The following is a 60,948-nucleotide window of genomic DNA, read 5'->3' as shown; positions in this document are numbered from 1 at the left end:
TTTATAACTATAATTTTTTAAAATAACACTACTTGTGATTTCCTGATTAGGCCTATATAACTATCAGATTTCTGGTAGGAAATTCATAGTAAATCCTGTAACTATAACATGATATATACACTTTCCACATTTGAAGAGCTATCCAGGAGAAACACAGACTCAAACCCTAAGAGCACCACTGTGTAAAATACAAGTGTTAATGATAATACAAATCAGGTTATATTTTCTTGAAGGGATGCATAAAACGTTACATATTTCATTAATTCATTCAGCATATATTATTAATGACTTACATACAAAGCACTCTGAGGCGCAGAAGAGAATGCAAAAACGAAAAGTACAGGCTTTGCACATGTCTCATATGCAAAAGAACTCACATGAGTTTTACAAATGGGTTCCATTTTTACTATCATATTTGCTATCAATTTAATAATTAACATACTTCCATCTTTAAACCAGTACTACAGGGAGAAAAAAAACAAACCCAGTGCTGTCTTGTCGATTCCGACTCATAGCAACCCTACAGGGCAAAACATGTAAATAAAGTATGTTCTCCAGTAGCCAAATTTTAAGATGAGCAAATTCTCATCTCTTACTAGTTCTTTTAATAAGAAGCAGGTTTGGGACAAGTACATTTCCTCAAACCTGTTATCATAAGAGCCATCATGTAGTAAGGTAGTTCTCAAGGTTCAGAGGACATGATACATATTCTTTGGCTAAAAGTGTACACAATTATTTCCCTCCCATTATTATGATTCAGTAGACCTGGAGTGAGTTCCAGGAATTGGCACTTTTAATGAGCTCCTCAGGTGCATTAGAAGCAGATGGTCCGTGGGCCACACTTTGAGAAAAATTGCTAGAGAGATCTAAGAGAAAGAAATTTAAGAACCCAATGGAAAATAACTAATAGGTTCTGACTGTTCCCCCAATTTATTAGCAGTTTTAAGTCTGTTTAGAAGTCCATTTGCCTTATAGACCTATCTAATCTTTGTCTGAAAAGTGGGTTTCGGGAACGGTTTCAGTTTTTGCTTAGTCCAATCAAATTTATGAGACAAAATGGGCAGCTCCTGTCCAAAAGTAAGAGGAGAAGACAAGACGGGATAGCAACTGGGCAAACGGGCACAGGGAACCCAGGGTGGAAAGGAGGAGTGTACTGTCTCATTGTGCGGATTGTGACCAATGTTACAAAACAATATGTGTATAAATTTTTCAGGGAGAAATTAACTGCAGCTGTAAACTTTCACCTAAAGCACACACACACATACAGATTAAAAAAAAAAAAAGTCCATTTGTATTCTGTTCTCTCTGCCAGACTCCCTATTTCTTTCCATTACTTCTGGTAAATTCATACTTATACATTAAAATACAGCTTAAACAGCACCATCTTTCCCTCCCTCCTCTCCAAATTTCAGCATCTCCTACTTTGAGTTACCCCAGTGTACATTCTTCAACTGTTACAGTTAATTAATTTGTTTAGTTTCACAGAGGTGGTCATATTCATCTTTGTATCCTTGACTTCCAGCCCAGTGAGAAGCACAAAGTATGCGCTACATATTTTTCCTTAATTAACGAATTAAACAATTAACCAAAGGATTACAGTCTTCACTACCTCTGTTTTTAATCATAAAACACGTCTTGATGGAAATCACATTTAAGAAAATCGGGAGAGAATCTCATAACTACATGTTGGTCTGTCTTTCACCTTGAAAAAACATGGCATTTGGGCTGGTGCAGAAAAAACAAAATGAGTTGCTTTATCATATTTAATAAATGCAAGGCAAACTGAGTACCCTGAATCACAAAGCAATTCGTATTCCCATCAAAAAGCACATAAAATAATTTTTCAAAGCAGAGTAAATTGCTCAGAATAATTTCAGCTTTAATAGGAGGCATAAAAACACATTAAAAAAAATACTGTACTAAATTTCCTTCAAGCTGCAATAACAAGGCAATCTAATGAAAAAGTTTATCATTACCGAAAGTTAGAAGGTTAGGACCAATGTTTAAGTTTAGCAACAGCGCGAGATTGGGACACCACCTGACGGTACTGGCCATCCTTCCTTAGCAGAAAGTGGTTTGCGATTCCCACCAGTCCGCCGAACCCGAGACTGGAAGACCATTGATCAAAAAAGGGCCGACCCTCCCCGGGGTATGGGTTATTTCTTAAACCAACTGGCTCCCCTCTAAAATACACGGCGGGTTCTTATCCCATCATTTAATCCCGGTGAAGCAGAATCAACGCTCTTCCCTCCACCTGGCTCCCCCACTTCTCTTGCTCACCATGATGCGGCAATCAACGACCTCGGCACCCGGCAGAATTTGAGCTCTGAGCTGTGTGGACAAACGCTCCCTGGTTGCCATGACGACAGGCACCGCCCACTTGCACCCGCACGTAAGAGAGCGGATCCTCCCCAACCGGTCCGCGCAGTCGCGCTGGGTTTTTTCCTGTCGGTGCCCCGCCCCCTCCTTTGACACGCCTCACCCACTCCCCGCCCTGCTTAGAGGTTGACCGACCGAGGAGTCGGAGCGGTCGGAGGCTTTTACGGCTGTGGCGGTGACTGCCGGAAAGTGCGTGAGTGCTGCAGCCTCAGTGTTTTGTCTTGTTTTCCGGATTCTGGGGTGTGGAGACGGTGAACTGTGTTTTGGACGAGGACTGACTGGTGTGGGCGGGTGTGGAAAGAGGTGTCAGAGCGTCTTTTGACGTTGACAGCCTATGTCCCTTTTTATTTTCCTAGCGTGTGTTGGGGCGGTTCTTTCTGTGGGATTTCGGGAAGGAAGGGAGCAGGTTTCGTGATTGGGTCAGATGACTGACCCCCGGGTGGGCAGTTTGGATCGTCAGAGTTTAGGCCAGAACGGGAGGGGACTTGTCTCCCTTTACTCTTAACTGGCCATTTAGATAAAGAGGTAAATAAATTGACTCAAGAAGCTTGGGTATTTCGAAATTAATGACCTTGGCATTATTCTCTATACATTGAATTGTTAATTTTCTGTGCAAGGTATAGGTCCTTTTCCCCAGGGGCCTCGCTAGATAAGGACTAGGAAATGGTTTGAAGCAATTCTTAGGTAAAACATTGCTTATAGATGAAGCAAGACTCATTATTTTGCCCAAGGTCACAGACTAAATGTATTAACCAACAGCACAACCTTCAGTTTAGGCTCTTCCCCACACGAAGAAACACTGGCACCTTAAACCAACAAGAAAACTAGAAGAAATTAAGTGAGGTCGTTCTTTATTCAAAGCTCAGCTGAATTCTCTATGATTCTAGGACCTACGCACTGTTTTACCATGACAAGCTTCATCAGGTAGAGTCAAGTCTACCGGAACTCAACTAATAATTACATTGCAATGCATTTCTTTGCAGGTTTACCTTCAGCTTTTACTGCTATCTGAACAATAACTTGATGCACCATTCCCGTTGCCATACAGTTGGTTCCGACGCATAGCGACCCTATAGGACAGAGTATAACTGCCTCATAGGGTCTCCGAAGCTGTAATCTTTACAGAATCAGACTGCTACATCTTTCCCCTGCTGAGTGGCTGGTGAGCAGCTGGTGGATTTGAACCCACCACCCTTTCAGTTAACAGCCAACCACTTTAACTGCTGTATCACCTTGCACACCATAACCATAGTAAAATTAAAATTCTCTATAATTAGCCTTGAACTGTAATTGGTTAAATCCCAACTCCTTAGCCCATAGTCTCTGGAAAAAAAGTTATCAGTGTGGATTGTGCTCCTTCCTCCCACCACATACGCATCCAAGTTCTCAGAATGAGGGGGAATGTCTCTTAAGTTCCTAATTGGGTTGTATGTTTACAAACAGCAGTAGCCTTCCTGACTTCATGCAGGGTTAAGAAGCAGTCCCAGGTCCCTGCCGCACATAAAATCATTCCCTAAATTGTGAACCCAAGGGGACCTGACTCTGTTCCTCCCAGTGGCATTAAAAAAAAACCCTAAATGCCTGAAGATCAGTTGTACAATAATAAAGATAAACTGCCTTAATTAATATAAATTAGTATTTTAAAAATACAACAAATTTACCTTAGGCATACTTGCTACTTTTTTGCTAGTTGTCGCTGGTTGTGGTAGAGTGATTGCAACTCATGGGGAGCCCATGTGTGCAGAATAGAACTGCTCTATAGGGTTTTCAAGGCTGTAACCTTTCAGAAGTAAATCACTAGGCCTGTCTTCTGAGGCGCTTCTGGGTAGGTTCGAACAAACAACCTTTCAGCTAAGCAAATCTGTTAATATTGCATAGTTTGTAAAGGAGACAATTGAAGCTGGTCCTTATACAGCTTTCACAAATTCCTAGATATGAATTAAATGAAGCTGCTCTGTTTTCCAGGAATTAAAGAATATAATTTGTAATCTGAAATTACACCTGCAGATTTAATTTAGAATTATTTTAAAAGCACATGATTCCTAAGAGTCATTCTTCAATAAAATTACATCACACTGGAAATGGCTGTCAGCAAAAAAAAAAAATTTTTTTAAAGAAATAAGATGCTAACATAGATTAAGTGCACCTATCTAATTTCATTCCCTTCTAAAACTCTACTAAATCTTCAGTAAAGGAAAAAAGTAAAATGGGGAAGATAAGAGAGGAGATGGCAGCAATAACACTTTGGAAGCTGGAAGACAGATGAAAGAATGTGAATTAGCACCCTGGGAAAGCCTGACTTACACTGCAGAATTGTCAGAAAGGTACCAGAATAGGGCCTCTGAAATTAGAATGAAGAATGAAATAAATAGAGGTGACCACCTGTCACTTCCACAAAGACTGGAGGTTTTTCTTTTCCTGATGTTTCAATTGTAATTTTATTTTTATTTATTTTTATTATTGTACTTCAGACGAAGGTTTACAGAGCTAGCTTCACATTAAACAGTTAGTACACATATTGTTTTGTGACATTGGTTACCAACCCCACGACATGTCAACACTCTCCCTTCTTGACCTTGGGTTCCCTATTACCAGCTTTCCTGTCCCCACCTGCTTTCTCGTCCTTGCCTCTGGGCTCGTGTGCCCTTTTAGCTTCGTTTTGTTTTATGGGCTTGAAAAGACTGGTGATTTGTTTCTGTACAAACTAAAACTAGTCTCTGGACTGGAGGTTCCTCAGGCATATTAAGTACCTGAGAACCACACTGAAAACGGGAATTAAGCAAATTTAGGTATACATAATGCTGAGTGCAAGGCTGCCATTCCTTTTCCACTTTTTAATGTTTAACGGGCAAACCCTTAGAAGACTGGAAGACTCTTCTCAGGACATCTTTCTGAGGAAAGATCCAAGATACTGACACCAGAGTTTCCCCAATAAATGGCCCATCCAGATGTAAGCCAAAGTGAAGCATAAAGTCTACAAGCTTCAACCATGTATGCAGACCTTCTAAAAAGTTTTTTTTTTCTTTCTGTCCCTTTACTATTAAAAGAACAATGTCATAGAAGGGTGAGGAGCAGGTTTGAAATGATGGAAGACAGAATCAGTGAAATTGAAGACAAACACTTGGCTACAACTCTATTTGAGGAAAAACCAGAAAAAAAGAAGGAAGAAACCCTGAGAATTATGTGGGATACAATCAAAAGCAAAAAATTGTGAGTGATCGGAGTTCCAGAAAAACAGAAAACACAGAAAGGATCACTGAAGAATTGCTGATACAAAACTTCCCTAATATCATGAATGATGAAAAGCTGACCATCCAAGAAGCGCAACAAACTCGATATAGGATAGACCCCAAAAGAAAAATACCAAGGCATATCATAATCACACTTGCTGAAACCAAAGACAAAAAATCCTGAGAGCAGCTTGAGAAAAACAAAAAGTCGCATACATAGAAGAAACAATAAGCTCTGATTATTCGGCAGAAACCATGCAGGCAAGAAGGCAATGGGATGACATATATAAAAACTTGAAAGAAAAAAATTGCCAACCAAGAATAATATACCCTGAAAAACTTTCACTGAAATGTGATGGTAAAATTAGGACATTTCCAGATAAACAGAAATAAAGGGAATATGTAAAAACCAAACCAAACTTGCAAGAATTATTAAAGGGAATCCTTCAGTCTGAGAACAAACAACATCAGACCACAGCCTGAATCTAGGACATAAGATTGTACCAGCCAGATACCAACCTAGGAAATGAACTCTCAAGGACTATCCAAAACCAAAACAATTATAACTGGGAACCAAAGAGGTTAATCTGTAAATGACAACAATGTCAGAACAATAAAAGAGGGAATAAATGGTATAGGTACAAAACTTTCTAATGGAGAAGAAGGTAAGGCAATACCAAGTAATAATAGATTTGTTCAAACCTAGGAAGATAAGGGTAAATTTCAAGGTAACCGCAAAGAAAGTTAACCTTTACTATTAAGAGAAAACAGGAAAGGATTACCAGATTTTTGAGGAAATCTCAAAGTAGAGACGAAAACAAGCAGAAAAAAAGCTATTTGGATAAAGACAGTAGAAAATTTCAAGAAAGCTATTATTAATAAACCCAGAAAAAAAAATCTGCTACATTGTATGTTTTGTTATGTGAATTAGCTCACAAGCTACAATTAGATAGGGGAAATATACAAGTATTAACATGGAGGTAATGTTGGATTTTATGTGGTTTTTTATTTTCCTAAGAAAGAAGAGTCAGAAAAGTGGACTTACAAACTTCAGCAAGAAAGGAAAATCTCTTGCTCAGCTGCTGTGCTAGCAGCCAGACAGTGCTTTTCCTTACTAGAATCTTGCTTGCTGCTCAGTATGTTAAAACTACATATATTGTTCAGGGCAATAGTCTTAGTTATCTAGTGCTACTATAACAGAAATACCACAAATGGATGGTTTTAACAAAGGGAAATTTATTCTCTTACAGTCTAGGAGGCTAGAAGTCCAAATTCAGGGTGCCAGCTTTCTGTCTCTGTCTCTCAGAAAGTCCTTGACATCAATCTCCCCCAGTCTGAGGAGCTTTTCAGCACAGGGACCCCAGGTTCAAAGGATGGGCTGTTCTCCTGGCCCTGCTTTCTTGGTGGTGAGGTCCCCATGTCTCTCTGCTTGTTTCTTTTCTTTTATATCTCAAAAGAGATTGGATTAAAAAAAAAATTTTTTTTTTTTTGGATTAAGACACAACCTAATCTTGTAGATTGAGCCCTGCCTCATTAACATAACAGCAGTTAATGCCACCTCATTAACGCCATAGAGGTAGGATTTTCAACACATAGGAAAATCACATCAGGTGACAAAATGGACAATCACACAATACTGGGAATCATGGATTAGCCACGTTGATACATTTTGGGCAGACACAATTCAATTCATAACAGCAATGTTCATGGGTGGTAAAACTATAAAGGAAAGCAGGAAAAAGGAAATCATTACTGGTTATCTTGGTAAAGATGGGGAAGGAGATGCAATTGGAGAGGGGCACATGCTGGCTTCTAAGACTTCTAATTTTCTGTTTGTAACTTTAGATGTTCATTTTACTTAACTTGTACATACAGAGTTTATGCACCATTTTTCGTGTATAATATCACAAAAATTTTTTTAAGATGAAATTAAATATGTGACAACATTGGCACTGCTTATTTTAAAGGTGTAAATTTTCTAAGGAGTGTAGAGGTGGCCAGGCAGGTACAGTCACCATGTGAATTTACACTATCACACTTTAGTGCTTAACCAAAATAACAGGCATAAAAAAAAGGAGGACTTAAATTATTTCCCACAATCATTTTTAACTGAATATGGTGCTGTAATTTTTTTAAGTTTAATTTTATTGTGATAAAATGTACTTTTAAAAAGTTTGTCATTTTAACCATTTTTAAGTGTACAATTCAGTAGCATTACTTTCACAATGTTTTGCTACCATCAACACTGTCCAAGTTTTCCATCACGCTAGACAAAAATTCAGTGCTTCTTCAACAATAACTCCTGTTCTTTCCTCCTTCCAATGCCTAGTAACCACTAATAAACTTGTGTCTGTATGCATTGCCTATTCTAGAGATTTCATGTAAGTGGGATCATACAATATATGTCCCTTTGTGTTTGGCTTATTTCACTCAGCATGTTTTCAAGGTTCACTCATGTTGTAGCATGTATCAGGTTTTCATCTCTCTTTATGGCTGTCTAATATTTCATTCTATGTGTATCCCACATTTTGTATACCCGTTCATATATTGGTGGACATTTAGGTTGTGTCTGCCGTTTGGCTATTGTGAATAATACTGCAGTGAGCATTGCTGCACAAGTATCTTTTTGTGTTCCTGCTCTCAGTTCTTTTGGTTATATCCCTAGGAGTGGAATTGCTGGGTCATACGGTAATTTTATGTTTAACTTTTTGAGGAACTGCCAGACTGTTTCCACAATGGCTGTACCACTTCACAATCCCACCAGCAATGGATGAAGGTTCCCCTTTCTCCGCATCCTCGCCAACTTTGTTTTCCATTTTGTTAATCATAGCCATCCTAGTGGGGGTAAAGAGGTATCTCATTGTGGTTTTGATTTACATTCCTCTAATGACTAATGAAGGATTCCTGGTGGTGCAATGGTTAAGCGCTCAGCTGCTAACGGAAAGGTCAGTGGTTCAAACCCACCAGCAGCTCCATGGGAGAAAGATGTGGCAGTCTGCTTCGGTAAAGATTACCCATTGCCATCAAGTTGATTGCAACTCATAGCAGGCTTGGAAACCCTCTGGGGCAGTCCTACTGTGTCCTATTGGGTCGCTATGAGTTGGAATCGACCTGAGAGCAATAACAACAACTATGACTTATGACAAAGAGCATTCTTTCATGTGCTTGTTGACTATTTGTATACCTTCTTTGATGAAATGTTTATTGAAGTCCTTTGTCCATTTTTTGATTGGGGTGTTTGCCTTTTTGTTAAGCTGCAGGAGTTCCTTATATGTTTTGGATATTAAACCCTTATCTGATATATGGCTCCTGAATATCTTCTCCCATTCTGTAGGTTCCAGTCTCTTCATTTTCTTGATAAAATGCTTTGATACACAGAAACTTTTTATTTTGATACAGTCCAATTTATTTTTTATTTTGTCGTTTGTGCTTTTAATGTATCTAAGAGTCCATTCTCAAAAAAAAAAAAAAACACTTGAAGTTTTATCCCTATGTTTTCTTAGTTTTATGGTCTTAGTTTTTATATGTAGGTCATTGATCCATTTTGAGTTAATTTTCATATATGGTGTGAGGTATTGGTCCAAATTTATTCTTTTGCATGTGGAAATCCAGATGGTCCAGCCCCATTTATTGAAGAGCATATTCTTTCCCCATTGAATGGACTTGGCACCCTTGCTGGAAGTCAGTTGTCCATAAATGTATGGGTTTATTTCTGAAGTCTCAACTGTATTTCATTGTCTTAGACCAGTACCACACTGTTGATTACTGTAGCTTTATAGTAGTTTTTAAAATCAGAAAGTAGGAGTCCTCCTACTCCATTCTTTTTCAAGACTGTTTTGGCTATTCAGGGCCCCTTGCAATTTCATATGAATTTGAAGATCAGCTTCTCCGTTTTTGTAAAAAAAAAAAAAAAAGCGCTTAGAATTTTGATAGAGATTGCATTGAATCTGTATAATGCTTTGGGTAGTATTGACATCTTACAATATTAAGTCTTCCAAGCCATGAACATGGAATAGCTTTCCATTTACTTAAAAAAAAAAAAAAATTTTTTTTTTTTAAGGGCCTTCTTTATTTCAGCATCGTTTTATAGTTTTCAGTGTACAAGTCTTTCACCTCCTGGTTAAATTTATTCTTAGGTATTTTATCACTTTAGATGCAATTGTAAATAGGGTTGCTTTCTTGATTTAGTTTTCAGATTGCTCATTGCTGGTGTATAGAAACACTGATTTTTGTGTGTTGATCTTGTACCTGCCACGTCACTGAAATCATTTATTAGCTCTAGTAGCTTTCTTGTGGATTCTTTGGGATATCCTATACATAGGATCACGTCGTCTGCAAAGAGAGATAATTTTACTTCCTCCTGTCTGATTTGGATGCCTTTTATTTATTCTTCTTGTCTAATTGCTCTGGTTAGAACTTGCAGTATCATGTTGAACAGTAGTGGTGAAAGAGGGCATCCTTGTCTTATTCCTGATCTTAGGGGGAAAGATTTCAGTCTTTCACTATTGAGTATGATGTTAGCTGTGGGTTTTACATAAATGCCCTTTATCACGTTGAGGAATTTTCCTTCTAATCTTAGTGGTGCTATAATTTTTAAAAACAGCTTTATTGAGATATAATTCACATATCATACATTTCATCCATTTAAAGTATACAATCCAATGTTTTTTGGTATATTCATAGATACGTGCAACCATTATTACCACAGTCAATTTAGAACATTTTCATCACCTCACAAAGAAACCCTGTATCTTTTAGCTATCACTCCCCTCTTTCTTAACCTGTACCCCACTGAACTACCAATCAACTTTCTGTTTCTATAGATTTCCCTATTCTAGACTTTCATATGGATAGTCATATAATATATGGGCTTTTGTGACTGGCTTCTTTCACTTAGCACGCTGGTTTCAGGTTCATCCAAGGTATATCAGTACTTCATTTTTTCTTATGGCTGAATAATATTCCGTGGAATGGATTTTACCACAGTTTATCCATTCATCTATTGATGGACATTTGGGTTGTTTCCATCTTTTGGCTATTATAAAATATGCTGCTTTAAACATTCATGTACAAGTTCTTGTGTAAACATATATTTTCTCTTGCATACATTCTGAGGCATGGAATTGCTGAGTCATATGGCAATTCTGTGTTTAATCATTTGGGGAACTGCCAGACTGTCTTCCAAAGCAGCTACACCATTTTACATTCCCACCAGCAGTGTATGAAGGTTCAGATTTCTCCACATCCTTGCCAACACTTGTTATTATCTGACTTTTTGATTATAGTCATCCTAGGGGATATAAAGCGGTATCCATTGTGGTTTTGATTTGTACTTCCCTGATAACTAATGATGTCGAACATCTGTGCATCTGCTTATTGGCCATTTGTGTATCTTGTATAAATGTCTCTTCTGATCCTCTACCCATTTTTAAATTGGGTTATTTGTCTTGTTATTATTGAGTTATAAGAGTTCTTTATATATTCTAGATACAAGTCCCTTATCAGATACATGATTTACAAATATTTTCTCCCATTCTGCGGATTGTCTTTTCACTTTCTTGATGGTGTCGTTTGAAGCATAAAAGGTTTTAATTTTGATAAAGTCCAATTTATCTTTTTTTCTGTGCTTTTGGTGTCATTGCTAAGAATCCACTGCCAAATCCAAGATCATAAAGATTTACCCATATGTTTTCTTCTAAGAGTTTTATAATTTTAGGTCTTACATTTAAGTCCTTGATCCATTTTGAGTTGATTTTTGTATCTGGTTTGAGGTAACGGTAACGTCCAGATTCATTCTTTTGCATGTTGTGATCCAGTTGCCCCAGCACCAGTTATTGAAAAGACTATTTTCCCCCCATTAAATGGTCTTGGAATTCTTGTTGAAAATCAGTTGACCATAGATGTATTGGCTTATTTCTGAAGTCCCAGTTCTATCCATGTTTGTCTATCCTTGTACAGTACCACACTGCCTTGAATAATGTCTCTTCGCAGTATGTTTTGAAATGGACTTTGTTCCTTTTTCAGGGTTGTTTTGGCTATTCTGGGTCCCTCGCAATTCCATATGAATTTTTAGAATCATCTTGTCAATTTCTACAAAGAAGTCAGCTGGGATTCCGACGGGTGCTATAATTTTAACCTACATTTTCTGCTAGTTGGCTACAAAATAATCTTGCATATTGACCTAAAAGGATATTTTAAAAATCCTTATTTTAAAAACAGAAATTGCTTCTTGTTTGACCTTCTGAATAATTCAGTCCAAAAGCCATTATGTGGGGCTGAACAAGGTAGGCATCTGGGGTGGTGTTGGTAGGGGATGAAGGATTGGCAAGGCAGTAGCCCAGCAAGGAGTCTGAGAGCCCATGTGGGGCAAGGAGGGTGTCTGTGGCAGCAGCCCAGCACAGGATGAGGGGAGTATCCTTAGGGTAGACAGGCTAGTAGCCTAGCACAGGGTGTTATGGTCTAAATAGAGAAAGCCTTCTCAAGGAGAGGGATGGTGGCCCAGCATTTGTCAGAGTTCAAGACGAGCTGGGTGAAGAGGGAGTGGGAAGAAGTGTATGTGCATGTTATAGCTGAAGTGGCAGTCTGGCACTAGGTGTCAGAGATCAACTAGAAGGAACAGAACATATGCTGAGTTTCAGTAGCAACAGGAATTTGGTTATATATTGGGAGGAGGGGTAATGATCCAAAAAGTAAATTTATTGAGGATAATGGGAACCAGATTTCTCATTGTTGGAGGAGAAAGTTAAAACTATGGAAAAAGAGAAAACTAAAATCTTGCAGTGTTGGAATGGGATGGTAGTCAGGTTATATCAAGATAAATAAATATATTTTTATGTCTATATGCATATATAGACATGCAGCTGTATTCACTAAGAGGGCTTGGGCCCCGTGCCAACCCAACTGTAATACTAACTTCTAGCACCCGAATCTTGGTTTCTAAATAGAATTCTCTAATAATAGGACTAGGTTTCTTGGAGAAATGGTTGGTTTCAGGGCTGGGGCAGGGCAAGTACAAGATGAACATCTTATGCAGGAAAGTAAAAGGAAGTGTTCAAAGAATGATGGGATAAAGTAAAAAAAGATATAAGAAGCAAGCTTGGACAAATCTTGAGCATCAATAAATGATAGTAATGGATTATGATCCACTTAAGTATCTATGATTCCATACAGATATAAAAAAATAATAAACTGGGAGAGAAAGCTTTTCCTTACAGTAGCTTGCGAACAAATAAGCGTAGAAGGATTGATGCAAATAGAAAATTACTAGTAATAACACAGTCAAGAAACCACAATGAATGTAAAAACCAGTCAGTCAGACTGATGAAGAATGGGAACACTTAGTCTCAAAGAACTTCCCCACAAATACTTATTAATGTCAAAGGGGAAAAAGTAGTTTTACCATTGTCATGGATTGAATTTTGTCCCCCCAAAAATGTGTGTATCAACTTGGTTAGGCCATGATTCCTAGTATTCTGTGGTTGTCCTCCATTTTGTGATTGTATTTTATGTTAAAGAGATTTTGGGTGGGCTTGTAATACCCTTACCAGGTCACATCCCTGGTCCAATGTAAAAGGAGTTTCCCTGGGGTGTGGCCTGCACCACCTTTTATCTTACAAGAGATAAAAAGAAAGAGAAGCAATCAGACAGCTGGGGACCTCATACCACCAAGTAGTGCTGGGAGCACAGCATGTCCTTTGGACCCAGGGTACCTGCACCTGAGAAACTCCTTGACCAAGGGAAGATTGAGGACAAGGACCTTCCTCCGGAGCCGATGCCCTGAATTTGGACTTTTAGCCTACTTTACTGTGAGGAAATAAATTTCTCTTTGTTAATACCCACTTGTATCTCTGTTATAGCAGCACTAGATAACTAAGACAATCATGGAGAATCCTGGCAAATAATTTAATCAGGCGATCAAAATTAACATCACCACTAATGGAATAAGCCGGAACTGTGTCCACCTGAAAGGATGTAATGAAGACAGCAACATGTCTGTAATATTTTTGTCCAAACTGCATAATCCGAATCCAGTCATGAGGAAACATCAAAATAAGGGATATTCTGCAAAATAAACGAACTGTGATCTTCAAAAGTATCAAGTTCCTGAAAACCAAGCGAAGCCTGAGGGAAGTGTTTCAGACTGAAGAAGGATAGAGACAGGAAAACTAGATGCAATGTGTGAATCTGGAATGAATCCTCTTGGCATAGAGGGCATCATTGGAACAACTGACAAATCTTGAATGGGGCTATGGATTGATGGTAGTAACGTAACACTATTCATTTCCTAATTTTGATGTCTGTATTGTTACACAGAATGTCCTTATTTGTGGGATATACTCTAAAAGCTGTGCTATTCAGTATGGTAACGACGACTAAACCATGTGCACCTATTCAGCACTTGAAATGTAGCTAGTGTGACACATTGAAATAGTATTTTGGATTAATGAAATAAAACATTAAAATTAATTTCACCTGTTTTTAGAAACTGTAAGATTATGCATGTGGCTTGCATTATATTTCTATTGGACAGTGTTACAGAGTATTCAGGGTGACAGACATCATCTTGGCAGCTGATTGCCAATTTGTTCAGAAAAAAGTGTTATTAGTACTAGTGTTGCAACTTTTCTGCAAAATTGAAATTATTTCAAAAGAAAGCTTGTTATTGAAGGCATGAAAATGTATTACATGGTTTTAAGCCAGGTCATAGGAAAAATGGGAATTAAAGGTTTAAGGGGGGAGGTTATGACATAAACATTTACTTGGGGCCAAGCATGAACTAGTTACTGCTTATGGTATCAGGAATTTTATGATTTAATCCCCACAACCATAGTAAGTAGTGAGCATTATTTTGTTTAGGCTGTCATGGTGCCTTTAAGGAGTCTCTTCTCCCTAGTAGCATGTAACAATTACACATAAAGAAGCGTGGACTGTATGCCACTGGGCGTTGCCTGCTCCACATGTACCCCCTCATGGGTTGTTCACTTGGCCTGATCAGCACCAATCTTACCGTCCATCTCCTATTACTGCCAACCTACTTTGTTTCTCTTATCTTCAGCCTCTCTTAAGATAGCCCCCTTCCAAATGTAATCAGGCCTCTTCTCACACAATGTCCTTCAAAAAGATCTGACTTTGCCTTGAGGGGCAGGGTAAGATACTCTTACTTTTGATGAGGAAACTGAGACTCAGCATAGTTAAGTCACCTGTGTATTATGCAGCTGGGATTCAAATCTAGTTCTCACTCCTTTGTGGCATAAAATGAAGTACACCTATATACCTACCTGTCTCTGACAATCCATTTTCTCTCACTACCTCATTCAAAGAACTGGTCACAGTAATTATAATTGTTTGCTTATATGACTCTACAGATGTTCTGTGAGAGCAAGTTATCTTATCTGGCATGTTCATAGCTATATCCCAGCGCCTGGAACATAAAAGTACTCAATAATTATTGAATGTAAAAAAATTTTTTAAAAGTTATCATTTCCCCAATGTATAAAATCATTAATCCTTTTTTAAGACTACAATTCAGTTATTTGCAAATATTTTTTCCTTCAGGTACGTTATGTGCAAACGTGGGTACTTTCCGTGACAAATGAAAATGGCCAATTCTTTAAGAGGAGAAGTAATGAATCTTTATAAAAATGTAAGTAATTCTGTTACCAGTTTTACAAATGTTACTATATGACATGGATTGTTTAGAATATATAATCTTTCTTTTTAAGCTGCTGTATCTTGGGAAAGACTATCCAAAAGGAGAAGACTATTTTAAAAGGCGTCTGAAGAGTGTTTTCCTTAAAAACAAAGATGTGAAGGACCCAGAGAAGATCAAAGAACTTATTGGACGAGGCGAATTTGTCATGAAAGAGCTAGAAGCCTTATACTTTCTTAGGAAATACAGAGCTATGAAACAACGCTATTATTCAGATGTCAACAAAACTAACTAATCATTATTACTATAATTGTGGCTGAAAATCAGTGTCAGCTATTTATGCACACCAAATATTGTAAAATAATTCTAACTGAAAATGATGAAGTTAAACACATCATGTAAAAAATACCTGAGCTGCCTTACTTAACTAAAATTAATAGATTTCAACTTCTATTGATAGCGACAGCTTCATCAGTCATCCTTTATCCACAGTTTTATACTAAAGTGGTAATTTAGCTATATAATGTTGTCAGCTACCAATTATAAAATCATTAATGGACACTCAGTTTTGGAATTAAAATACTTAATTTTTTTTCACACCTATGAAGTTCTAGCCAATTTATCTTAGCCCATTTCTCCAATTTATTGATAGACAATGCCATTCAATATACACTTAACTACGCAAAATCATTTCTTGCACATTTACTCCCTTTAACTTTTGAAGGAGTAACTTATTTTTGACCCAATTTGATATAATAATAGTACACATTTAAGTTTCTTTAGTAAATAGCACCTGTTAATGATTTAAATATAGTTACAGAAGTAACTATATGCACAGAGTAAGTAAGTAATATGTATGCTATCTGCAGTAAGATTGACTTCCGACCTAGAAATAGCCTGCCATTGATTGGCATTAGGTACAAAATTCAGTTATTTCTATTATTAATTTTGCTGCTGGCTCCCTTGGGGCCTTAAAACAAATCACCTGTTGTGCATTAATTTCTTTGATAAAACAATAAATAATTTTGTTCCTTTGTCATGAAGAGAGATTTGTTTTCCATCTACTTCTAAATTAGTTAATATGACAGTGGACCTAAAACACAGCATGGTTTTAAGTTTAAGCAAACAAAACCTCTACGTAATGTTCACAGCACCTTTCATAAATACATAATTTTTCTAACTTAACAATCTGCAACAAAAACAATTCACTAATATGCTGTAGTATCTGTGGCTTATGAAGTAATTTGTGTCAACTGCAAGGCAAATGTTTCAAATTTCCATCAAGAAATACACACTCTCAGAGTCACCATAACTAGTTTTATTACATTACAATAATTAGGAGCAGTACAGTTCATGACAAAAATATTACAAATTTCAGATCACTCCACAGCACATACTCCTATAAACATTTCAAAGTTAATTAAAAGAGTGGTCATTTTTAAATTTAATGTTTGATATGACCAACATTCCTAGGTCAGCGCAACCAAATGATGGAGAACAACTGGATCACACTGCATATGTCCCACAAAAAAAAAAAAAAAAGCACAATGTACAAAATGTGCATGTTTCAGTTTACACTATACAAAAATAGTTAAAATACATTCCAGGTAAACATGTTACATTAAGAAATAGTACTAGTAAGAAATTGGCACTCAAAGGAAAAAAGCAAAAGTATTTTCAACATGAAAACACCAAGACAGTGGATCTGGAAACTTCTAGGTAAAACATGTCTCCCACTTAGCTCAATGGGAGGAAACCCTCTGTAATGGACATTTCTGCAGGTAATAACTTTCTTTTTATTAAACTCATCTAAGTTGCCTATTATCCCAAACAGGCACTTAAAACTATTAGGCTAAAACACAAATCTTAAACTAGTTATGACTATTCTGTAAGAACTGATGTGAACTTATCTTTAGAAAGAAGCAATTTTCATATTCTGACTAAATTTACAGCTACCAGTTGTATGCTACTCAGTTTCTCAAGGCAGAATTCATGCTACCCAATATTAACACAGAAATTATTAAATATAAATTCGGCTTTAAAGTAACTGCTGGGTTTTTTAAATCATTAATACATAATTATCAATATTATTACTTTTTGACAAATGGAAATGACTCCAGATAATTTTTATTGTCCCCCCATAATTAAACGTGTATATGTTGAGAAAAAACGGTTAGAAGAAAAAAAAAATCACTGGTACACAAATGAGATGAACTTGTGCAAACTGCAACTTAACATGCCTCACAAAGTTTCTCTGTATATTAGGACAAAATTGTGCAATGGTGGCAAAGGTTTCTGATAACTTATAAAAGTTAGGTCCTAAATTCCTATGCAGTGTGACTCAGTTAAATAGAACCTAGCATTCCTAATTGGGAATATTCACTCAAATTATACTACATACTTCTGCTACATTCTTCCACAAACATGTTAATGTCTAAGACTATGTATTTGAGCAATTTTTTTAACTTCAAAAAGGATTTTTATCTTTAAGGCTGTAACAATTAGATAACATCTTATTTCTAGGATCGTCTCCCCTTTTAAAATCTCTACAAAAACAATTTATTGTCAAACTATTCAAAATCCACATAATAATGGATAATTACCACTGCCTTAAAAAAAAAAAAAAATTGCCCAGCTACATAAAAAATTCAAGAGTCCTAGAAATCCCCAGTTATGCACTGTAACTCTTGAAGTATGGCCATTTTTCTCTTGTCTAGAACAAGAGGAGGTACTGCATAAGTCTTAACACCCTACCTAAACAATGCTCCATAAATCTGTACTTTAGCATAGCATTTCAGAAATCATATTGATTTTTACACGCAGAATATAAGTTTCCTTTTCTATGAATTAGTTCAGGCACCTGTTTATTTCCAGATAAACAAAATTATTTTAGAACTCAATATTTAATTTTTTTTAAGTCTATTTTAATTATTTATACAAAGAGACCAACTGGAATATTACACACTTGGGAATTTTAATATCTGATATACAACTTAAAATGTACTATAATTGTCATAATACTCACAGCTATGTCAAATAAAAAAAGTCAAATTTACTCCTTTAAAACAGTGATTTAAAGTGATTTGTATAAAGTGGCCTGATTAAACAGCTGCACCTGAATCATAGCAAAACAATTATTGTCGAACTAGCAGAAACCTTAGAGACCAAACATCTTCTTTGCAAAACTTAAAGTATGCATTGTGTTATCTCTGGGCCATGTGCCAAATGCCTCACTAAGATATCAAAGAACACTCTAGAATATAAACACTACTTACGGACAAGGATTATTGTCTGAGGATACCATAATATCCCCAGTGCTCGGCATAGTGCCTATCATCTAGCAGGCATTTGATGAGTGTGTAAATGAACTCTGCTAAAAAATAAGTTTTATAAATTAAATTTCAAAGTATTTTTCCTTGTAACATTTTAATTACTAAAACAATGGAATATATCTCTGTTATCAGGGCTAGTCTTATTTAACAAATTCTTTCAGCACTTCCTTTATAAAATCCTCCTCCCACTGTATAGGGTTCTGTCTACTTATAACAAGTTTGAAAATTCCTACTTTGCCACTAATGGACCAGGCAGCAAAGAGACAATGTTCAAAGGATCAAGATTAAACTGCTGCAGCCACCACCTGAAAATTAGCTATTAGGTCAAGTCCCATTATGTTATCTGTCAGATTATCTTGAGCACCAAGGAAATAAGATGGAGGACAACTTGATGTGATTTCATGGGAATTTCCATAGCAGCAATACATTTTGAAGTCAGGGGAAGTTAGGGAAGGCTAGGCTAATTCGATTTAAAAAACAAAAAAACAGCATCAACTCATTGGGGCATCTGGAGGGGTGGGCAGGTAAGATGACACTAATATGACTCCTGAAAATGGAGAATGGATATTCAAAAATAAACTTCACCTCTTGCACAATTTTGCCTAAAGGATAGCACTGAAGATAACACAGATAAAAAGTTACAAGTTGTGCCGAGCGTGACATGTAAGGAGTGCCTTAAGTTAAGTGAATGTAAATCACAAAACTGTAAAGCTGGACAGAGCCTTTGAGATGACTTCTTTGAAGAAGAAATGGAAAGTGATTTACCAAAGGCAGAGTTCTAAAAGACACATAACTACAATCTTAGTCTCTTTTCTCCTAGTTCAGTGATATTTTCACCTTACCACACCATCTCACTTCCAATAATTTAAATTAACACTTTAAATGTACTGAAAGAATCATTTGTTAATATTTATCCATTTTTTAAGCATTACATATTCTTAAATATGGACAAGACTTAAGAAGTGTTTATGAAATGTTACTTTAGCCAGTGTTAAGAAAAGCTAGCTAAAACTATGGATTTTGAAACTATCATTTTTTTAAAGTAGAGTCTTGGCCCTCCCCCAATCTCAACTCTTTGTAACATTTAAAATAATTTAAAACAAAAAAGTTCTGTTGTTAAACAGAAGTGACACTCCAGTGTGTCTGCAGGACCACCACATAGTGAGAATTCATCTTGCTGAGCTATCCAAATACTCTCCCAGTCCTCATTTCCAACCAAACCATGCATAACAACACTGAATGACCATAGGGATTCAGTCCATGGCTGGGAAACACCCAACGAAGCACAAAGGTCAACATGGGGTCTGAACTTGCAATCTTGGCCTCTTAAACACCTACTAAGCTAACTGGCCCAAATGATCTTTAACATTGCTACCAGAATGAAAACTATGTTCAAAGACTGAAGGTCAAGAAAAGATTTAACATTACCTAAGAAAGAGCAACCTGACACAGGAAGACTAATTCCTGTGAGTATTTTTTTTTTAAGAAAGAGCAACCTGACACAGGAAGACTAATTCCTGTGAGTATTTTTTTATATATGTTAAAATTTTTTTCAATTGTTACAAAAATTTAGTAGCATGTATCATATTTTTATGCAAATAATGTGCACCTTCTACGTCTGTTTGCCAACCACTCCCTCCCCGTGTGAGGTATTTTTGTAAGCACACTATGCTAATTTTTTTACAGCAACATATAAAAAAAAATGGGCATAGCAGCACTTCTGAAAATACCTTGCAGGGGGAGGGAATGGTTGGCAAACGAATATAGAAGGCACATGTTATATGCATAAAAAATAAGGTAAATAGAGCCCCAAAGACGGTTGCTACAATCCCCATGACATACTGGGTTTGCCTTAATAGGAAAAGCTATAAGGAGTCTTATAGGAATTTATCTAAGGTGGAAAGTAAACAGCCTTTTAATATTTTCCATTTCCTTGTATTTTTTTTCCATTTTTTTCCCTTTTTATAGAAAAAATATAATATTTTGGGAAGTGACAATGACAAATAGCAGTGGGGCGGGGGGGAATCTTTGTGAACAGTGTAACTTTACATTCATTAAGGTTAATCTGAAACTATAGGACATGATGCCTGGATGAAATCTACAGGAAGCCCATAAGTTTGTTTCCTCAGTGTTTCAGTAAAACCAATCACAAAGTCTCAATTGAAGTTATAATTAGTAATTAATCCATTTATGTAACTAGATAAAACGCAGAATAGAGATGATTTGAAAGCTTCATTAATTCATTTCACGCTGAAGTTCACAATTGGTAAGAAAAATAGGAAGTAATCGGCTGCATGCACCAAAAACCCCAAGACAGAAATCTCAGGTATTCAGTTTCTTTTTCACAGGTGTTGCTAGTTCAAAAACCAAAACTCAGGGAATACTGGCACTTAGAGGAAAAAAAGTTTCCACTGTCATTTTAAAATAAGCATTCAAGATGAAAGCTAACAGTTTGCATGGAGCAGAAAGAAAATTAGGTAATGCTAAAACAAATGCTAATAATTTAGTGTAATGTACAAAAATTACCACTTTTACTTAAGTATGCCTTAAGAAAAAAGTACAAATTGTATTTACATAATTATACACTTTGTCTTTGACTTCTTTTTCTTCTTTTTACCATCTTTGCTCATCTTTTCTTTATGTTTTCGAATTTCTCGAACTAACGTATAGAAGGCATCATCAACACCCTGAAATATATAAAAAATATTAGAATGTAAGTATTTATATATGATGGTTTGAGGCAAATACATGACAGAAAATATTTTACTAATGGAAACATTAATAATGAGAAAGATTAAGGCAACTTCACATTTCTCTTTGGGAAACTGTATATATATATCAGACTTTTGGGATTCTTCAATGTCCTCTTCATGTATATTTTGTCAAGATTATAACTAGGAACGTTAACTCTCACAATAGGCAATGATAATCAATGGCACAGAATTTTAGATAATGTTAACAAATAACATTTTTCCTAACAGAACTTAATTTGCTACTAATTTTTCCACAATGGAAAACCCCAGGCATCAAAATCCAAATGCATTTGGATTTGTGCATGTGTGTGTTTTTACACTAATTATCCCTGAGTTTCTACTGGACTTTAGGAATTGCCATGCAAGCATATACAATTTTTATACATATTCAGCAGTATTTGAGCTCTGGTTCAATATTTATGTAAAACCCATTAAATACCTTACTAAGTAGAAAACAATACTTGAATATACTTTGTTTTCAAATAAGACATATTAAAGATGCTAGTTTCAATTCATAATACTTATCATGTAAGGAAGAGGTTTAACTCTTTAGTTATTATTGGTTTGACCACTTTTTATGCCTCTGGACCTCATAGGTAAGGCATTATTCTGGTTCTAATGCATTTAATTAGCATCAGGGTGGGTCCCTTTTGAAATATGTGAAGCTCAGCAGAGTTGGAGCCTCATTTTGTCTAAGTTTAGCATCCTAAACTTGGATGCTTCCTAGATGTGCTAGTTTTGTAAGCTTTTGCCTTTTTTCCCTTTATTTGTGTGAGATAAGGCTTGCAAGCATAATTATGTCTTCCCTTTTGATAGTTAGGGAGCCCTAATGGGTTGGTTTTGTTTTTTGTGTGTCATACTTGGAAAACCAGAGATTCCTCATGTAACCTAACGGGGGGGGGGGGACAAAACACCAAACCCACTGCCGTTGAGTCGATTACAACTCATTGTGACCCTATAGGACTGAGAAGAACTGCCCCATAAGATTTTCAAGGAGCGCCTGGTGGATTTGAACTGCTGACCTTTTTGGTTAGCAGCCATAGCTCTTAATTACTATCCCACCAGGGTTTCCAACCCAACCCACTGGAAAGGCACCCGCAATAAATTGTCTATTTAGTTTTTATTGGTATATTGTCATACCACAGATCAGTGGTGCCACAGTGCCACTCACCTTATTGGTGTTTTGTATTACCAGATTATATTTCTCAAAATCTGTATTAACAACCAAAAATTTAAACACACTCAATTAATAAGCATGCATCCCAATACTGAAAACATATGCCATCACAAAAATGTTTTAAAAAATAAAAATTTGGTCATGAAAAGGTTATTAAAGTTAATGCCTAGACAAGACATTCTATTTTGATTTGTGGAGAAATGAGTCAAATAATTTGAATGGTATCGTAGTTTACTAGTTTGGGGAGAATCTTTTTAATTTATTAGTTACTGTTTCATAAATTAGGTTATTCAAAAGCTAGCCATATAAAGCCAAATGCTATATCTTCAAAGAGATTTCCGTTTGGTTATTGTGGCCTACATGTATTTGTCATCAAAGCAAGGGTTACACGTAAAAGTGATTTGAAGTCAGAATAATTTTCAACCTAGTAATAACCTATAACATGAAAAATGGCACTCTGAAAGTAGTAAACAGCTTTCTAACCCTGAAATACTTAAATTATAAAAGATCGATACATACATCATTTTTGTCATGCCTCTGTTAAAAAGTAAATGAAAGGCAAATAAAAGCATAATAAAAATTTAAACAAAAAATTACAATCCTCTATGTATTCTTAAATCTCTTCAACTGAGCACTAACTATAAAAAGAAAACCTGTTAAACTAATAATGTTTCCAAATCTAGACACTAGAGGGAGTCTTAAGAACAAATACCCAAGTATATAAATCAAGCCTCTTTAAGAACAATGAAAAACTGGGTTTTACTGATTGTAATCACCTCTGTAGAAAAGTTGTAATAAATACACTTTTTAAGTTGTATTATCTTGAAAATAATGTAGCATTTATAATTTAACAGGGATCTGACTACTCCTTTACTAAGATCTTTCAGAATTAATATTTTGAGATAGTAACAAAATTAATTCAAAGCATTTTCTTTCAAGTTATATTTAACTAATTTTTATTATATCTATAATTCAAAAAAAGCATGACCCAATATTTTAAAAGAAGTAAACACGGTTCAAAGGAGAGGCCTTGCCACATTTAAACAAATACTTGTAAGATAAAAATCAGCATTGCTGATTTGAATACTAGTGAATAAAGTCCCCAAACTGCACTTACTGGTGTCCCCTACTATCTGATATCATTACTGATAACATATAAACTTACATGCTTTTTTTCTCCCAAAAGTGAAAAGTGATAAGCAATTTATCAGCAATACAATCAAGGTTTGACCACTGACAGTCTTAATATACCTGCATATACCTTAATATACCTTCATGCTGACCTTCTTATTAACACACAGGCGAAGAAAAACTTCCAATGATATAATAAAGAATATTATTCTTTAGTTCACCAACACTTGACTAGTTTAGAATCAGAAACCGGTGGGATGGGATGGAATCTTTAAAAAGCATCTAGTCAACTTCCCTACCCTTTGTGAATTTCCTTTCATCACAAACTCTTAAGTAGTCTACCCACACCACTGCCATCTATGTCAAAAAAAAAAAAAACCAAACCCACTGCCGTCAAGTCAATTCCGACTCATAGCAACCCTACAGAACAGAGTAGAACTGCCCCACAGAGTTTCCAAAGGAGCGCCTGATGGATTTGAACTGTTGACCTCTTGGTTAGCAGCCATAGCATTTAACCACTATACCACCAGGGTTTCCAGTGGTACCTAAATAAGCTGATAAAATGAAAACCCATGAGATGGCTATAGAGAAGGCACAATCTAAGGTGAGAACGATATACAGGTATTTAAAAGACAATGACACTAAGACGAATTTGATAACATCACTGTCTTCTAGGATTATGACAGATATGTTAGGCTCCTGTTGCACTGAACTCTACTTTCAACATAATCTTTTTAAAATTAAATAATTCTAATGATTAGGGAAATATCACAATGAACCTAAATAGGGCAGCTAATTCCTTTTTCTCATATGGGAACTAATTCTCATACATACATGTAAAAGACAGAAGTACCATCCTAATAGTTATTTTATTTAAACCCATCCTTCTGAGGACTAAGAAAAACTAATTTGCATTTATTTATCATTATCAAATTAATTTTATAAAAAATATTTTCATTAAAAATTTTAAATATTACCAAGTACATTTTTGCTTTATATAAATGCTATATCCACTGAAAACAAATTTTCAATTTATCATGTCCAACAATTATTCACATTCACGGTACACAAGTCACTTTGAAAATAGTCTCCACAAATTGGAAATTTTGGAATAGTACATTGGCATACAACTTAATTTTAAATAATTAAAAGATAAAATTTGTTTTTCTCTAAACAGTTCTACTTTTAAAATCACATAACAGGAAAACAATAGAAGGAAAAAAAATTAAAACCACTAGTGAAATCTGGTCGTCACTGTTATTTAAAAAGTTTAGCTTTTCAAATTGCATTGTAACGTGAAATTTTACCATAAATTCCGAATCTTAAATATATGGCTTTACACAATGACCCTTGAAAAACACTGTTCATAAATCTCAATAAAAATTAATGGCAGTCATGCTTTGTTTCTTCTTCTGAGTTTAGCAGATCGTATACCAGCTAGTATCTTTTGAGACTGAGTCTACTATTCAGATCGGGAGATACATTCACTATGTCAGACTTAAAATTCATATAATAAAGAAAACCAACTTTTAGCTTAGTAAGTATAATAAATAATATCAGAGCAGCCTGAAAATTGTAATTGGCATGAAGGTCATGATATCTATTGGATGAAATATTTTCTGAGCAAAACAAAATTTAGTATGGGTTGGTTTAGAAAAGTAATTGAGATTCTACTGAATAAACTTTTATGGGGCAGCTATTATGTGCCAGGAGCTTTGACAGGCGATTGGGATGTAAAGATTAAAAACATGATCTCTGTTCACTAAGATCCTATTGCCTAGTAGAGGAATCAAACATAAAAGAGCTCATTTCAATATAATGCGGTAAGTTAAAACGGAGTATTATGGGAATATATGGCAGGAGCATTATCCCAGCCCAAAGGCTTAAAGAAAAAATTCGTAGAGAATAGGAGACTGGAGAATCATGAAAGGCTAGGTTTTAGCTAGTTAACAGGACTAAAAAAAAAATTCCAAACAAGGGCAACAGTATGAGTATGAGCTAAGACTCAAGGGAAGGGAAGGGCAAAAAAATTTCAGGCAAGAAGAAATAGTTTTTAGATATAAGGCCAAAAAAGACTAGAGAGGTACGAAGGTGGTAGGGCCATACATGATATGCCATGGAACTCAAGATTTTATTCCATAGGTAATGTGAAGTCACTGACTAGATTTAAAGATAGGAAAACAATTATTTCTTTTACGTATATACCTTTTCTGGTTGATGAATGATGGCAGTAACAGATAAATCAAATAGAAGGTTACAATAGTCCCAGCAAGAAATGTAGGGGTCTGAACTAGTGATGTGATAAAAGACACAGAGTATACCAGAATTTGTGGTTGTTTCCAAATGGGGGTGAGAAAGAGGGAGGTAGGAGTCATTTTAAGACTCCCAGGTTTCTCAATTGGATACAAATATGGATATTCATGCCACTGAGTTAGAAAACACAGGAAAAAGAACAACTATTTACTTATGAAACATCCAAAAGAAAAAACACCTAGAGTGGCCCTTTCCCACCTTCTTGAGACACTGACATTATAACTCTATACCGTTGCTTATATTTCACTCTTTAAAAAAAAAACCTATAGATTATCTCAAAACTTGAGCTTCACTTCCTTTAAAAATAAAGATATCAGTTCCCAAATATTTAGCTTGTTTAAGGCTAATTAAATCATTAAACCCTATGAGGAACGTAGATTAGAGTCTACTATAGTCATCAAAGCTATCTCAATTATAATTAACACCCAATAGATTCAAAATAAATGTACTAATTATGGAAACAAACTACAGGTTTCTTATCTTTTAATAATACCTCAAATTAGAATACCACGCCTAAGTAATTCCAAAATGGTTGGTACTTTGTTACCTTTGAGAAACATCTGCTTTCTGCCAAAATGCTGAACTTACCAGATTACATTACAATGCATTTTTTAATTCTCACACAGCCAGGAGTCTCTTCTTCTTTGCTGATTTTTTTCAATCTGTATTGTCGGATCTCTCTCACCAATGTATAAAAAGCATCCTCCACTCTCTGCATTGTAAAACACAACTTCTTTAAAGTTTGTTTCATTGGTAAGAGTAATTTATTGGGACAGCCGTGTTCAAGAAGTCTGAAATTATGAGCTTTACCTTAGATTTTTTAAAAAATAGACATGAGATCATTTGAATAAAATTAAGCTGAGGATGCAGTTTTTAAATATGGGCTAGAATCCTGGTTTGTTCTAAAAAGTCAGTTTTGTTTTTTAACGGAATTAGAATATTTAAAAACGTATTTTTAATTAGGAATTAGTGGAGATTATTAAAAACCTGAATATAGGTATTAGTATCTATATTGTCGCCAACTAATATAAACATTTTAGTTTGCTAGGCGTGGAATTATTCAAAGCTTAAAGTGATATTAGTATTTCTCTGACTAAGGGAAACAGATGATGTACGAACCAGTGATTCTCTGCCCTTATCCTGCACGGAGAGGGGGAGGGTGATACAATAAGGTTGTACAATCTTTGCTCAAAAAAAATTAAGCAACTCAAAATAAAGGAGGGTCAAGAGTCTGGAATCCTGATTTCTATCTTCAGTTACAACACTGTCCAGTCAATATCTAGGCTCCACAAGTGAAACTGAGACACTGGGACCTTTGTGGACGGATAACTACATTATTCAAATGAAAATGTTAAATGAGGGCTATGGGTTTGGTTTTTATTGGCTATATTATAAACACATCATGAATTGTTAAAAATATACATTTAAAATGGGAGCAATACATTTTTTTTTATCCTTACTACCTTACTATAGGTCTTTAAAACCATTTTTAGAGCCAAATCCAATCATACCGGCACAATCTTATACGGCCATATGAAGACCAAAGAGTTTGTAAAGTCTCTTCCAGGCCAGACAATGAGGCAGTAGCCAGAGGACAAGGTGCTTATTAGATAAATGTACCACTAGCCTACCCAGAAAAACATACCACCCAAAGTAGAAGCTTACATCAAAAAGGGAAATGCTGAGAAATATTCACCTGCATGTAGTAAAAATCAACTTAATGGATGTAATATTTCTGTTTATACTTCTAAAAGAGATGGACAGCTGGTATAGTAAAACCTGAGAAAGCTGGAACCTGTGTAAGATGGAAACCTGTAAGGGAACGAAAACTCAGTATTTTCCACTAAGTAGAGAGCAACAGAAAAGTATTAAGACTGCACCCTCACAAAGGTGGAAAACTTGTGAAACCTGGAAAAACAAGGCAGTCCCGTTGAGTTCCAGCCCTCTCAGGTTTCACTGTATATTTTACTGGGTGCTTAATTTTAAGTTTATTCTGTTCTTTTAACTTTAAAAATGAATCATCTACTTTGGGGACTGGCATATTTTAACTCTCACTCTTTCTACTGAACCAAATATGCCAAATGGACCCAACACCTAAAGGGCTAATATATATCAAAAGTATGATTTGTAGTTTTCAATTCAATCAGGCACAAAAAAATAGCCCCTTAAATATTAACTAAAATTAAGCTTAATTTTTGCATGTAGAAGTCATTCCTCTATCTATTGCTTGGACCAATTAAAAAAAAAAATCTACCTCAATTTTTTAGGGTATGTTAATTTTTAAAAATCTCAAGAGTATATCAAAAACTGCTTCAGCAGAGTTCAGTAATTTATTTTTAAAATACACTCTTAATTAACTATTGATAAAATTAAGTTTCAATTACGAAGCAGGCATTTAAATAAAGTGTTTAGGGTTGCCTGAAGTTACTAACATACATCACCCAGTGATATGTTTCTACTCAATGATCTAATGACAAAAATCATTATAACTCTAGAAAATTTGTATCTTATTTTGCATGGGATCAATTTAATCAACTAGCTAGTAAGCCAACTAGAAGTAAACTTTCTAACCATTTTCTGAAATTATGTTAGTACTTTAAATTAGATCCCCACTTGTACCTACACAGTTTGATAGTTTATATTTATCATTTATTCTCAAAAGGGAAGGGTTCATTTTTATTCATATGTCCTTGAAAAAATTATATATTAGAACTTTTTATTATTAAGAAAGATAATTTAAGGCATTAAAATTACCCTTTTGCAAAGCACGAGCTGGCATTTAAAATACTTTCACAAACCAATTGTCTGTCAATTTGAAAATCAATCCAAGAAATTAAAAAATATATATAAACAAACCAGGTAAAAGCCCATATTTTCTTGAAATTCTTAAGAATGTAAACTTTTATTCTTTTTTTTGTAAGTTACAAGGTCAATGTAGAAGTACCAAAACATAAGCTAGGCGGGAAAAATAAGGTATTGGTCCTCTACCAATTTAGCAGAAACAAATTTTGATTACAACTTATTTCTAAATCACTTTGAATTTTTTTACTTTTTAAGTGTCAGCATTCCCATCACCAATACCAGAATATATGATTTTTGTTTCCAGCAATGCAGAGAGAGAATTGGAAGTCAATAATTAAAAGAGATTACTACCCACCACCAAGAATTCAGTGTTAGGGCCTCAGTGGCTAAGACAATTAGCACTGAGAAACAGTTATCCAGAATGACTTTTTCTGTTTTTACTACCATGAAATTTAAATTAGATTTTAAAGAGCCATATTTTGTCAGAGTTAACTTAGTTATTATTTTTTGATAATATGCTTTAAAGTCTGACATCAGGACATCAAGAAAACTGACATCAAGAACATGAGAGCACCGTTATTTATCCTTGTGTGTACTTTAAGCCACTGGTACTGAATTATTTTAAGAAACTGCATACAGGCAATCCCTGGGGTTACGAACAATACCAGTTCCTAAGTGTGTCTTTAAGCTGAATTTGTAGGTAAGTTGGAACAAGTGAATAGGGTTCTTATTTAGCCTTACTTTAGTACAAGAAAGGTTCAAAGACTTTTCAATGATTTAAAAGCTACAATACGCAGCAAGTGAACAAGTAAATTTGTCGCAAGAAGTTCCAAAGTGAGGGCAAATTTATATATTAAAGGGCAAGTATGAGTTGTTTGTAACCCGGGGACTTACTGTACAGTATACACGTATGAAATAGAACACTGATTTCATATTCCAAAACGTGTAGGCTATATTCTCAACAAAAAAATTAATTACTTACAAAAAAATGTGTAGGTGATTTTTAAAGGTAAAATATAGATAACACATATCGAATACCCACTGTGGCCAGTTGCTAAGTGCTTAAAAATGGCATTAAACAATTTGTTCTTGAGACTGACTTCTTGCTACTTAGATTCATTTTCAAATGTCACTCATTAAACCTTAAGAACAATTGAAAATACTTACTCAGGAACAAAAATACGTCAGTTTAAATATCTAAGTATATTAAAATGAAGAGCTCTGATAACATTTTCAGTTCAACTATTATCTTTCAGATAATAACGTACTTGTGAGACTATGGAAATAGAGCACTCTACACAGGAGAAGGCACAGTTAACAAATAGCATCATTCTATATCCTGGTGCCTAAGGAGCCCTGGTGGTGCAGTGGTTAGGTGCTCAGCTGCTAACAGAAAGGTCAGTGGTTTGAACCCAGCAAGATGTGGCAACCTGCTTCCATAAAGATTTACAGCCTTAGAAACCCTAATAGGCAGCTCTACTCTGTTCTACAGTGTCTGTGCTAGTAGAAATCCACTCAACGGCAACGGGTATAATGCCTTTACTAAAAGATTTTGTTTTAAACAAGTATTTGTTCCTGTGGAATGGCTTACCATATGCAAAAATTCTTGCAAACCCTTTCAAGGAAATAACACGTCAAATGCTCCAACTTATACAGATGCAAAGAATACCAGGATTCTTTGGGGAGGGAAGTGGGAAGAACAAGATGTATCCTAGAATCCAACTTTGCATCCCTCCCTGAATTTCTCAAGAAATCTTGCCAAACTTTAGCCCATTTGGGGTACTGTGGAAATCCATCACTACCAGCACTTGGGAAACTATGTGTGATGCACAGCAGGTGCTCAGTAATTGTTGTATTTTTTAACTCATAAAAAGCTAAAGTTCAAAATACTGTTCTCTGTACACAAATTCTACTATTAAACAAAAATACAGCAAGTAAATTTTTTGTTTTTCTTATTAAAAATAATTTACTCAGAAAATTTTCTTAATATAGATCTTTTAACTAATTTTAAGTAGCTAGAAAGGAATAACAAACCAGGAAATTAATCACTCAACATTTTTAAGTTCGTGAAATTTTCTTCTTATGCTAAAATTGAGACCTCCAGAAATCCAAAAAGCTGAACCAAGATTATCAGACACTCTAAGAATTCTACTGTTGCCATCCTCTTTACTGACCCCTTCCCACTTTGATTTTAGCAGAATGGAAAATCAGACAGCTGATTCCCACGGTGCCCACATTTCAGTTTTAACAGCCTTTGCCAATATTGCCAACATTGCCATGCACTGCCCAAAGGGACCAAAACAATGTCAATTACTAGCTGCCCATATAAATGTGAACTAGATTAACAGGTCCTTATATACTAGAAAATAGGAGCCATATACAGAGTACTTAAAAAAAAAAAAACCATTGCCATCGAGTTGATTCCAACTTACAGCAACCATTAAAAACTTTTTTGGCCTTTCAGATGTGGACTAAAATGCTTGTAAAGTATAATTCATTATATTTGGGCCATATAATGGGCTTTCTAAAATTACAAAGTAATCAAGCTGGTAAAATATGTAATCTGCAATCCTTATCTTAAAAAGTACTGGAGTAAAATTTCTAAAGTTGGCTTGTAAAATTTAAGTCAAAATTTTCACCTAACTTCTACTACTAAATCAAACACTGTAAAGTTCCCTTGGGAATGAGGGATTAGCAAAACTACACCTCATGGGCCAAATGCAACCACATCCTATTTCTGCACTGCCCATAAGCTAATGATGATTTCTGCATTTTTTAAAGAGTTGTATAAAAAATAAAAAAAAAGATGCAACAGATACCACATGTGTCCACAAAGCTATTTACTACCTGGCCCTTTACAGAAAAAGTCTGCCACCCTTGACTTAATCTATGAGAACTTTTAAATGAATTATATTCAGTTAACCTGAATATAATTCTTTTTGGTGTTTGTGTTTTAGGTTAATGATGAAGACCAAAATTAGGGCATGAAACAAGTAGCTGCTTGATAAAATACAACAAGGATATTCATATTTATTTTGTTCAAATAACAAGTTTAAAAAAGCGTAATAACATGAGAAACAAATAAAATACTTTTCAGAAAGCAGGGCTTCAAAATTTATTCATAAAAACTGGAGACATAAAATTTATAATCTCTACAATTTCACTTTATAATCTTTACAGTTACTTGGAATAGCTCTTTAAAGTCTTCTAAAAAGCATGCAAATATCAAATTAATTTCAACAAAGGAAAATGAATAAACTTTTTGAAAGCAAATTCATTTCTAAGTAAATCAACAAGTCTAATAATAAAAAGAGATAGAAGATCAGAAATTTAATATCTAAGCAACAAATTACATAAAGACATCAATAAAATAAGAGATAACTGTAAGAAACATTGAATACTAGAAGGTTGGGGACTACAAGTATTCCTTTAAATCATATTCCTCTGCACTTTAATTAGATGATCCACATAAATGTCTACAACAAAGCAAATTTAAGTCAATCCACTTCTATATCATACATCCTACATATACCTTCAAAACAAACAAACAAGGCCACAAAGCATTATGAAACCTAAAAATCTACTTTACAAAAGGAAGCCAAGTAGTTTACTGTTTAATTATGCATGCTGTGGTATATTTTAAGCCAAAACCCATTGCCAGTCGAGTCGATTCCAACTTATAGCGACTCTATAAAAAACAGAGTAAAACCTCCCCAGATGGTTTCCAAAGAGTGGCTGGTGGATTCAAACTGCCAACGTTTTGGTTAGTAGCCAAACTCTTAACCTCTGTGCCACCAGGGCTCCATATTAAAGCATTAGTGTCAAATATCAAGAATCAATGAGTACATATAGTAATCAACAAGGAAAGAAGATGCAGCAATTTTAGGCTCTTATCAAATGAGAAGTGGAGAGCAACATTTGTGGGAGTAACAAGAGGACTCTTCTACTGACCTCTATTGAGCGCTAGTGGCGCACCAGTTAAGTGTTCTAACCCAACCAGCAGCTCCACAGGAGAAGGATCTGGCGATCAAGTTCCATAAAGACCACAGCCTAGGAAACGCTTTGAGGCAGTTCTACTCTGTCACGTAGGGTCGCTATGAGTCAAAAAATCAAATCCACGGCACCTAACAATTGCCTTTCTACTCAAAGTGTGGTCTATGTCCCACAATCAACATCACCTGAGAGTTTGTAAGACATGCAGAATCTCAGGTCCCAACACTGACACATTTGTTTTGGGCTTTTTCTGTTTACCTTCTAAATATTCTCTTGTTTTAATGAAAACATCCTCCAAAAATAAATACACCATTAAAAAAAATTCTGCCAAAGTAAATTTCTTCAAAAACAACAACAAACTTTAACCTAGAAACATATGACATAATACTCTTAAAAGCACTTCTGAAGTAGGAAACTCAAAATTTGTCGCCCAGTTCTTTGTCTTTACACATGTAGCAGTGAGAAAATCCCCACATTTCTTAATTCTGAATGTAAGGTATGTTGAGAGTTGAAGAGAAATTTTCAATATGGGAAGAAACTAAATCCAAAAGTGATATCATGGACACTGGGTTAAGAAGTACTACCTGCTCATATCCTTAAGAGAATATCTACCAAAGAAACCTTATTTCTTTTTTTGACATAATGGAGAGAAAAACTGATAAATCACATTAATATAATTATGCTATTAGGTATATGTATTTATTAGTATCCTTGCCCTCCTGACCCCATAATGATGTTATTAAAATGTATATTAGTAAATTACGGTAAATCAATTGATATTTAAAAAAAAAAAAAGATTTGTATTTGTTAGTTTTACTTACCTGTCTTGTCTTTGCTGATGTTTCAATAAAAGGAATTCCATAACTCCTTGCTAAGTCCTGAGCCTGTTTTGTGTCTACTGTTCTAGAAGGCAAATCACACTTATTTCCTACTAGGACCATAGGTACATCTTCAGAGTCTTTAACTCTTTTTATTTGTTCTCTGAGGAGGAAAAAAAGTTATAAGCAGAGATATTAATTAGGAACTCAAAAATCTACCCAAAAGTGTTCCATGACTTTTGTTTTATAAAATTTGGCTGAAAGAAGACTTTTGATTCCTAGTTTCCATCATACCAAACTTTATTTACTTTTCTCTTCTAGATCTGATTATATTTTTTCTCCCCCTTAAAGAGAGATCTTATATATCCCTTAAAAGATCAAGTACTTAGAAATATAATAGAACTACAATATAATAGGTTCATATGCAGGTAGGTCACAATGATAAAACACCGAAAAATTCTAGACTGTAAAAGTTCTATGCCTAATTAAAAAATCTTGGAAATATATCCAATTTTTTGTTAAACGTATATGTATAATTTAAAAAATTTTTACAAAAACATATAATATTAACAAAATTTTCACATTCCTTTGTCAAAAGAGAAAGGGTACCAAGTGGAAAGATTTTTATTTCTATGCAGACAACACTGCTCACTATTACTGTTTATTCTGTTAAGAGTCAAGTCTTTCCAGATGCAGCAAAGAACCAGCAGGAGTCAGAGTTGGTTCAGATGCCTGGTTCCTCTATTAACCGTTATAACAAACTCAAACCTGTTGCCATCAAGTCAATTCCGATTCATAGCAACCCTACGGGACAGCAGAACTGTCCCGTAGGGTTTCCAAGAAGCAGTTGGTAGATTCAAATTGCTGACCTTTCGGTTAGCAGCTGAGCTCCTAACCACTGCGTCACCAGGACTAACCATTATACGTATAGTACATACCTACACTAATCTATAAAAATACTACCACCCACCCAAATTTCTATTACCACAGAGTAAATATGCTGTGGTAAATATTACTTAGGTACAACTTAATCTCTTGAGGCAAACGCACTGCTATATGACATAGCCAGTGAGTGGGATATTTCCTTAGTATGTAGTCTTATGAAAACTGCATGCCCTCAAAGAAACAGAGTATAAAATACATTTAATAAAGTATAAGTAATTCAAAAAGCAGTTTTATGCAGATTTCATATTCTTAAGATAGGGTAACTGTTCTAATTCTTCAATCTTTTACAACTTCAGAGTTTCTTGTTTTTTAAATATCCAACGCTTTTATTTACCCAATTCTAAGATATTTTACTCAAAATATACTTGATTATTTTTAAGGCTATTTGAGTGGCACTATCTCAAAATCACATTATCACATTCTTGTTTATGGTATTCATTTTTAGAACGAATATTAAAAAGCTTAACATCTCTTTTCTCTAGCATAGAAGATTAAAAACAGAGGATTTTGGAGTCAAACAGTCCTCGTTTTTTTATCTATGCGATCCGGCACAAATTATTCAACTGCTCTAATCCTCCAGAACTTCATTTGGGGATATTACCTACCTCACAAAAATTACTTTAAAATTTAAATTAGGTAATATATGTGCAGTGCTTAGCAAAAGACTCAATAAATGGAAGCTGTAAGTACTCCCTGATGTCAACTTATGATATTTAATCCATGACCTGATGCAGCATTAATACACCTCATAATACCTGACTTCTACAGAGTGATGTTTCTCCTCATGTATTCTAATATTACCTTTTTGGAGGCTGAAAAACTCACATACGTTGTAATAATTGAACAAACAAGTTACATAATGGAAGTTTTTGCTTCTATTTTTCTCTTCGATTTATTCTTAATTTAATTAATAATCAAAAGTCAATTAACACGACATTTTAATGCTGCATTCCACATCAGATATGGAACGCTGTTCTTTAATGCACGTCATGATAAAATACTGACCAGTATAGTAAAGAGCTAAATACTTGTATAAACCTCTGAAACTGAAAAAGGTCTCCAATTCTTTTCTACTTGGGGTCAAGTCCTAACTTTACACTGCATTCTATTACTATTACTGGCTTGAATGATTAAATCATATGAAATTGCCATTTTTGTAAGCCAAAAACTTTTTACTACTGACAGTTTCATAAGGTTCATCCTAAAATTAGTAAATCTTTAATAACACTTTATAATAGAGATCTTGTTACTTGCTTCACTCCAAGCTTCATTTCAGGTCACTACCTTTTCTTTGCCTCATCTTTCGCACTACTTTCGGTTACACTTTTTAATTATATGTACTTTTAAATACAGCCTTAAATCCTTTTCTCAACAAAACAGAACAGAACATTGTACAACAGTTCCTAATCTTCAGCTTTACAAAGATCTGATGGCACTATGGCTAAGTGATTAAGAACAAACTCTGGAGCCAGACAGTCTGGATGTGAATCCAGGCTCTGTCTCTTACTGTGTGACCTTAGGCAAATTACTTAACTACCTCTGCCCTCATGTCCTCATCTGGAAAGGTGTAACAACAGCTCCAACCTTGAGAGGTCATTTGGAGGATTAAATAAATTAATATATATAAAGAACTTAGAATTTTTCCTGAACTCAAGTGCTCAGTAAATAAATATAATTACTGTAATTCATAACAAATCCTTATAATTCTACATTATAGTGTAGGAAATAGTCAAGTATGAAAAACTTTTTAAATCTGTAATTTTAACAATAAAGAAAACTAACTGCCTAAATCTCAAAATATCCTCTAATTAGTCACATTCTTTACAATATTTCATGTTGTATTTTACTTTACCACCATCACCCCCCCTCCCCCACCAACCTCAAATAAGTTAACTGTTGTATTACAGCGAATACTGTTGGAACATTAGTTCTTAACCAGGAGTTCATATCAAAATTATCTAGGACATTTCTCAAAGTATCCATTACTGGATCCTAATCTCAGAGAAACTAAATTAGAATCTCCAAAAAGAGAGTCTCAACATGATGTCTGAAAAAGACTCTTGGTAAAGAACCACTCTGTTAAACAGTGAAATTAGATTTTTTTTGTTGTAAAGCAATTCTGGCATAAGCTAAATATCCTTTTTACTGTGCTTACATATTTGTATAAATATATCTGTATACATATTTAAAATCCGGTTGCATATGTAACAAAATGTTAACAACTAGCTGTGTCCTTGGTAGAGGGAATAAAGAGATCATTTATCTCTTATTTCTGTACTTCCCAAATTGTACAACATATTAAAACATTTACTTCTAATGACCTACACTAATAAACACAACTACTGGGGATTTGCAATATTCTGAAAGTACCATCATCTTTTAATTCTTGAATCTGTTACTTTCTCAAAAGTAACAAAGAAACTTCCAACTTCAACATTTTTCATTTTTGGATCGTGTTATGATTGGCTCACTTGATTTAAACCCACCTATAATGGTGAATATCTTCAAATGATTTAGTATTATTTATGGCAAATACACAAAGAAAGCCCTCCCCAGTCCTCATGTACTGGTCCCTCATTGCACTGTATTCCTCTTGACCTGCTGTGTCGAGAATATCCAAGAGACAGGTTTCTCCATCAATTACTACTTGTTTCCTGTAGGAATCCTGAGAAGGGAGAAACACAGTCGGGATTATTATAGTGCACCTTTTACTTTTTAAAAAGGTGTTATGCAGAGATTCAACAATGCAAGTGCACACATTAATAACAAAAAGAAAATACTCAAATTAGCTATAAAAGAAAACAATTATCTCAAAAATGTCATAGCTCTACCAACTCTACTATTCAGATCGATTTAGAGGACAAGAAGAATCAATCAACTTACAAATAATTGCCATGATCTATTTTACTTATGGCCAAAGGAGTACATAAGAGAATGATCGATACTAAGGAGTCTGTTTTCATCCACTCTGAAAAACCTGAGACCAGTATCTAACAGTCAGATGGATAGCATAACTCTAAATTCCGTAAGTGTTTCATTTGCAAATTCTGTGGGGCCTCTATTATAAAAAGAGCAAGAGAGAGAAAAGAGACTATGCAACTATTAGACTAAGTAAAGGAAGGGGATGGGTAACTTTAATAGAATCCTGAAACAAAAACCTGATTTTCCCCTTAACTTTTAAGCAGGGCTTCAAACCAGTCTGAGCCAGTTCAGTCATGGCTGATGAAGTGAAACCAGAACAGACCCAAATTTTTCCAATTTGGTGATCTGGAATGATAACCAGAAATGGGAAAAATTATGGGTTGAAGCCCTGGAATGGGAGACTCCGAAGAGGTGTAGCGAGCCCTTTCGGGAGAGCCTGATGTGCAAGAGTGGATTACTGATAAGTCTGTGGACAGCAACACACATCCAAAGCTGTGCAATCGGCCGCCATCTTTGAGCAGGGCACTGCTGTTTACCACTGCTCAAAATCCAAGGGGCAAGAGATCTGGTTGCTATGCAACAATGCATACGTTGTCCTTGTTTTCTAACAGGGAGATTAGATTTCTAGCAGGGCTTCGAACCTGTAATTTTTCCCACTGTTATCATTCCGGTTCACCCAAATTTTAAAATTTCAGGTATGTTCTGGTTTTGCTTCCTTAGCCATGACTGAAACAGGAAGAACCAATTCAAAGTCCTGCTTCTGGGTAACACTTATGTCTAAAAGATTTCGCAACCCTCCATCAAAACAGGCCTCAAAAAGTTAGGAAACGGGATAGTGTAATGTGAAGTCATGGAATAAGTGCCAGAGCTGCTAACTGGTATTAAGTACAAACACAAGAACTCAGTATCTTATTGTTCTTCACATGAGCTGCAGGACTAAAGTGTCTTTAGTTCATGAATCACTTCATAGATTATCCAATCATAAAAAAAGAGAATAGTCATTAAAAATCATCTTTTTTGATAAAATTTCTGAAAAATGCTCACAGTATATGAATATAAACACACATATATAGCACGATCACAATAAAATGTGATCATTTATACATATTTGTATAAATATATCTGTACACATATTTAAAATCCAGTTGCATATATAACAAAGTGTTAACAACTAGCTGTGTCCTTGGTAGAGGGAATAAAGAGATCATTTATCTCTTATTTCTGTATTTTCCGAATTGTCTATAATAAAAATTAGTTATCTCACCAGTCATAAAAAAATGATAAATATATATTTTGGTTTATTTAAACCATCCAAAGACTTTTCCTTATTGCTATCACCTCACATTCTTTACTTCACAATACTAATTAAGTTAACCTTACAGTTCATAGCTTCCTTATTCTTTAAATCTAAAATTTTCCACTAAGAATAAAATTAGAGACTATATAATTTCTGGAGCCACAGAAGTCTACATAGTTCCAAAGGCATGGCTATGGGATTACACACCATCTGCCCACATACAATGCTTCCAAGATGTGCCTCGATGAAGTCCTATTTACAAAATTTTCAAATGCTTTGCATTTCCAAAGTGTGTAACATAGAGTATTAGTAGTTTCTGCGTGTATTTTGCAAGATGTTTCCATGATGAATACTTTACCAAAGGGACTGAAAACTGGAAAAGCAGTCTCTGTTCACCAATACATCTCACAAAAACATTGAAAACAAAGTTCTGAGTCACATTCAATTAGAGAAAAATATAATCTATAACCTACTAATAAAAATACTTTTGATCAGAAATAAGGTTAGATTAAAAATTCAGCATTTCTAAAGCCAGCCCCAACGTCAGCTGCAGCCCCAGTCCAAGTCTCAATCTCAACCCCAGCTCCTGCTCTAGCCCCAGCCCCAATCAAACTGACAGAAATTTAAAGAAAAAATAAAAATATAAACTTCACACACATGAGAAATGTGCTTCAATCAAGTGTACAAGACCAAATAGGCAACACCTGCCCAAAAATAAAGATGGGAAGGCAGGAAGGGACAGGAAACCTGGAGGAATGAACACTGGGAACCCAGGGTATAAAGGAAAAGGGGGACAGTATAGACACATTGCGAGGATTGCAACCAATGTCACAAAACAATTTGTGTATTAATTTTTGAATGAGATACTAAATTTGCACTATAAATTTTTCACCTAAAACACAGTAAAATTTATATATACATATATATATACACACACACATACACACACACTTCATTGTTAGTGGTGGTAAAATGAGTACTGTTCTAATATCCATCTCTTTGAGGTCTAATAAAGTTATATAGTTTTTTTTACAAATTTTCATATTTATTGCCATCACCTGTGTCCTTTGCCCATTTGGAATTTTCATCATTTTTTGCACTAACTCATATAATTTTTGAAAGAAGTGTTTCCCAGTTTATATTACATGCCTTTAAATGTTGTTTTGATACACAGAAAGTTTTCTGCAGACCTACCATAAGGAATTTGAAAGCTAAGGATAAATCACTCAAGGTCAGATAAACTCCCTATATCATTTTGTCATTGTTCTATTACAATGTAACCGAGTTACTCAGCATGTTCATCTTTGAACATACTCAACCTAGGTTTCCAACTCAGGGAGTAACCCAGACATGGGAAGACATACTATAATGACCAACAACAACAAAAAACAACCTTAAGAAATTAGTAACTTCTATCAAGGTTCTATTAACAGTAACTACAGTAGCCAACACTTAGCCCGTAGTTGTGTGTCAGATACTGTAACAAGCATATTACAAGCATTATTCCATTTCTTCTTCAGGTGCTGTTGATTCTACCGGATGCTCTTGCAAATGTGAACAGGAAATGTCAGCTCAAATATTATTTGGGGATTTACTTTTGATTTAATTCTTAATGTGTTGAGTATTGTAAGGAATATTCATGTATCACTTAATAACACCAACAGGAAAAAATGAGAAATGTACTTTTATTCTTTTAATGCACAAGTACTTCATGTTACCCTTCTAAAAGACTATTTGAGTTAGTTATAGAATGATGTGCTCCACACTACTGGTTATAAGTCATCAAAAATTATTGTAGACAGCTAGTTCTCAAAAACAACTAAAAATGTACGCAGCAGGCTGGTATTTTAGAATCATAATAGGGCATAAACAAGAAACTTAGGGTCTGCAGACACAGGCTGGAGAGCTGGTGGCAGAGTGGTTAAGAGCTCGGCTGCTAACCAAAAGGTAAGCAGTCTGAATCCACCAGCTGCTCCCTGGGAGCTCCATGTGGCAGTTCTACCCTGTCTTACAGGGTTGCCAAGTCAGATTCAACTGGATGGCAATGTGTTTAGACACAGGTTGATTAGTTCATTCCCTTCTCACTCACCCCACTCTGCATTTACTGAGAATCTACCAAGTGTCACATACCACACCAAGCATTAAACAGTTTCTGACCTCAAGAAACCTAGTCCAGAGGAAGAAATATGAACGTAAAGAGATAATTAAAATAACGAAATACATGCAACACCATATGCAGGACAAAGTACAAAAGCAGCACACAGGAAGAAGAGATCAATTTTGCTTGTATGAATCAAGAAAGACAGGGGAGTAGAGGGCATATCAGGAAGGGACAATGAAAATGTGCAAAAACATAAAACAGCATATTGAGAACACAGAACCAGGGTTCTCACCATGGAGGGAGGGAGAGATATAGAGGAAGGTGAGGAAGAATGATGAACTCATGATTATTTAATAAAATATATTTCCTAGCTCTGTCCATTGAAAAGGGTCTAGAAGCAGTGATAGCTCAGCAGCAACAGCACGCCCAATCCCAGGTCTCGATTTCTAGATCTCAGTGCCCACTGGAAGAAACCAGAGCTCCCTGGACAAACAGCTAAATCCAGGGCTGGGACACGGAAAGAATGAGGGGAACCTGGAACATGCTGTTCCAGAAAGTAAAAAATGGCTCAAAAACTTATGGGGACATGTCAAAAGAAATACAGAAGCCACCCTGAACGGGATTCCACTAGCCATATCAAAAACAAATTTAACCTATAATCAATGATTACAGAAATGGACTTTAACATATTGAAGAAAAAAGGAATCCATGATTCAAACCTGATACAAATAAAATAAAGCAAACACGTAAGTTAAGAGGGGAGGAAAGAAAACAGAGAGCTCTTGTTTATGGTAGATGCCAGTAATAAATGTAGACATAATGAGAGAGTTCAATGATTACTGACTAGACATCTACCATGGTAGTTAGTAATTTATTCAGGCAAGAATAATCAGGGGATGCTGAATCCCACTGAGTTGCAAATGTGTTGAAGAACAGGATATTTATAGTATCAAAGTATCTCCACACAGAGTACTTATTAACAGTAGAAACTAAAGATACTTTTAGACAGAAATCTGACAAACATCACCTAAATAATCAACATTAAAATCATCAATAATGGGACAAACCAACATCATGTGCCTCCTGATGGGATACACCGAAAAGTTCCTGCCCAAACTGTTTAACCTAAATCTGAGCATGAACAATCAGACAAATCTAAACTAGAGGACATTCTACAAAAAAATGGCCTATATCAAAAAGAACTGGTCGACGTTCAGCCATTTCAGGAGGTAGAAGTCATCCAAGCTGCCCTGAAGGTACTGGTGAAAAACAAGGCTCCAGGAATTGACAGAATACCAATTGAGATGCTTCAACAAGCAGATGCAATGCTGGAAGCACTCACTCATCTACCCAAGAAATTTGGAAGACAGCTACCTGGCCAACCGAATGGAAGAGATCCATATACATGTCTATTCCAAAGAAAAGTGATACAACGAAATGCAGAAATTATCAAACAGTATCATTACTATCAGAAACCCTGGTGGTGTAGTGGTTAAGTGCCACGGCTGCTAACCAAAGGGTCAGCAGTTCGAATCTGCCAGGCGCTCCTTGGAAGCTCTACGGGGCAGTTCTACTCCGCCCTATAGGGTTCTCTGAGAGTCGGAATCAACTGGATGGCACTGGGTTTGGTTTGGTTTTTTTAGTTTATCATTACTATCATGTGCATGTAAAATTATGCTGAAGATCATCCGAAAACAGTTGCAGCAGTGTATTAACAGGGAACTGCCAGAAATTTAAGCCAGATTCAGAAGAGGACATGGAACAAGGGATATCACTGCTGATGTCAGATGGATCTTGGCTGAAAGCAGAGAATACCAGAAAGATGTTTACCTGTGTTTTACTGACTATGCAAAGGCACTTGACTGTGTGGATCATGAGAAATTATGGCTAACATTGTGAAGAATGGGAATTCCAGAACACTCAATTGTACTCATGAGGAACCTGTACACAGAACAAGAGACAGTCATTTGAACAGAACAACGGAATACTGCACGGTTTCAAATCATGAAAAGTGTATGTTGGGGCTGTATCCTGTCACCACACTTAGTCAATCTGTATGCTGAAAAAATAATGTGAGAAAATGGACTATATGAAGAAGAACGCAGCATCAGGACCAGAGGGAGACTAATTAAAAACCTGCAATATGCAGATGACACACAACCTTGCTTCCTGAAACTGAAGAGGACTTGAAGCACTTACCGAAGATCAAAGATTACAGCCTTCAGTATGGATTACACCTCAACAGAAAGAAAAAAATCCTCACAACTGGACCAATTAGGAACATCAGGATAAACGGAGAAAAGATTGAAGTTGTCAAGGATTTCATTTTACTTGGATCCACAATCAACAGCCATGGAAGCAGCAGCCAAGAAATCAAACGACTTACCATATTGGGCAAATCTGCTGCAAAAGATCTTTAAAGTATTAAAAAGCAAAGATGCCACCTTGAGGACTAAGGTGCGCCTGACCCAAGCCACGGTGTTTTCAACTGCCTCATAAGCATGTGAAAGCTGGACAATGAATAAGGGAGACTGAAGAAAAACTGATGCATTTGAATTAGTGTTGGTGAAGAATATCGAACAGACTGTGGACTGCCAGAACAAACACATCTATCTTGGAAAAAGTACAGCCAGAATACTCCTTAGAAGCGAGGATGATGAGACTTCGTCTCATATACTTTGGGCATGTTATCAGGAGGGATGAGTCCCTGGAGAAGGGCATCATGCTCGGTCAAGTAGAGGGTCAGCAAAAAAACAGGAACACCTTAGACATGGTCTGACACAGTGGCTGCAACAATGGGCTCAAACAGCAATGATTGTGAGGATGGCACAGGACGGGGCAGTGTTTCATTCTGTTGTATGTAGGGGAGCTATGAGTCAGAACTGACTCAACAGCATCTAACAACAAGACTAATAAGCACCATGAAGGCAGGGAACAGGTTCTTTTTCACTCCTCAATGCATTACCAACCCCTAGGAAGACAATACAGTAGAAGGCAGGCACTAAATAATATTTATGGAATCAAGGAATTAGTTATTAATACCAGAACTTTAAGAGATGTCATATCGATAGCAACTAACAATGTGTGCATAAATGTTTGTATGAGAAACTGACTTGAACCATAAACTTTCACCTAAAGCACAATAAAAAAGAGATGTTATATCAGTTTTTTTTTCATTTATTTGTCACCAAGTTTTATTTTTATGTTCTTAAAGCTTTGTATTTATAAGGACCCAAAGTGTAGACTAAAATATGCCCAATAATTTTTAACATTCAAGTTTAAGTGAATACTTATGCTTAAGTTTACCCAAGTACAGTGCCTACATTTTATGTTACTTTATTCTAAAAACCAGGTGCTCCACAACTACTCTACAGCCCTATGAAATCTACAAAACATCAACTTTCAGTTTGCCACTTTTGAACAGGCCCTTCCTAACACCATGTTGGAAACCCTGGTGGCATAGTGGTTAAGTGGTATGGCTCCTAACCCAAAGCCACGCAGTTCGAATCTACCAGGTATTCCTTGGAAACTACGGGGCAGTTCTACTCTGTCCTATAGGGTCACTATGAGTCGGAATCAACTCAACAGCAATGGATCTTTTTTAACACCATGAAACACCACAAAGCTTTATATTCTGTAATCTATTTCCTGTATGCACGCAAAGAAATCCAAAGAGACACTGTCACTTTTATTCCCTCAAAGTAAACTCAGTGTTAACAACAATGGAACAATGCCACATATCCTTTCTAAATTAATTCACTAATACAATTAGTTTAAATATATTCACCTATATATTTTGTAGACCTAACTAGTCCACACAGTAATCTCTGCATTAATATTAGCAGAGAGAACTGATACTTTAAATTTTAAAATTACATAAAATAAGACTAAATATATTCATAAACTGATTATACCTATAGTTTAAATATGAAAAAACACCCAAACTAAGGATTTTCATTGTTATTTATTATAAAAGCAAATAAACTGGCCAGTAGAGGGCACTCACTTGAAAGAGGGGGAAGGGCTGGGCCACAGCCTTGAATAGAAATGCATTTACAGAATTGCCCTGTGTACCTTATCTTAAAACAGAATGTTTTACTAGAACATTGGAGTAAGTTAATACATTTTTAGTTTTCAAAGCAGTTGCAGTTTAAACCTATGTTAGAAAATCTACCACAAACCTTATATCAGGGGCTTGATTATAACAATTTAAGGCATGTTTAGAGCTATATGTAACATATATCAGGATTTCAGCCTCAGCACTACTGATATTTTGCATCAGAGAATTCCTTGTTGTGGGTGCTGCTGTATGCACCGTAGGAAGTTTAACAGCATCCTTGGCCTCTACCCACTATAGATGCCAGTAGCAGCCCTCTCCCCCAAATTGTGACATCCAAAAATGTATCCAGATATTGCCAAATGTCTTCGGGGTGGAGGGGGGATCACCCACCCACCAACCCCCATTGAGGACTACTGATATATACATATAAAACCAGAAAAATAGTAGCTTCCATTATACAAGGCTTTTCTTATACCACTCTTCAATACTGGTTTAACACTACAAACTGCCTCTTTATAATCTAAATACCTTGTTCACATGTAAAATGAATTCTGTAACTAACACAGAAAAATATAAAAAATTAGAGAAACTGATAATGTTGGTGAATAAATACAGCTCAGAGCACTAAAGACAGAACAAATTAATCCAATTATGAATCCATTCTTCCTGAGTAGGAAAGTGTTTCACCAAAGGATGTAATACTTGGGCTGGATTTTATAAATGCCACATTAACAGAAGCATGCAGATGTCAATGAATAGAGCCTGGGGGAAAAAATGTCTCACTATATTTACTTTTACTAGCATTATCATATCCCGTAGGTACTCGAAACATATTTTCTAATTGATCAACTAATCATTCTGATCTCTATGTCTATAAAACCTCCTTTATTTTTTTAAGACAAGGTTTTTCTTCTTCTACCAAATTTTACCCTGTTAAAAACATTTCAGAGAACATGTTTTGATAATAAAGAACTGATGTCTAAAACATAAAATCATATATTTGAGTTTTTAATAATCTTTCCCCACAAACTCTCTTTAAAACTCTTTGGTAGACTTCATAAAAGGTAACTATAAAACTTTCAGAATAGAAATAAAGGTGCTTATCATGTGCATAGCCTCAAACATAACATGTTGCATGTATTTATGCGTTGTGCCTTTCTAATTCTATATCATAATTTAAGGCTTTGCCCTCCACCGTTAAGATGTCATTAGACAGTAGTCTAATTCAACTTCTGGTATACTGATGTCTGGACTGTCTCCAGATAGTCTTGGTAAATTCTAAATCATTAGCAAATACAGCAGTATTTGATTTAAAAAATCTAAAAAAACTAAAAAAAAAAACATTTCTTTCCATTTGTTTTAATTCAGGAAAACTCACGAGGATTTCAAATGTGCAAAGTCCGTGTCCTCTCACTTTCCCTCTGACCCACATTATTCACCACTGAAAATCTAACAGTAGCAGTGAAACCCCTTATTCATTTTATACTTTTCACAAAAATACCAAGTAAACATTTTAATGTAACTACTTACTAAAATAAACCACCCAATTCTCTTGCCTTTCTTATAACTGAATCACACCAAGAACTTAGTGTGTCAGTTCCCTCAGAGACTCGCTGTAACTTGGGAGATAAGAGATAACCTCCAATACCTTTTCCCAGCTGGTTAAACTAGTGAGAGAGAAGGTCAGTTTCAAAGTTCACAAGTAATCAATGCTTCCCAGAGAAATCTTCTGATTTGGCAGAAATCATATTGAGAGTTTCTGGTTCGAGTTTATAAACTTTCCTCCCTTCCCCCGATATAAAGGATTAATTATTAGCTTTATTTCTTCAAGATTTATATTGTACTTCAGCAATTGTGACAAAAGGTTCCGCAATCTATTTTCTATAGCATCGGTGCCCTCTGACAGGAAACAGAGTGTAATGGAATTCCTCAGGTTTTTGGAGAAGATGGAGGGCGCTTCTGCTAAAATCATCTTCTAAAATCCCAGGAAAATGTCCATACTTAACCTGAATTCTATTAAAACTTCCTTTTACAGATGATTTAAATGGTAGTGTATGCCAAGTAACCCCACCTTTGGAATACAGATTGAGATGGATGAAATATTCAATTCTCCTTGCGGGGGGAGGGGGAACTATAGTACAGCAACGAACTGATTTGTCAAGAGTAAATATAGAGAGACTATTACATAGGCTACCCACTTCAGTATGACTGTTCCACATTACTAAGGCAAATGCTTAAACTCAGAAGCCAAATAAAAGCTACTTCTATATTTATATCAAATCTTTGCAAATGAGCACTTTCACCATTTTTCATAGTATTAAAAATATCTGACATTTCCTTATGAACAGTTATCTAATCAATCCTCAAAGTTCTAAATTGCATAAACATCTTCCTAAGGCCACCAAGAGCCTCAGATCTCACCTCAGGCAGTGTTTCTTCAAGACACTGCCCAGCACAATAGCTTAATAGGGCATGCATTCCAACCTTTTCTAGATTCCACAGCTTGAGAGTCAGAGAAAATTCTGGAAAATTTTTCAGAACTGATTTAAAAAATTGGTACATCAGATCTAGAATAAAAGCTAAGTGATTAGAATTGCTTAACCTGGAGTAAAGAGGCTAAGACATAGTCTAACAACATGTAAAAGGCTATTTCAAAGATGAGGAGAAATACTTATGTTCATCTCCATTGATGTTAGACGTAACACGGAGATTCAGATTATGCATAAAATATCCAAAGTATCATGTTCGGAAAACAAGTTAACAAGGACAGTTAAGGAACATCCCTCCTACATGACTCTGGGATTAAATAAATCCTTATCTGCCTGCAATAATTTGAGTGTAGTGCTGTCAAGAGACATTAGGAAATACTCCCTGACCGCTCAAGGTTTCTTCCAGGTATTATTCTGCTATTTTGCTGTTGGCCTTTACTTTGGTAAGTTTTCAGGAAACTAAAAGAGTCTGAAAATAATATCCAAAAGCTTATTCATTAATCAAATTTTAATAAAAGCAATTCTAACATTTCCTTAAGTAAATTAAAAAAGGACTGCAAAGCCAAGGTAAGGACTGGCAGTAAGACCCTTATATATCACCTTTAGGCAAAGAACTGCTTTAGAAGATGCATCACGTAGCCATAGGTTTTCCACTATACTTCAATGTTGACGGAAAACACTAAGTTTTGAAGCAATCACCCATCAAGTGAAAACATTTCTCCAGTAGAATTCAATTCTAACATCTACATGTGAAAGCAAAATACCAAGAAACCCATAAAGATAATAGCCACATAAAAACATGACTTTTAGGTACATATCAAGATGTAAATTCATATTTTCACCCTCTCACAAAACTCTGAAATATATGTACTTCCAATCAAAATGCACAAATACTGACAGAGTACACATCGTGGACCCTGATATCTTCCTGACAGAAGTAAGCCTCCTCATGTTTACAGATAAAAGGTTTTAAAGCCTTGAAACCCAAGTACATTTCAGATAACTTAATAAAATTACTTTCAGTATAATTCCTTCATAATGAGTACTCACAAAAGCGATCACATAAGCCTTTTTTGGAACCCCATGGATGGGCCTGCACAAATGAATATCCGTAATAGCAAAACAAGGTTTACCTCTATTGTAGGGTCGTATTCATCCACAAAGTGATTCTGAATTAGCTGTATCGTCAAGGCACTCTTGCCTACGCCACCAGCTCCAACTACCACAAGTTTATATTCAGTCATTTTCAGCAGGCCTTATGATAAAAATAACAAAAATGTGGCTAAATTAGAACATGTGTCACACGAGGTTAATACAACCCATATCCTCCATCAACAATAAATTCACCTTTATATACAAAATTCAAAGATGTAAACTTCAAAACACGAGTTTTGTAATGAACTGTACTTTGTTTACAAACTCCCCCATCAACATTTGAAAAAAAGGCATTCAGCATACACAGACCATTCTTCTATATTCAGGTTGTTCTATACAAACAGCCAGTCCCTGCTGTTCTATAGCAGTCATTGGCTCTCAAAGGAACACATCATGACTTCACTCAGTGCAAGTGTCGAGAACAGTACTCTATACCCTGTAGACACACCCACACAAAACTTGTTGACAGCTATCTCCACACCTATCACTGCAGTATTCCTAAAAGTACTCCTAGTTGACTCTCGTCTCTCAGACTTAAAAGTGGATATGCTAAGAGTGTCTTTGTTGGAGCCAAAAGCTATTTTAAAAAACTTTTAAAAAGCACCATCTTAGTAGTTCTCCTGGAGAGGCAGTAAAAGTCAGGTGGGGGAACAGGGTCACATAAAGCTGGTCACACAGCAGGGAAATAAAATTAGACACTGAAGCACATAGTAGATGAAATTCGGTATTTTAATCTGTAAAACATCTGCTACAATACATAAAAGTGTCAAAAGAGAATTTTGGATTAATTATTCAGTATAGATGATTTGATCATCAATCACAGTATATACTCCTATATTAGTGCACAAGAAAAACATAATCACACCCAGACCTCACTTTATCGGCATGTTCGGTTCCAAAGACCTGGTCATCACGTGAAAATGGAGAATTACTACATCAGATCACAAAAATATTATATGGGACACATATTTCCCTTTGGACCCAAGAGGCAGAAAATGTAGGTGGGCACTATATGTCCTACTGGTCATGAAAGGGTTACTGCCAGATATATGTTGTTAATATGCAAAATAGTCCGGTAGTAAATTTTTTACTACTGTCATAAATGCAAAATGTCGGATAATGAGACAGTGGATAGGTAAGAAATAGGTGTATATAAAATTTAAAGGTAAAGACTTTTTAGTAAGAGGGAATTTTAAAATGTAAAATATTTCTCAATAATATACATGACGTTTACTCTTTGCATCTCATACACTGTCTCCCAACAGGTCCAATAAAGACTAACATCTTGTAAGCTTAACAAACACAAGACAGAAAATGAAATCCGGTATCAGAGTAAAATTAAACTTTTTAGTCAGGTATTTTAAATCTTTAGGAAGAAAATGAATATATTTAATTCTATCTTCTTTCCCTCAATAACTCTATTATTACAAATGAGTGAAATGCAAAAAAATGACATTGTTTACACAATAATTTATTACAGGACAAGCAGTTCCAAATTAATGAAATGTGTATATATTGCAGATACACTATATCCATGCAGTATCCTATTTACTGAAGAGCAAGAATTATCCAAATACCAATCAAAAATAACTGGGCTGGCCAAATGATAAGATACTAACCTCCTCACCTTACTCCTAGGTCCCCCCACAAAGAGCACCACAGGCTAGGCAACAGTTGTTTATCACAAAAACATTGTATTACACCTCCCTGGCCCAAACCTCTACCCGACCTATCCTTATTTGCTTTTTGTCTAGTGCCACCTCAGGAGCCACTACAAACATGATCTTATCCTGTTTGCCTCCATTGTGGATTCCAAATGTAAGCCACAGCAACTGGGATTGTTATTAGTGGCCTTCAAGTCGGCTCTGACTCAGTGACTTTATGTATAACAGAATAAATGTTGCCCAGTCGGTCTTGATGATCTTTGGTACATTTGAGCCCATTGTTATGATGAGGGTATCCCTCATTTTTGCTGAACTTCGATTTTATCAAACATGATGTCGTTTTCTAGCAAATGGTTTTTCAAATGATGTGTCCAAATGGGAAAAGAGGAGGGGAATCACACCAAAATGTATCCTGTAGCTCCACTCTCCCCACTGCCCACCAAAAAAAACCCCACTGTGGATAACCTAGAACAACAGTTCTCAAAATGTGGTCTGAGAATCCCTTGGGGTTCCTAAGACATTTTGGGGTCCAAGAGGTGAAAACTATTTTCCTAATAATAATAAGATGTTACTTGCCCTTTTCACTCCCATTCTTTCACAAGTGTATAGAGTTTTCCAGATGTGTGATTGCAATTGATTGAATGCAGACACAGATATGAGAATCCAGATGTCTTTTAATAACCGGAACATTAAAGAGATTTGCACAAGTGTGAAACAATGCTACTCTTCTCAATAATTTTTGTTTGGGTTTTGGAAAATAGTTATTTTTCATAAAGAATTTCTATTTTTAAATGAATAATTTAAAATTTTTTTCAGTTTCACTTTCTAGTATAGTAAATAGTGATACATCCCACAGAAATCAAAGCTTTTTGAGATCGTCAACAATTTTTAGGAGCATAAAGAGGTCCTAAGACCAAAAAAGCTTGCTAGCCTAGAAGACATTGTGGGCAAGTAATCGTATTAGAGTTTAGTAGTACATGCATGTGCGAATTCAAAGACACACACCTTGGAATCTACTTGTTTATGCAGTGTTTGTTTCTGGGGAGATGGACCCTTAAACAATAATAACCAAGTAATATTTAAATCCACTAGAGAAAAATGAGTTCCAAAGTAATCTTATTGAAAGGCACAGACCAGAAGGGCCTCCCTCATCCAAACTTACAGAAGCTAACAAGGGGTAAAACTGGGACTAGACCTCAACAATTTTTGTTAAGCAAAAAAATAAAATAAAAAGTTCACTTTTGTCATAAAAACAAATTACTATTTATCAGTTCTCTTAAAACCAAGTACTCCTGTAGATGGCTACAGCCTCAAAGTAAACAGTATTGACATCAACCATAACTGATGTCCATAAGTCTGTCATATGTTCAAGTCAGCATTTTGGATCTTAAGTCACCTAAAAGTGACACCAGTCATACGGTTAATTCTGAGATGACGGTTACAAATAGACTTTTTTCTCTTTACAATTTTAAGTCATTTTTTTCATTGAAAACATAACATGTATACCAAAACCAAACTCCTTGCTGTCAAGTCAATTTTGACTCATAGCAACCCTACAGTCGCAATAAAAGATTAAAAAAAAAAAAAAAAAAACCATTGCTGTCAAGTCGATTCCGACTCATAGAGCCCCTATACGACAGAGTAGAACCGCCCCATAAGGTTTCCAAGGAGCAGCTAGTGGATTCGAACTCCCAACCTTTTGGTTAGCAGCTATAGCTCTTAACCACTACGCCACAAGGGCTCCATAGCATGTATAGTGTGTAAAAATCGAAAAATACCTTTCTGTCCTTAACCTCTTGTTTTGATGGATATCGAGATTTAAGAAGGCTAGATTAAAACTTCAGCTATACCATGCACATGCCTAAGAGTATTTCAGGCAGTTAGTCTACTGCTACAATCAACTTCTCTTATAAGCCAGTTAAAAAAAAAAACGTAGGAGTGCTGTTAAACGGAGTACTGTCGTAACTCTTGGGGTAGGCGACAAATTTGTAACGATAAAAGTAATACAGAAGAGACAGAGGGAAAGGACAAGTACAAGCAAATTAAACTGAAAGTTTAATTTGCTTGTACTTGTAATTTGCTGTCTGCATCACTCAACTAGCAACGAAAAAGCCTTGCTTGTGTTCTAAAGGTTTTCTGCGTGTGTTTTAATTTAATAAAGCCAAACGGACCTTCTGGGATTAACTTTTTCCTTTTCACTGTAGGTCACAGCCTCATACTTTACATGTAGGGTGTTGGCCACCTGTTCTTCCACCACCGTCTCTATCTCCACCTCCTCCTTTGTGGCCACAGCAATGTCACAGCCCATACATGGGGGAGGGGAGCAGTCAGGAACTCGGCTGCAGATGCATTTTTTTCCAAACACAATAACCTCAAACGGTGGTCTCTAAGCACTTTTCTATGCTCTTCCAAAACCTGACCTCCCCTCTTAATCACACATCCCCCTACACACTGAAAAGGCCCACTATCCATCCAGCCTGCACTCGAAAGAGTTTATACCTTCGCCCTAGGGATGCTAGATACAGCAGAGAAGACAGAAACCAAGGCAGTCGAGCGCTGGGGAACGGAGGAAAAGGTGCGGGAGCACAGAGAGAGAGGGATAGGGAAGGACAACGAGGGGGTGGGGACACCGGGGCGCTACGGGAGTAATCTCCACCGCACCGGACCGCCCCGAGAGGCAGCCGGCCCGGCCCGCGAGTTTCTCCTCGGCCGCCTCCAGCCGCAGCTCTCGGGGAGGAGGAAGGAAGGGGTTCCCCGTCCAGGAAGCAGCAGAAGCGGCGGCCGCCTCTAGCCTCACCCTCTTCAGCCCCACACCGCCCATTCCTCACTCCCCGCGTCGCCGCGTCCCCGCACCTCCCCCTGCAGACCACCCCCCGCACGCCCGGGCTCCGCGCCGGCGCCCCCTCCTCGGCCCTCCTGGGACCCCTAATTCATTCACTCGCCGCCGGCCCCGCCCGGCGCCGGCGCAGAGGGTCGGGACTCGGGCAAGGGCCCGGAGGGGTGGTCCGCTCCGTACCTCTCTCCCGCACCTGGGAGCCGCCGTGCCTCTGGCCCCCACCGCCGCCTTCAGTGCCTGCGCCGCGCTCGCTCCCAGTCCGAAATGGCGGGGACCGGGAGTACTGGCCGAGCAGCCGCCACCGCCGCTACCGCTGCCGCTGCTGCTGCCTCCGCCGCCGCGGCCGCCGCCTAGGGAAATCGAGCTCCGAGCACACCGATGAGTTCGGGGCCGGGCGGCCGCAGAGGGCAGAGCTATCGATGCGTTCCGCGCTCGATTCCTTTTCTGGCGGGCGTGCGGGGAGGGAGCAGTCGAGGGCGGTGTGGGAAGAGGGAAGAGAGGGAGCCTGCGAGCGCCGCCGGGGAGGAGGAGGGGGCGGGCCGACCGAGGAGGGCGGGGGACGGGCTGGCGGCCGCGGAGGGGGCGGGCCGACGGAGGAGGGTGGGGGCCCATCGAGCGTTGGAAGGAGGGTCTGGGGTGGTGGAGGAGGGGGCTGGGGCTGCGGAGGAGGAGGGCCGGGGCGGCGTGGGCGGTGCCTCCGCAGGGAGGGGGGATGCCGGGCCCACGCGGCGGGCCGCCCCCAGCCCAGGCTCCCGTGTCTGAGCGGCCGGCTCGTTGGCAGATTCCGACTCGCACAGGCTCGCGGTTGGGTGCGTGCACACCAGAGACACTATAAGACACCCCACTGCACCACTATCAGAGCTGCACGGGGAAGCTACGAAAATTTCGCCACACCCTGGGGTCGGCCTATTGCTGTGCACTTTCAGTTACTATCATTTATTGTATGTAAATAAACATGCAATCACCAAATATGGAAAGCGACTTTGGCGACTCAGAGAGAAGCAGACAGTTCACCCCGGGGCAACCAGGTCGCTACCTGATTTTATCAGCACGGGGGGCGGATTACCCAATAAGCAACGCACTCACGGGCTTAATTATGCTCATTTACTAATCTGTAGTGCACAATTTCAGCTGGTTTTACGTGGTGAAATTGTGCACTACAGATTAGTAAGTAAACGCAATTAAGCCTGTGCGTACCTTGCTGTAAACCAGTGCATACCGCTCTTTCTGGTTAATCCCTGATCGGCGTAGACATTCTGGTGCTGGGAACCTAGCTCCAGGCCCAAACAATGCTTTCATCATTAATTTTACGGGATGGAGCTGACTTTTCTTGGCATTTTGGAGACATCACAATGTCTCTCCAAACTGGCACCTCAGATGTACCCATTGGTCATGGAAGCCTGAGCAGAAAACAAGCTGTTTTGAAGTAAAAGTGCCCTTGATAGATTAAAGGACAATCATTGAGATTTTAATTAGAAGACTGAAGATTATTTAGTTAACCTTCACAGAATAAACACATTAACAGTGGAGCAACTAAATATGCTAACAAACCCAGCGACTGTGCTGATTAACTACTTAAAAAACAAAACAAAAAAAAGCCCCTTGCTCTCCAGCCGATTCCAACTCTAGGAACCTATAGGACAGAATAGAACTGCCCCATAGGGGAAAAGATTGAAGTTGTCAAGGATTTCATTTTATTTGGACCCACAATCAATATTGATGGCAGCAGCAGTCAAGAAGTCAAAAGATGCATTGCATTCGGCAAATCTGCTGCGAAATACCTCTTTAAAGTGTTGAAAAGCAAAGATGTCACCGTGAAGACTAAGGTGTGACTGACCCAAGCTATGGTGTTTTCAGTCACCTCCTATGCATGTGAAAGCTGGATGATGAATAAGCAAGACCAAAGAAGAACTGATACCTTTGAATTGCGGTGTTGGAGAAGAATATTGAATATAACGTGTACTGCCAAAAGAACAAACAAATCGTCTTGGAAGAAGTACAACTAGAATGCTCCTTAGAAGAATGGATGTCGAGACTGTGTCCCACATACTTTGGTCATGTTGTCAGGAGAGAGTCCCTGGAGAAGGACATCATGCTTGGTAAACAGAGAGTCAGCAAAAAAGAGCAAGACCCTCAATGAAATGGATTGATACAGTGGCTGCAACAATGGGCTTATGCATAACACTGATTGTGAGGCTGGCACAGGACCAGGCAGTGTTTCATTCTGTAGTACGTAGGGCCTCTATGAGTTGGAACTGACTGGATGGCACGTAACAACAAAAACAACATAGGGTTTCCAAGGAGTGGCTGGGTGGATTCGAACTGCCAGCTGTAGCTCTTAAACACTGTGTCCCCAGGGCTCTGATTAACTACCTAGAAAGGTAAATTGGGAGAGTTTTTAAGATTGAGGTGTGGCAGACCAGCACCGATACTTAATATAGACCCATCTGAGTACTTCCAGTTCTGTCCCTCTAGTCCAAAACATACACCACCAATAAAACAATTGTCTTAGATCCCAACTCTTCTGTCTGTTAACCAAGGCCTTATAAGGCCAACTTTTCTTCCTTATTTCTTCTTTTCCTACCCTTTAAAAAAAAAAACCAAACCCAGTGCTGTCAGGTCGATTCTGACTCCTACCCTTTATATGGGCTGTGATCTGCAAGGCTTATTCCTGTGTCACTCTCTTAACACTCAGGCATCAGGTAGAAGAGGCAGAAGAAGGAAGGCAGGGAATGTGCCTCCTCTATGTCAACTATGCGCTAAATGTTGTACGTGTATCTTCTTTAATGGTCAAAACAAACCTCATGAAGTAGAATATTTTTTCTCTATTTTACAGAAAAAAAAAAAACATTGCCATCAAGTCGATTCCAACTCATAGCGACCCTACAAGACAGAATAGAACTGCCCCATAAGGTTTCCAGGGAGCAGCTGGTGGATTTAAGATGCCAAAGAGGAAACCAATTAAAGAGGTTAAATGTTGGGTCCAAGTTCACAAGCTAAAATGTGACATGTCCTTCAAGTCAGATCATGTTCTCTCCTATGCTCCCAGCTTCCCAGTGACTCCCATCCCACTTAACATAAAAGCCAAAGTCCTTTCAAAGGCCTGCACCACCTTAGATGGTTTGCTGACTTTCTCTTTACCTCTTTTATCCTCTTATTCTACCTACTGCCTATCCCATACTCTCCCCTTCTTCATTCCACACACACACTGGGTCTTTGCTGTTCCTGGAACATTCCAGGCAGGCTTCTTCTTCTGGGAGTTTGCACGTGCTGCCCCTATGTCTGAAACACTTGTCCACTCTATATCCACCCTCACCTACTTTAAATCTTTGTTCAAATGTCTTCTTTTAATGAGGTCTTACTAAAGATAATCTTTGATGTTACAACTCCCCTTCTTTCCCCCAAATCCTCTCTCTCTTCCTGCTTTAGTTTCCTCTAGAGCACTTATTGCTTTCTAATACAGTATACACAGCCCTGGTGGCACAGTGGTTAAGAGCTATGGCTGCTAAACATTCATCAGCAATTTGAATCCACCAGCCTCTCCTTGGAAATCCTATAGCTCAGTTCTTTTTGGAATTGATTTGACAGCAATGGGTTTGGTTTTTGGTTTGATATACTATACAATTTGTTGACTTGTGTTTTCTCTTTCTCCCAATAGAATACAAGCTCAAAGAAGACAGGGATTTTGCCTGTTTTTCTTACGGGTGTATTTTCAGTGCTTACAACATCTCTGAAACAAATAACACACTCAATAAATATTTGTGGCATGTCGAATGAATGAAGCCATGTACCCTCTTCCTGAACTCTGTGACTCCAAATCCTTACTGAGAGTGCTGTAAGTGTCTGCCAATCTCTGTTGTCACCACTTTACAAAATCTGCCTTTAAACTCTCCCAGGTCACCTTTCTGATAAACCTGTGGAGCCTAGAAAAGTGTCCAGTACGTAATGGACACAATGAATTTTTGTTAAATGAGTGAATATTCACTTATTTGTATGTTACTTTGTAGTCACTCTTAGGTGTCAATCACAGATTTATTTTGTGTAGCTTCAAGTATGTGATAAGCTCTTAGATTCTCTTACAGAAACTAATGCAATGGTCTCCCTGTAGGTGGCCCTCTATAAATCTTAAAAGACCTGTAGTATAAAAAAAAAAAAAAAAATAGAGGAGGGAAAAGCTTTAAATAGCATTTGAATGCTAATAATATAAAAATTCTGACATCAGCAGAAACCTAATCCATCCACATGGTCTTAGTTACCTTCTCTAGGCTCTTGATCCCCAAAAGCGAATCTGCATTCCACTATTCTCTCCATGAACCCTCTACCCCGGCTACACCTCACACACTTTTCTCTCCTTCCTTTTAATTCCTGCAGCAACTTTTGTCTGTTCTGTCAGGCCTTCTCACCATTCAGCCCTGGGTGCTTTCTCAGAAGCCAGCAGCCTCACCCCATCACTCCCGTTCTTCCTTGACACAGAGCTTAGAGCAGTGGTTCTCAAACTTAAGTGCTTAATGAATAACCTGGCATGCTTGTTAAAAACACCAGTTCTTAAACCTCTCATCCAGTGATTCCGTTCAGTTGATCTAAAGTGGGTCAGAGACCTTCATTTTGAACTATGCACATGATCCTGGGCCATTTCTAAATGAATATCCTGTCATCTTCTTAAATACCTGTCCAAAACCGAAATCTTCAACTTATTCGCTGAAACTAATTCCCCCTCCCAATTTTTCCATCTTAGCTGAGTGGCATCATGGACCATCAAATCAATTAGACTTAAATTTTAACTTACTCCCCATTTGAATTGATTACAGCTCCTTTTCATTATACTTGCTAAGTACTTCATAAAGTGTTACAAAGCATAGACGTCACTTTGAGGACTAAGGTGCACCTGAACCAAGCCATGGTATCGTCAATTGCTTCATAAGCATTAGAGAGCTGGACAATGAAAAACAAAAACCAAAGAAAAATTGATGCTTTTGAATTCTGGTGTTGGCAAAAAATGTGGACTATACCATAGTCTGTCAGAAGAACAAACAAATCTGTCTTGGAAGAAGTACAGCCAGAATGCTCCTTAACAGTGAGAATGGTGAGACTTCATTTTATGTACTTTGGACATGTTATGAGGAGAGACCAATCCCTTGAGAAGGACATCATGCTAGGTAAATAGAGGGTCATCAAAAGAGAGAAAGACCCTCAACGAAATGGATTGACACAGTGGCTGCAACAATAGGCTTAAGCACAGCAATGATTGTGAGGATGGCGTAGGACCAGGCAGCGTTTCATTCTGTTTTACATATGGTCTTTACCAGTCGGAACCAATTCGATGGCACCTAACAAGTACTTTCTCATATCTGAGATTCTTTCCTTCATACCTATATTTCTGGGACAGTCTTCTCTCTGACTTCCCTACCTCCTGTCTTTCTTCTTTTCAATCCAGGCCATATGTTGTTGCCAAATTAATCTTCCTTACACGTGTTTTTCATCATCATCAAACATTTACTCTGCATGTACTGCATATAGGCTGCACACATACAGGTATATACAGGCAGTCCAGGGGTTATGAACTCCCAGCTTAGGCACAACGCATAGTTACAAACCAACCCCCTTAAAGCGTATTATATAAAAAATTTGAGGTACATACCATGGTTTGTAATAATAAACGAGCCCTACTTTTTGATACAAATCAAAACATTATTATTACTACTGTATTATTATGTTAAAGATGTTTTAGTGTATCTGAAAGCATTTCTTTAATGTTTTTTATGTATAGAATCCCCCACATGTCTGTCAGTTTGTAGTACTGTGCAGGAAATGACAATTTAAAGAGGAATGGCGCTGCATTCACTGTCGAAAAGAACATTTCAAGATTTGTCCTGAAGTACAATGCTGACAGTGATAGGATAATATCCACACACCTATAATGAAGACCAATTAATACGACTATTATTCAAATTTACTCACCAATCACTAAGGCCAAAGATGAAGAAACTGAAGATCTTTACCAGCTTTTGCAGTCTGAAATTTCTGGAACATGCAATCAACTAGCATTGATAATTACTGGTGATTGGAATGTAAAAGTTGAAAACAAATAAGGATTGGTAGTTGGAAACTATGCCCTTGGTGATAGAAACAATGCCAGCGATCACATGATACAATTTTAGTAGACTTCTTCATTGCAAATACCTTTTTTACCAACATAAATGGTGACTGTTTTTTGTACACATGGACCTCATCAGATGGAATACACAGGAATCAAATTGACTACATCTGTGGAAAAAGATGATGAAAAAACTCAATATCATCAGTCAGAACAAGGCCAGGGGCTGACTGAAACAGACCATCAGTTGCTCATATGCGAGTTCAAGTTGAAACTGAAGAAAGTTAGAACAAGTCCACGAGAGCCAAAGTATGACCTTGAGTATATCCCACCTGAATTTAGAGACCATCTCAATAATAGATTTGACACATTGAACACTAATGACTGAAGACCAGACGAGTTGTGGAATGACATCAAGGACATCATAATGAGAAAACAAGAGGTCATTAAAAAGACAGGAAAGAAAGAAAAGACCAAAATGGATGTAAGAAGAGACTCTGAAACTTGTTCTTGAATGTCATGCAGCTAAGGCAAAAGGAAGAAATGATGAAGTAAAAGAACTGAACAGAAGATTTCAAAGGGCAGCTCGAGAAGACAAAGCAAAGTATTATAATGACATGTGCAAAGAGCTGGAGATGGAAAACCAAAAGGGAAGAACACTCTCAGCATTTCTCAAGCTGAAAGAGCTGAAGAAAAAATTCAAGCCTCACGTTGCAACAGTGAAGGATTCCACGGGGAAAATATTAAACGATGCAGGAAGCGTCAAAAGAAGATGGAAGGAATACACAGAGTTATTATACCAAAAAGAATAGGTCAATGTTCAACCATTTCAAGAGGTAACATATGACCAGGAACCAATGGTACTGAAGGAAGAAATCCAAGCTGCACTGAAGGCACTGGCCAAAAACAAGGCTCCAGGGAATTGATGGACTATCAGTTGAGATGTTTCAACAAACAGATGCAGCGCTGGAAGTGCTCACTGGTCTATGCCAAGAAATTTGGAAACCAGCTACCTGGCCAACTGACTGGAAGAGATCCATATTTATGCCTATTCCAAAGAAAGGTGATTCAACAGAATGCAGAAATTATCAAACAATATCACATGCAAGCAAAATTTTGCTGAAGATCATTCAAAAGCGGCTTCAGCAGTGTATCAACCAGGAACTGCCAGAAATTCAGGCTGGATTCAGAAGAGGATATGGAATAAGAGATATCATTGCTGATGGCAGATGGATCCTGACTGAAAGCAGAGAATACCAGAAATATGTTTACGTGTGTTTTATTGACTATGCTAAGGCATTCAACTGTGTGGACCGTAACAAATTATGGCTAACATTGTGAAGAATGGGAATTCCAGAACACTTAATTGTGTTCACAAGGAACCTGTACATAGACCAAGAGGCAGTTGTTCAAACTGAACAAGGGGATACTGCATGGTTTAAAGTCAGGAAAGGTGTGCATCAGAGTTGTATCCTTTCACCATACCTATTCAATCTGTATGCTGAGCAAATAATCCGAGAAGCTGGACTATATGAATAAGAACAGGGCATCAGGACTGGAGGAAGACTCTTTAACAACCTGTATTATACAGATGACACAACCTTCCTTGCTGAGAGTGAAGAAAACTTGAAGCACTTACTAATGAAGATCAAAGTCCACGCCTTCGGTATGGATTACACCTCAACATAAAGAAAACAAAAATCCTCACAACTGGACCAATAAGCAACACCATGATAAATGGAGAAAAGATTGAAGTTGTCAAGGATTTCATTTTACTTGGATCCACAATCAACAGCCATGGAAGCAGC

At 36.9% G+C, this 60,948-nt stretch overlaps 2 protein-coding genes across 7 annotated transcripts; one reads left to right on the top strand and one right to left on the bottom strand.

The window, feature by feature from the left end:
• Positions 1–2,440: 2,440 nt before the first annotated feature.
• Positions 2,441–17,910, top strand: ETFRF1 (electron transfer flavoprotein regulatory factor 1). 3 transcript variants are annotated; one of them, XM_003405695.4, is made up of 3 exons: positions 2,441–2,568; positions 15,165–15,252; positions 15,332–17,910. In XM_003405695.4, exons 2-3 carry the CDS (start codon positions 15,202–15,204, stop codon positions 15,551–15,553), a joined length of 273 nt encoding a protein of 90 aa, XP_003405743.1. In that variant the 5' UTR covers positions 2,441–2,568; positions 15,165–15,201; the 3' UTR covers positions 15,554–17,910. The 3 variants fall into 3 exon arrangements, with proteins under 3 accessions (XP_003405743.1, XP_010593745.1, XP_064140547.1); XM_010595443.3 differs by having other exon boundaries at positions 2,451–2,572; XM_064284477.1 differs by lacking the exon at positions 2,441–2,568 and adding an exon at positions 2,598–3,541.
• KRAS (KRAS proto-oncogene, GTPase) lies at positions 16,556–53,378 on the bottom strand. Of its 4 annotated transcripts, XM_064284476.1 has the most exons (7): positions 53,227–53,378; positions 48,525–48,646; positions 37,009–37,187; positions 33,581–33,740; positions 26,561–26,676; position 26,326; positions 16,556–21,277 (listed from the first exon to the last, which is right to left on the bottom strand). In XM_064284476.1, exons 2-7 carry the CDS (start codon positions 48,633–48,635, stop codon positions 21,161–21,163), a joined length of 684 nt encoding a protein of 227 aa, XP_064140546.1. In that variant the 5' UTR covers positions 48,636–48,646; positions 53,227–53,378; the 3' UTR covers positions 16,556–21,160. The 4 variants fall into 4 exon arrangements, with proteins under 4 accessions (XP_064140546.1, XP_064140545.1, XP_064140544.1 ...); XM_064284474.1 differs by lacking the exon at position 26,326 and having other exon boundaries at positions 21,166–21,277; positions 26,553–26,676; positions 53,240–53,373; XM_064284472.1 differs by lacking the exon at position 26,326 and having other exon boundaries at positions 21,166–21,277; positions 26,553–26,676; positions 53,227–53,371.
• Between the last annotated feature and the right edge of the window lie 7,570 nt (positions 53,379–60,948).

The sequence above is a fragment of the Loxodonta africana genome, chromosome 4, assembly GCF_030014295.1.
Source record: "Loxodonta africana isolate mLoxAfr1 chromosome 4, mLoxAfr1.hap2, whole genome shotgun sequence".
Classification (NCBI taxonomy): Eukaryota; Metazoa; Chordata; class Mammalia; order Proboscidea; family Elephantidae; genus Loxodonta; species Loxodonta africana.
This window is presented reverse-complemented; position numbering and strand designations above follow the sequence as displayed.

Coding starts and splice junctions, on each gene's coding strand:
- ETFRF1 (XM_003405695.4), top strand. CDS start 15,202: ATGAAAATGGCCAATTCTTTAAGAGGAGAAGTAATGAATCTTTATAAA. Junction 15,253..15,331: donor TAATGAATCTTTATAAAAAT/GTAAGTAATTCT, acceptor TTTCTTTTTAAG/CTGCTGTATCTTGGGAAAGA.
- KRAS (XM_064284476.1), bottom strand. CDS start 48,635: ATGACTGAATATAAACTTGTGGTAGTTGGAGCTGGTGGCGTAGGCAAG. Junction 33,741..37,008: donor GAAGATATTCACCATTATAG/GTGGGTTTAAAT, acceptor TTTCCTCCTCAG/AGAACAAATAAAAAGAGTTA. Junction 26,677..33,580: donor CATCAGCAAAGACAAGACAG/GTAAGTAAAACT, acceptor TTTACAATGCAG/AGAGTGGAGGATGCTTTTTA.